General features: G+C 41.3%; 1 protein-coding gene across 12 annotated transcripts; it reads left to right on the top strand.

The window, feature by feature from the left end:
- Positions 1-18,930: 18,930 nt before the first annotated feature.
- KEL (Kell metallo-endopeptidase (Kell blood group)) lies at positions 18,931-41,960 on the top strand. 12 transcript variants are annotated; one of them, XM_082304595.1, is made up of 19 exons: positions 18,931-18,952; positions 19,522-19,674; positions 24,803-24,944; positions 26,392-26,595; positions 27,191-27,315; positions 28,031-28,177; positions 29,319-29,381; positions 30,374-30,562; positions 30,951-31,096; positions 32,398-32,521; positions 33,034-33,144; positions 34,210-34,308; positions 34,865-34,956; positions 35,356-35,484; positions 36,432-36,542; positions 38,681-38,748; positions 38,989-39,146; positions 39,999-40,091; positions 41,391-41,960. In XM_082304595.1, the coding sequence occupies exons 2-19, from the start codon at positions 19,657-19,659 to the stop codon at positions 41,565-41,567; spliced, it is 2,196 nt and encodes a 731-aa protein (XP_082160721.1). In that variant the 5' UTR covers positions 18,931-18,952; positions 19,522-19,656; the 3' UTR covers positions 41,568-41,960. The 12 variants fall into 12 exon arrangements, with proteins under 12 accessions (XP_082160721.1, XP_082160722.1, XP_082160725.1 ...); XM_082304596.1 differs by lacking the exon at positions 18,931-18,952 and adding an exon at positions 19,156-19,174; XM_082304589.1 differs by lacking the exon at positions 18,931-18,952 and adding an exon at positions 19,192-19,422.
- The last annotated feature ends 25,571 nt before the right edge of the window (positions 41,961-67,531 follow it).

Here is a 67,531-nt window from a genome sequence, read left to right as displayed (position 1 = left end):
ATAGTCTACTTTTTTCCTTCAGTTTTTCTCTGACCCTTTTGCTCTCTCTGTCCTGTATTTAGTATGTGTCATGTTTGTCTTCCCTTTCAACTCTTTCCCCACTTCAGAGACTGCGATTTACTTCATGCCTTGTTCTTATGCAGTGGAATCTTCTTAGGCTTTGCTCAGACAATGTTGGAAAAGAATTTGGTAGCTAATTCCTCTTATACCATTAAGGCTGATGTGTGTCACTTCAGCTTTTCAAACCTGAGTGTCTATATATCAATTAAGAAGTTTAAATTTAGAAGCCTTACAAAAGTGATTTCTGCAGAAAATGGGTTTGGCAAAGTATGTACTTTCAGGACAAGTTTTCACACACACACATACACAGAGAAGCTGAGATGTGTTAAAATGAATGTTTTCGCTGGAAAAAATGAGGTTTTCTATTCAGGTCTCTTTTTCTGCCCTTTAAAATAAGTGAATTAGGAATCCATATGAATCTAAGATATACTTGTAGATATACCCCTACTGTGATTGTGTTTCAGCAAACTGTGTTTTGATGGCAACTTCTTTTAGCAGAAATTTCCTTCATTTTTGGAGGCACTGATGTTAACTGCTCCTGGGCTTTCACAAACACATATATACTATCACAATAAACTGGAATGTCTGTCCATGCTGTATTTTAGATTCATTCAACACATATCTTTGCAACAACGTGAACCTCCTTCAAATCTCACGACTACTGAGGAATGTGGTGTCCTGGTTTCAGCTGGGATAGAGTTTATTTTCTTCTTAGTAGGTGGTATAGTGCTGTGTCTTGGGTTTAGGATGAGAATAATTTTGATAACACACTGATGTTTTGGTTCTTGCTGAGTAGAGTTTACACTAGTCAAGGACTTTTCAGCTTCCCATGCTCTGCCAGGTGCACAAGAAGCCAGGAGGGAGCACAGCCAGGGCAGCTGACCCAGACTGGCCAAAGGGCTATTCCATACCATATGACGTCATGCTCAGTATATAAGCTGGGGGAAGAAGAAGGAAGGGGGGATGTTCGGAGTGATGGTGTTTGTCTTCCCACGTAACCATTACGCGTGATGGAGCCCTGCTTTCCTGGGGATGGCTGAACACCTGCCTGCCGATGGGAAGTAGTGAATGAATTCCTTGCTTTGCTTTGCTTGTGCGCACAGCTTTTGCTTTACCTATTAAACTGTCTTTATCTCAACCCATGACTTTTCTCACTTTTACTCTTCTGATTGTCTCCCCCATCCCATTGTGGGGGAGTGAGCAAGCAGCTGTGTGCTGCTTAGTTGCTGGCTGGGGTTAAACCATGACATGTGGTTAGGTTGTTTATTCATGAGGGGGGAAATGGAAAAGGAATAATGTAATTTAAACCAAATTATGTGATAGAGGCTGTTCAGAGTATCCCTGCTTATAGCTCAGCCTGGAGCAGGACAAAATACGTGTTTTATGGGTTGACTATACCCCATGTGTCTTGCTTGTTCCTGGAGTCAGAGAGATCTTAGGTTTTTTCCCTAAGGCCAGTGAGGAGACACCATGCAGGGGCAGAGGATAGACCAAGCCTCCCAACATGTGTTTCATGGTGCTCAGCTGGGAACCACCATCTTTCACAGACGGTGAAAATCCCACATCATGGTGTCATTGCCATGTCCTGAATTTTCACCAGCTCTGTTAAATGCCTACAAAATTCTTCTGCAAGCCACTGCTGTCACCTGTGGAACACCTTATGTCATAAGGGGAAGAACGACTCCAACAGAAATAATTATTTAACTTCTTGCCCCTATTTTTATTCACCCACCATGCTGGAGCATAGTGGTCTGGAGGGTAGGTTACTTACCCTGGCCAGAAGAGAATCTGGCCAAGCCTTCCAACTTTCAGTTAAATGTCCTAACTCCTGTATAGCAGAAGAGAAAGATATAGGGACCCTGCCTCATTTCCCATGACAAAAAAGCATTGTAACTTCAGAAATGATTTGAAGGTGATGTTACTAAGAAGAACAGGAATCTCTCTACCTTGAAAAGGTACTTCAAGGTGAATAGTACTCTGGATGGGAAAGTATCTACATCTCTTCTGCTCCGTTGCAAGAGATGTGGGCATTTTCTTTACTTTTCTTCCTTTGTGCCTGTTCAATGATCACTGGGAAACCTGGTGCTTTCCTCAGCACTGGCAGAAGAAGAGGTGAGACACCAGACATACCGACATCCTAACGCTATGAAATACAGACATGTCTAGGGTTATGCAGCAGCTGAACTGGGGTTTTTACAACTACAGTTTTGAACTCCGGTGTCTGATGTCCCACTTTACGTGCCTATATTTGTATTTTATATCTGATGCCTAAACCTCTCCCTGAATTGCACAATCACCACTTCTGAGTTTATGAGAAATACTTACCACGGCCTTTTCTACATTAAGAAACAAAATGGATGTCCTTATACTGGTACCTCAGGTCAGCTCCTTATCTTTATCAGATATATTAAAATGGTTGTTACAAAGAGGATTATCATGATTTTCTTATGCGTGTGGAGATTTTTAAACATTATAATTATCATGACATGCTTGTTCTGAGTGTCCCAAACTAGAATAATAAATTTGTAGGAAGATAGGAACAGGGAAAATGAAAATTATTTTACCAAAGTACTTCACCACTCCATTTTTCTCTAGTCTCCTGAAAAAATACAAAATGCACCAGAAGAATTTAAGATCTGGAAATATACAGCATTAAATACAGGAAAAATGGCACAAGTGTTAATAAAGTCAGTCTTGCTCCCATATGGAATGTGCATACCTTTTTAAAATTCTGTTGTACTTGCTAAAAGAAGTGAATTCAAACACTTTCCACATAAAAGAAGAAAAATTTTAAGGGTCTTCTAAGTGAGTGGATAGGTTTGGGTTTAGTGAAAAGGTTTGGGAAGGATGTTTTATATGTAGGATAGAACGCTGAAGGAAAAACACAAAGGCTTTTTAGAAATGAAGTGATACAAATTGCTGTCAGTAGTATAGTAGAAGGTGTGGGCAGTTATCAAGGGAGAAATTTTGAAATATTTTTTTTCAGTGCTGTTTCTTTGTGTACTTTGAATTTAAAAATGCTTTAACGTAATCTGTGATTACCTACGGCAGCGAACAAACTTTCTTAATCACGCAGCCCTAGGAATAAAAAAAAAATTTGAGCATGCACCCCTGATATATGTATATTTATTTATTTGTAAATTATATACATGTACCACTGTATATATTATGTACGTTATGTACATGTACTTAGTATGTACATTATAAAACATACACAAAAACAGAAATTAAAAAAGATTAAACATTAAATAAACAATATTTTAAAATGATTTTTCATTTTATTTTATTAATGGTACAACTCCTTTTTTGTTCTTACTAAAAATACTATTAATAATTATTTTTAGTGAGAGCAATGGGATTAGATATGCTTCATTATTTTTTAGAATCTTGGTTTAACACTGTGTGATACAGTGGTTCAAAGGTCTGGTTCTATGTTCAGTTTATTTCGATACTTGGTCTTAATGGCTGTCATAGCTGAAAAAGATATCTCACAAAGATACATAAATCCAAATGGAAGTAGTATGTTGTTGGCTGCACTTGCTAAATCATGATACTCATTTTTCAATCCCATCCACCACTTATGCAAAGGTTTTTGTTGAAATTCAGCTAGTAAATGTCCATCTTCCCTGATGTCAATCAGTTGTTCTTGCAAACTCATCAGAGGTGTTGCATTTTTATGTCTTTAACAATTGGTTCAAAACCCACTGAAACTCTTTCTTTGGATGATTTTTAAACAAGTTGGATAGATCTGTTTCCAAATTTTGTAAGTGTACATGTATGAGAGTTTTTGTGGGTTACACACATCATTTTCGGCAAGAAAAATCACAAAAATCTCCACAGCACAAGTTTCTTTTAAAAAGCAGTTACTTTCTTACCCACTGTTAGAACGTCACTTTCACCTTTACATTAAGTACATATAAGTATGTTTATTTTTTTGAAAATATCTGCTAGGTAGCATACTGCTGACAAACACTTGCCGTCACAGAAAAGGTCAGCAAATTCAGAACACTTGCCTTTTTGTAAAAGAAAAATGTGTAACTGGTCTTTAAATTCAACAACTCTTTTAAGTCCATTGCCACGAGATAACCAGCAAATGTCTGTGTGATACTCTGTTGGGTTTATGTGGCAAGGTTTGGCTAGCAGGAGGGCCTGCATGGGTGGCTTCTGTGAGGAGAGACCAGGTGCTGCCCCCACGTCGTACAGAGCCAGTTCCAGTTGCCTCTAACACAGACCCACTGCAGGCCAAGGCTGAGCCAATCAGCGATGCTGTTGGCAATAACACACTTAAGAAAAGGTAGAAAACACTGCACAGCAGCTGTGAGAGAGAGAGGAGTGAGAAAATGTGAGAGAATTTATATCTGTGCAGACACCAAGGCCAGTGAAGAAGGAGGGGAGGAGGTGCTCCAGGCACTGGAGCGGAGATTCCCCTGCAGCCCCTGGAGAAGGCCATGATGACGTAGCTTGTCCCCCTGCAGCCCATGGAAGACCACACTGGAGCAGATATCCACACTGCAACCCATGGAAAGCCCATGCCACAGCAGGTGGATGTGCCCTGAAGGAAGCTGCAGCCTGTGGAGATCTCACACCGGAGCACATTTTCTGGCAGGATCTGCGGCCTGTGGGGGACCCACGCTGAAGCAGTCCATTCCTGGAGGACTGCACCCTGTGGAGAGGACCCATGCTGGAGCAGTCCATGGAGCACCGTAACCCATGGGAGGGACCCCGCTTTGGAACAAGGGAACAGTGTGAGCAGGAAGGAGCAGCAGAGACTAAGTGCAATGAACTGCAATCCTCATTTCCCCTCCCCCGGCACTGCTCAAGGCAGGAGGAGGTAGAAGGGTCATGGGCGAAGAGGAGGAGGTGGGGGGAAAAGGTTTTTGGTTTTGTTCTTTATTTCTCACTACCCTACTCTGTTATTGATTGGCAATAAATTAAATTAATTCCCCCAAATCGAGTCTCTTTTCCCTGTGATGGTAATTGCTAAGTGATCTCCCTATCTCAACCCAAGACCTTTTTCCTCATATTTGTGCCTCTTGTCCTGCTGAGGAGGAGGAGTATAGAGTAGCTTGGTGGGCACCTGGCAGCCAACCAAGGTCAACGCACCACAGGTACAGAAGATTTTCATGGCCACTCCCTATCTCACACAAAGTATTGTAAAGATTCTGCTGTTTCAAGGTCTTGCTTTTATGAAATTAACCACATCAATGACATCCTATAGCACTTTGTGCACGTCTGGCTCCCGTTTCTTTGCTGCAATACCTTGCCTATGAACAATGCAGTGAACGAGTTTCAGGTGTGGTGCTATCTATGTAACCTTACCATGAAATCCTTTTCTTAGTCAAAGCAGCCGCTCCACCGGTTGTTACACTTGCACAGCTTTTCCATAAAACATTTTTATTAAAGAAGTAATTTACTGTTGAGAATATAGCTTCTCTGGTAGATCTTTCCTTTAGTGGCTCACAGAAAGTGGTTCTTCATGTATTTCACTACCGAAACAGAATCTAGCAAATACCATAAGCTGAGACATGTCAGAAACATCTGTACTTTCATCCAGCTGCATAGCAAGCCTCTCACACTGTGTAATTTGTACTGATACTTGTTTCTTCAAGTCTTCAGCAATGTTTTCTATGCGTCTTCCAACAGTGTTTGCTGACAAAGGAAAGCATTTTAGTTTGCCGCCGTATTGCTTTCTGTGTATTGTTATTTCAGCCATTTTCACCGTGGCAGGAAGAACAAGTGTTTCCCCAGTGGTATGTAGCTTTTTGTCTTTTGCTATGCAGTAAGAAACCTCAAAGGAGGCTTCTAAACATTTATCATTAAGTTCAGTGAAATTTTGTAAAGTACTGGATTGAATATCATATAGCTTGAAACATCGCTGACAAAAACATAGTGGTTTGTCTTCATGTTCTGGATGCTTAGTTTTTAATGTCTTGCTAATTCTGATGGCTTCATAGTGTTATTAACTAACTTTTCAAGGCACATTATATAGGGTGAGGTACTTTCTGTGCATGTTGATCTGTGTGGCCAGCTGTGTGCCTGAGTATTGTGACTGTAGGTGCTTGTGTGTGTTTCTGTATATGCCTGAGGAGTATGTGCTCAGCCTTACTACCAGCTTAACCTCAGGAAAACAGAGCCACAGCATCCATACATCATCAGGATAACAGATTCATCAACCTGTAGCAGTACAATCCTTAGATTATAGAATCTAATTAAGAAGAATAGTAAGTATAGAGACTGCTTTAAACAAGTATCATAAATTCCATCTATGCTGGCAATGTTTCAGCAGGGTAGATTAGTTCTACATTTAATGAAATGATGTAACAATGTACTAACGTCTGTTAGTAGTTATCAACGTACTACAGCACCATCCTAACGGTTCAGGTTGTTTGTACAATTAAAAAACTGGACACAGATCATGTCAGCAAATTGCTTACAAAAATTATTCTTAATTTAGTTTTGGTAGACTATTAGTATGTGACAATTCATCCCATATGTAACAATTAAACTATAAAACTTGCAGTTGTTCCATGCAACTTTCTGTTGCCCTGGTGACCCATTCCAGGGAATGATCTTTGTTTCCATGGCTAAGAGACCTGGGGTGACTCACATGCATATATTCATTGCATACCTCAAAATCTAGGCCAAGCCTACCCTGTCTGGCAACTAACTGGCAAGCTGACTGATACTGCTGCCGTTCTAGCTGCTCTTTTTGATTCTACTGCTGCTGTATTTTCAATTACGCTCATGTTCAGGAATTATCTAGAAAGTACTGGACCAATCTTTTTCTCCAGGAAGGGGAAAGTGAACTACTGAAGGGCAGATAATGTCTCCATGCTGCAGAAAATGACCCTCCAGTTCCTGGGGTCATATTGTGTTGTGCACTTGGGTGGACCAGCAGGAAGTGTCAAATTTTGACATAAAGAAGGTCACCTTCAAGGTTCTATGCAGTGACCTAATGCCTGTCACCAAGTGTCACCATATCACATTCTAGGTGCCGAGACCTGGGAAGAAGATCCTCCATTGCATTGCATAGCCTTACCATCCTGGTGTTGGTTGTTAAGCAGCCAATTTGAAGTCCATAGTGCAGACGGAGATGGAGGGCTTCCAGGCCATCTTCCAGACCATCTACCCATGAGTCAAAAACAACATCACAGAGATCAGATGGGTGTTAGCTGAACCCGAACTCCCCGTCTTCATGGAGACAATTAACAAAGTACATATCCCATATGCTGTTTATAGAGAGGCTACTATCAGTATATCGATTTCAAAAGCTACTCAATTTGCTGCAAGTTCAGAGGGAGAATTATGGATGAAGCATAGATTACAATGGCCATGTGTATCAAGAAGCAGCAGGAGGAGCTGTTCCATAAGGGAAGGTGAGCCAGGAATTTAGCATCACCACAAGGCAGGCAGGGAAAGTAAGGGCACTGTCAGGCATGCAGTCCCACAGCATATGAGCGAGGATAGCAGATAAGGTCTGTGATGGTAACTAGGGTCAGCCAGCAGTCCAGTGATTGCCAGACAAGTCCATAGTGATAAGGCATGTCCAAGATCAAGGCAAGAATTCAAGTCCACAGGTCAGGGTCAGCTGAGCACGTGTAAAGGCACAGGTATAGCTGCAGCATAGCTCAGGTAGAGACCAAGGGTGAGTGCCCAGCTTAGAAGCAGCTCCTGAAAGTAGGGGGGCCAAGCCCCACTGAGACTTCTCACAGCAATTTGATTTAAGGTCAGCCAGCTGCACTGTGAAAATTGGCTCTGAATCTAGGCAGGCAAAACACCATAAGCAGTGGAGAGGGAATGCACTCAAGGCCCTGACAATATGCGCTATGACAATACCTGGGAACTTTATCAGTGAGTCCATCCCAGTACAATCTTTCTACCATCTGGTGGTAAAACAAATAATATCAGTGCTATTCAACACAAGTAAATGCCAAGAGTTTGACCAAGAAGACCGTTTGTTTAAAGGGAATTAACTACCACAGTAGATGGGTGGTTAAGTACATAAAGTAGTTCAGTTAATGTACAGAGAATAAGTATACAGTGTGCAGTATTCTGGGCTGTTTTAACAGCAGCATAGCCAGTAGGTTAAGGGAAGTGATTCTCTCCCTCAGCACTTTTTAAGACAGTATCTGGAATACTGCATCCAATATTATGGGGTAATTTTATTTTTCTAGTGACTAGAGACTATTAAATCTGCAGATAACACCAGGCTTGGACTGGCCGCAAAGTTTTTGGAAGACAGATTCAGAATTCAAAATCATCTTGACAAATTGGAGATGCAGACTGAAAAATATGGAAAAATGCTTATAGATATGAATAAGCATATGCATAAATACTGGACAGGGAAGAAGCTGTCAGTGAGCAGAACTGAAGAGATGGATCTGGTGGGTACAGCAACAGTTGTGAAGACAATTGTGAAATAGACAAATAGCATGCTGGGATATACAAACAGCAATTTTTGTTTGTTGTCGAAATTAAGGCATTGTACTGTTCTGTGTAGCTCTATTAAGGTTGTGTTGCAGAACTGCAAAAAGTTAAAAAAAATTGCAATAATTGAAACCACCAGCCTTGTTTAATTTAGAGAGAAGAAATCTGCCAACGGGCTTACACATGCAAAAAATAACTCTGAAGATACAGGAATAAACTTTTCTCCATGTACATTATGGGGAGGGCAAGAAGTGGCAGGCTTCAAAATTACAAAGTCAGATCCTTTTTACGATTAGAGCTTTAAAATTATAGAAAAAAAGTCACATATATTCTCATTGCAAACTTTTTAGAAGAGTTTGAACAAGAAGCTGCAGGAATGTCACAGTGAAAGTTGATCCACAATATTCTTTCTTCCCCTCCCTCATTTTAAATAAAAGTTTCAGAGGCTAGGGCTTGCTTTTCTGAATGGAAAAACAATGCCTCATGGGAGTTTCAGGATGGTTTCATAGTTAATGTCTGAATGTGTAAAAAGATATACAACTACGAAAAAAAATTTTTTAATATAAATCTTTATGCTATTACATAGAAAAAAATCCAAGTTCTCACTAGTACAGTAACTGCAACAAACTACAAAATCATTAGCAATAGCATGAAGTGATATTATAATTAAGCTTATTTATTCTTAGAGATTTTGCCTAGTGAAGCAAAAAATTGAGATATTAAAGTAACATAGAAAATAATAAAAGACATTAATGTAGGGCAGGATTATGCCCAGGGAAACTCAAGAAAATAAGGTGGGTGTTTTGTAGTTTCAGCTTCAATGTCTTGTCCTGCCATTCTTACTTTCAATTCTTTCCCCTTCTCCTGGCTTTCTTGCCTGATCTTCATCGAATCATAGAATGGTTTGGGCTGGAAGGGATCTTAAAGATCATCTAACTCCAGCCCTGCTGCCACAGGCAGGGACGCCACCCACTTTACCATCCTGTCTTCATTCTCAGAATTCCCTTCTCTAGTCCCTGAAACCAGCCCCTTTTCTCTTCCGTCATCAAGGCTAACCTTCCTGTCTACTTCCCGATTAACATACTGTTGTGGTTTAACCCCAGTCGGCAACTAAGCACTACACAGTTGCTTGTTTACCCTCCCTCCCCGCAGTGGGATGGGGGAGAGAATCAGAAAAAAAAAGTAAAACCCGTGGGTTGAGATAAAGACAGTTTACTAGGACAGCAGAGGAAGAGGAAATAATAACAACAATAACAACAACAACAACAACAACAACAAAAGAATATATGAAACAAGTGATGCACAATGCAGCTGCTCACCACCCGCTGACCGATGCCCATCCCATCCCTGAGCAGCGATCGCTGCCACCCGGGCAACTCCCCCTCAGCTTATATACTAAGCATGACGTCATATGGTATGCAATAGCCCTTTGGCCAGTCTGGGTCAGCTGCCCTGGCTGTGCCCCCTCCCAGCTCCTTGTGCACTGGGCAGAGCATGGGAAGCTGAAAAGTCCTTGATCAGCTCAGCAACAACTAAACCATCAGTGTGTTATCAACATTATTCTTATATTAAATCCAAAACACAGCACTGTACCAGCTACTACAAAGAAAATTAATTCTATCCCAGCCAAAACCAGGACACTATCCACCCCTTATTCCATATCATCTACGTCACATCCAGATCCTACCCTTTCCAGTACATTCCAATTAGTCATCACCTCCTTTTTCTGTCTTTTGCTATATACACACAGATATCATTCCCTTAGTCTATGGGCCATCCCTCTAAAATGTCCATTGAGTTCATTCAATCCATGACTTTGGGCTCGATCTGTCATAACAGTCTTTCAGGCAGGAAAGATGGTGTGTGGTGTTGGATTGTTGCATGCTGAAGCCAGTTCTGGTTCCATGACTGCTGCAGTTTGCTTGGTTTCCTCAAAGTTCATTAATCTGGGTGATTCTTACTGTAATATGGTTGATATGGTATATAGCCACCACAGAAGTGATGACATACAGTGTTATATAGCAATTAACATACAATTCAGCTCATTGGCTATTTTCACCCAAAATCAAGTCTCCTTGAGGTACACATCGGACTTCCCCATCCTGCATCACCCACCAAGTGCACCCAGGTCCTTGAGCAAAAGCAATCCCATGAATGGGCTTGCCTTTGCCCGAGGCAGGAGTAACCCAGACTGTCTTCCCCATCATATTTTTTATGTGCACTACAGGGACTTTATCCCCCTCTACAGTGCGTAAAACTTTTGACTGGGTAGGGCCAACTCGATTGGCAGATCCCCCAGTGTTGACTAACCAGGTGTTTTTTGCTAAATGTGTATCCCCATGCTTCAATGTCCCACCACCTGTTGCTCTCAGTGTAGTATTTAATAGTCCAATGTATCGTTTGATTTTCCCAGAGGCTGGTGCATAATAGGGGATGTGGTATACCCACTCAGTGCCATGCTCTTTGGCCCAGTTATCTATGAGGGTGTTTCGGAAATGAGTCCCGTGGTCTGACTCAACGCTTTCTGGGTGCAACGTCGCCATAGGACTTGCTTTTCAATGCCCAGGATAGTGTTCCAGGCAGCGGCATGGGGCACAGGCTATGTTTCCAGCCATCCGGTGGTTGCTTCCACCATTGTAAGCACATGGTGCTTGCCTTGGTGGGTTTGTGGGAGTGTGATATAATCGATCTGCCAGGCCTCCCCATATTTATATTTCAGCCATCATCCTCCATACCAGAGAGGCTTTAACCTCTTGGCTTGCTTGATTGCAGCACATGTTTCACATTCATGGATAACCTGTGCAATTGTGTCCATGGTCAAGTCCACCCCTTGATCATGAGCCCATCTATATGTTGCATCTCTTCCTTGATGGCCTGAGGTGTCATGGTCCCACCGAGCTGGAAATAATTCACCCTTATGTTGCCAGTCCAGATCAACCTGAGCCACTTCAATCTTAGCAGCCTGATCCATTTGCTCGTTGTTTTGATGTTCTTCAGTGGCTCAGCTCTTGGGTATTTGAGCATCTACATGACATACTTTTACAACCAAGTTCTCTACCCAGTCAGCAATACCTTGCCACAGTGCGGCGGCCCAGATGGGTTTGCCTCTGTGCCGCCAGTTGCTCTGCTTCCATTGCTGCAACCACCCACCTAAGGCATTTACCACCATGCGTGAGTCAGTATAGAGATTGAGCACTAGCCACTTTTCTTGTTCAGTAATATCCAAAGTCAGCTGGATGGCTTTCACCTCTGCAAACTGACTCAATTCACCTTCTTCTTCAGTATTTTCTGAGACTTGTCTTATAGGACTCCATACAGCAGCCTTCCACCTCCAATGCTTTCCCACAAGACAACAAGACCCATCAGTGAACAGGACATATTGCTTCTCATTTTCTGGTAGTTTATTATACAGTGGGGCCTCTTCAGCATGTGTCACCTCCTCCTCTGGTGATATCCCAAAATCTTTGCCTTCTGGGAAGTCCATGATCACTTCCAAGATTCCTGGGTGACTGGGGTGTCCTATTCAAGCCCGTTGTGTGACCAGTGTGACCCACTTACTCCATGTAGCATCAGTTGCATGATGGGAACAGGGGACCCTCCCTTTGAACATCCAGCCCAGCACTAGCAGTTGGGGTGCCAGGAGGAGCTGTGCTTCAGTACCAACTACTTCCAAAGCAGCTTGAACCCCTTCATATGCTGCCAATATCTCTTTTTCAGTTGGAGCGTAGCAGGCCTTGGATCCTCTGTATCCTCAACCCCAAAACCCTAGGGGATGACCTCAAGTCTCCTCTGGTGCTTTCTGCCAGAGGCTCCAGGTAAGGCCATTCTCCCCAGCTCCAGTGTAGAGCACATTTTTTTACATCTTGCCCTGCCTGGACTGGCCCAAGGGCTACTGCGTGGACTATCTCCCATTTAAGTTGTTCAAAGGCTTGTTGTTGCTCAGGGCCCCATTTGAAATCATTCTTCTGCCGGGTCACTTGATAGAAAGGACTTAAAATCAGACTGTAATTTGGAATATGCATTCTCCAAAAACCCACAACGCCCGAGACAGCTTGTGTTTCCTTTTTGCTAGTTGGTGGATACACGGCTGTTATTTTGTTGATCACATCCATTGGGATTGGACGATGTCCATCTTGCCATTTTATTCCTAAGAACTGGATCTCCTGTGCAGCTCCCTTGACCTTACTTTTTTTTATGGTGAAACCGGCTTTCAGGAGGATTTGGACGATTTTCTTCCCTTTCTCAAAAACCTCTTCTGCTGTGTTGCCCCACATGATGATGTCATCAATGTATTGCAGGTATTCCGGAGCCTCACCCTGTTCTAATGCAGTCTGGATCAGTCCATGGCGAATGGTGGGGCTGTGTTTCCACCCCTGGGGCAGTCAATTCCAGGCGTACTGGACGCCCCTCCAAGTGAAAGCAAACTGTGGCCTGCACTCTGCCACCAAAGGGATTGAGAAAAACACATTAGTGGTGTCAGTTGTGGCATACCACTTGGCTGCCTCTAACTCCAATTTGTATTGAAGTTCTAGCATGTCCAGCACGGCAGCACTCAGCGGTGGCGTGACTTCGTTCAGGCCCCGATAGTCTACTGTTAGTCTCCACTCTCCATTAGACTTTCGCACTGGCCATACAGGACTGTTAAAGGGTGTGCGAGTCTTGCTGATCACTCCTTGGGTCTCCAGTCCACAAATCAGCTTACGGATGGGATCAGGGAGTCTCAGTTGGTGCGATATTGCTGCTGGTGCAATGTTGTGGTAGCGATCGGCACCTGTTGTTCTTCAACCCTCAGCAACCCCACAATAGAAGGGTCCTCTGAGAGACTGGGCAAGGAGGACAGCTCCGTCTCCAAGGCAGCTATACCAAAAACCCACTGGTACCCTTTTGGGTCCTTGAAATACCCTCTCCTGATGTAGCCTATGCCAAGGATGCATGGAGCCTCTGGGCCAGTCACAATGGGGTGCTTTTGCCACTCATTCCCACTTAAGCTCACTTCAGCCTCCAATACAGTTAGCTGTTGGGATCCCCCTGTCACTCCAGAAATACAGATGGGTTCTGCCCCTTTATAACTTGATAGGGTATGCTGTGCACCAGTGTCCACTAGAGCCTTATACTCTTGTGCATCTGATGTGCCAGGCCATCGAATCCACACAGTCCAGTAAAACCAGTTGTCCCTTTCCTCCACCTGGCTGGAGGTGGGGCCCCTCTAATTCTGGTCATGGTATCCATTAATCACTTCTTCTAAATATGAGTCAGAAGTTTCTTCATTACAATCAGGAATAAGATCAGCCCTCCTACTCTGTCTGGGGAACTGTCCACTGGAAACTGGAGCAGCAATTTTCCTGGAAGAACCCCCTTGTGTGATTGTTCTTCCTTGCAGCTCACGTACCCATGCCTCTAGGGTTGAGGCAGGTTTTCCATCCCACTTCCTCATATCCTCTCCATGGTCATGCAGGAAAAACCATAGGTTGCCCTGTGGTGTGTGCCCTCTATATCCTCTCTCTTGAGCAGAAGAATACTGACTCCTACTAGCTGAGATACTGGTCTTTACAGGTGGAGAGTAGGACATATCCTCTGTGAGCTGCTGGAACTCCCAAGACAGTTTCTCCACAGCTGAGACAAGGGAGGAAGAGACACTTTCTTCATATTCCTGGAGCTGGCTAGCTGCCTAATCCACTTTTGGTTCCTTGTCATCTTTCCAGGTCTGTATTGCCAACGAGTTGGGATATGATGCTGGTGTGCTCCGTACCAACTTCCGCCACATGGGTTGTGTGCACTTGACTTCATCTGGATCTTTGGGTAACTGCTTGTTGTTCAGGTCACCATAAATCACCTCCAGCATGGCTAGTTCCCTCAGGTACTGGATGCCTCTCTGCATGGTAGTCCATTTGCCTAGGCAATATATAACATCTTCCTTGAATGGATACCTTTCCTTCATGCCTGATAGGCGTTGCCTCCAGAGGCTGAGGGCTTGTGCCCCTTTTCCAATCACTTTGTCAATGTCCCTTTCCCTAGAAAGGGATCCCAGCTGCTTCGCTTCCCTGCCCTCTAATTCCAGGCTATTGGCCTTGCTATCCCAGCATCGGAGCAGCCAGGTGACAATGTGCTCTCTTGGATGGCGGTTGAAATCTTTTTGCATATCTCGCAGCTCACCCAAGAATAGGCATCAGGTGGTTTCTATCTCGTTTACGAGTTCTTCCTCTTCCTCCTCCTCTGCTTGTGATGGCCCTGTTTTTTCATCAACCCTTTCTAAACGAGGGTTGATAAAAAAACTTCCACTTCCAGGATTTCTTCTTGTGTATATGGGCAACCGATACCAGCACAGGTTGGTTCTCTGGTTCAGCTGCAGTGCCTGTCACCAGGGTTTGAGTAGCCACAGTGCCTCCCACCAGGGTTTGAGTAGCCAAAGTGCCTGTCATGGGGGTTGAAGTAGCTGCAGTGCCTGTCGCAGGGGTTGGAGTAACCGCAATGCCTGTTGCTGGGGTTTGAGTAGCCACAATGCTTGTTGCAGGGGTTGGAGTAGCCGCAGTGCCTGTCTCCAAGGTTTGAGTAGCTGCAGTGCCTGTCTCCGAGGTTTGAGTAGCTGTAGTGCATGTTGCCAAGGTTTGAGTAGCCGCAATGCCTGTTGCGGGGGTAGATCTCTGAATGGTATTCTTAAATAGTTATTTAACCCTAAGCAAGACCTGAACCGCATTCAGGAGACATAGCAACAGGACCATGAACATCCCAAGGATATTCAAAATTCTCAAGAGCTGCTGTAACGAGTCTGAATGAGAAAGGGAAGGTGAAGGGGTGGGGGCAGGTGTGTCCCACTGACTTCCCCATAGATTGGTTCTCCGAGGAGAAGAGGTAAAAAGTGTAATTATTAATAGTTTCTGAGATGGCTCCAAAAGTACGGGGATGATGGCAGCGCTGAGTACAATTTCATGACCAATAATTTTATCATACCATAAACCCGAGTTACACAGTACAGCAAAGTGGTATCTTTAATCAGACTCCTAGAGGTGATAAACAGCAGAACAGTGAGTGCATACGGCAAGTAAGGTGCTACATAACACAACTCTGAGAGCAGGCCCAACAGCTCTGAGAGCAAATAAATCAACATGGCGACCAGCGACTATTAAACTAATACAATGAATGCTTATCACGAATTTGTTTTAACATGCTCTGGTCAGGTCTGTTGTTATCTTGAACCCTTTGGGCTCCATGTTGGGTGCCAAAAAGGACTGTTGTGGTTTAACCCCAGTCGGCAAATAAGCACCACACCCTCGCTCACCCTCCACCCCCTGCAGTGGGATGGGGGAGAGAATTGGGGAAAAAGAAGTAAAACCGGTGTGTTGAGATAAAGACAGTTTGGGTCAGCTGTCCTGGCTGTGCTCCCTCCTGGCTTCTTGTGCACCTGGCAGAGCATGGGAAGCTGAAAAGTCCTTGACTAGTATAAACATTACTTAGCAACAACTAAAACATCAGTGTGTTATCAACATTATTCTCATCCTAAATCGAAAACACAGGACTACTAGGAAGAAAATTAATTCTATCCCAGGCAAAACCAGGACACATACCTTGCATGCATTCTATCCACTTGGCTTCCAGGTCTGAGTATACTCTTCCTTTTGGATGGATTGATGAATCTTCAGTTCAAAGGACCCACACAGGTGAGACTATCCCACCTTTTTTCTCATCACCTTTAACAGATTCAACCAGGTAACTGAACCACCACACATTGAGCTAGTCCATGGTTACAACCTTTGGTCTTTCCCCTCCTTCCTGCCTCCTTTGAACCTAAAGTCTTTTGACTGATGTTAGTGGTTAGAACTATCAGTGACTTTTCAGTCCTTTTTCCTGAATAAAGACGTTGGAAAAGTGGTCCAGAGAAACTGGAAGAACAGGTTGCCCAGGGAAGCTGTGAATGCTCCATCACTGGAAGTGTTCAAGGTCAGGTTGGACGGGGCTTTAAGCAACCTGATCTAGTGAAAGATGCCCCTGACCATGGCGGGGTGGTGGACTACATGATCTTTAAAAGGTCCCTTCCAACCCTAGCTATTCTGTGACTCTATGATTCGATGTACCTGATGGACTGAAGGTAGATAAGAAAGCAAGTATCTGGTGGAAAAAAAAAGGTAGTGAAAAGTTCCCATCTGCATATGTGACTAAGAGTCTCTGAGAGCATTTTTGCCCCAGAAGGGATCTCTCTGTGTCACCCATGGGGCAGTTAGAACACTCTGCTAGATCCCTGACTGACAGCTCCAATTCTGGGCTGCTTAAAATTAATTTAACCTGCCGTCAGTCCTCCCATCCACAATGGATGGCTCTCAGGTTATCCTGCCTCCGGTTTTCTGAGCTTCTCTAGTGAAGGTGCTACAGTGTTCTGATGTTTTCAAAACAAATTTGTGCTTTTGATTTTTACCAAAACTATTACTAACCTTTGGCAGACAGTCTTTCATATAAATGAGAATTTCTTTCATGTTGCTTTAATCCACAAAACACACTGGTTACTGCTAGCACCATCAGTGACCATTTGAAGTAGAAAAGCTTGTGTTAGACAAGTTTATTTTTAAAACAAAGTACAGTCTCTTTGTGAGTGATAACCTTTCCACATGAGTTTTCAAGATGGCCAGTGACATTAACATTGCTGCATCATGTTTTTCTAATGCTCTTTTTTTAGTTTAATTACAGAAAGGTGGCAGTTTTTTGTGCAGTCTATGGTACATACATATTTTTGGAAGGTTGAAGCTGGAATATCAGTCTATCAAGCAAAACTTCACTGTTGCAGGGGAATTTACTATTCACACAATGTAGAAGATCAAAGTCTCAATTCAATTTCACTTCCGGACAGATATTAAGAAAATAATTTTCTGAAATCTGCCTAGATTCCTCACCATCTTGAATGTGTAAGAAATGCTTGCAACATCATCTGTCAAACACACATCAATGCACTTGATAATTCCACATTTCTTTGAATCATATGTCTATTTAAGAGGTATCTAAAAGATAATTGCCATTAAACATTTTTGTGTATGCCAGCTGGAAGGCATGTCCAACACTGTATTCTTTTCAATGTGCTGATCAGTGTTACATTTGGAGAAGCTAATGCACTGCATAGAGAAGAGAAAGAGTCTGTCACAGAGAAAAATGCCAGAGGTCCTCTCACTAGTTTGTGGACTCAAGAGAGCAGAGCTGTCATCTGTGCCTTAAAGATAAGAAGGGAATCAGTTGATAAGGATTACTTCTGACGTCTTCCCCCCGCCCCCATACCCCCCAACCCCTCTTCCTGCTTCTGTAGTTAGAAAAAGTTTACAGGGAAACTTTTTGTCTCCACTTTCAGTAGTTGATAAAGGCGTCTTCAAAGAAACTTATGTGCTAGCAGGAAAAAACAACCGCACATATACAGCTCCATATTCTTGCATACGTGAATACTTCACATATTCAGGTCACAAGATCCCCAAAGCTCTACAGATTGTATATTCAAGAAAGACGTCATGCACACTGCCACCAAGTAATGCCCTCCAAGGTAGACCTTTTTCAAGGCTTAAATGCATATACAGACGTGACATTGTTCGGTGTTACCTAACCTGAAGAAGACTTCCATATCCAATTGGTTGTGTGGAAAATGTAATATATGCTTCCCTGGCTTATTGCTGCCAGATGCAAATGTGCTCTGTCCTTACTCTGACAGATGCAAGAAAAGGTACGTAAGTACAGTGTCTGAGTTACTCAGCTTCAGACAATGACCACAGTCAAACAGATTTTTCTGGTTTTTTTTTGGATAAAATATGTCTTACACATGGATATCTCAGAGCACAAGCACACAGAACATCTATGTGAAATAAATTCACATTGTCTCCAAAGAGAGACATGAATTTTGGAATAAATAAAAGTTTTAACAACTTAAGTCTGTTGTCACAATAAAAAGTTTTATTGTCACAATAGAAGTTTTATTGTCACAATAAAAGTTTTAACACATAAGTCTGTTGTCACAGTATAATAAAAGATGTTAAGAAATTATGCAAGCACTACAGGAATAGGGAAAAAATCAGACCAATGCAGGTGGGAAGAAGATTTGGACTTCAGGGGCGAGATCAAAGGTTTGGGAAGCTCTGAACAGCTGAACAGATATCTAATTATCTTCAGACTAGTGAACCAAGACATCATATTCCCCTGAGAGACTAGCAAGGTGGGGAGGTAAACAGTTCTGTCCTGGCATTCTGCTTGTTTCAGTCATTTAGGAAGCTGACATCAAACTGGTCCCCACCATCTCTCTCAGCTCCCAGCTGCCACTTGAGAAGGTCTCAACTCCCAACATCCACTACTCAGTTTCTGTTGTCTCAGGGAAGTGATCCTGGTTCCCAGTCCTCAAAGCAGAGAAACTTCCTTTCCCAATCTTTCCAATATGCATCCTTAAGGAAACAAAGACACACAGGCTGGCCATCTCCTGAGAAGCAATGAACAACTGTCAATAGAATCAGTAATGAACGATTTCTTTTATGACTCTCAATGTAAAAGAAAAAGAATCAGAAGTGGATTTGTGTTCACCGCTTGAATGGACTTTTGGATGCAGATGAGAGAGCAAAAAGAAAGTCAGCATATTGGCCTTTCTTTTGAGGGAGGAGGAGCACTAGGATCTATAACCCACATTATCTTGCAATAGGCAGAGGCCTCCAGGCCCCAGAGCAGCAGGTTGAAACAGGCTAGTAGCAGTGAGAATATCAGACCAAAACAGGCTTGTTGGGTGCACAGGATAGTAAGGCTGTTGGAGAGAAAAGAAGCCGCGAATAGTTGAGAAGAGGCTGGGGGAGATACAGAATCATGTACTTCTAATCAAAAAGATTTCAGTGCAGCTCCAAGAGACAGAAAGACACAAGGTTCACAGGGAGATGCAGAAGGGAACAAAAAAATACATAGTTTTATGAGAAGTAGAGGTGTTAGGAAGAGAAGGTGGGTGGAGAGTTGCAGAAATGTATCAATTTCTCTCCCTCCCATTTTCTTTAAGGGTGTTTTTCTCAGAGCTTTTCCTCTCTTCTCTCCTCCCTACAGCAATCAGGCAAGCTGGGAAGAAGAGATTGTCTCTGAAGTCAGTAGTGTGTCTTGGCACAGAAGACTGATAGTAAACAAGTAAATAGAGTTCACAACTGTGGTAACCACAGGAGCAAAGCCTGCTCAGTGACAAGGATGAGGACTCTTCTAGAGGTAAGGATATGGGTCTGTCTTGCAATCTGCTGAGGTACCTTCATTGCACCCCTCTCTTTTTCTTCTCCTGTCACAGCTACACTGCTTATTGCCCTGGGGAACTGGAGCAGTTGAGTTTTTGACAGTTTGTATCCAGAAGAGGCTTGTCCAGGTCTCAGAATTAATGATGTGGGATGTGGGATTTAGAGTTTTTTGTCCTTCCTGTTAGTCATCCTAATGGCCATTCTGAGGCTGTGTTCAGATCTGTTTGAAGCACTGACCAATAAGTAGTAGTAGTAGTAATAATAATAATCTGATTGTTTCCATCTTTTCTTATATCCCCATTTTTTCAACTTTTTTTTTTAAGAAAGTACTTATGCAGAAACATGCAAATTTTTCCCCCACAAATACTTGTGGGTAAACATGGCATAGTTTTTTGAATGTGAGAATGACATTGTAAGCCTAATTGCTCCCCATGTAGTGTGGTGTCCTTTTCCCGATTTGATGTCTTACATAAATAACTAGTAAAGTGTTAATGGCATATTTACAGAAAAATCACACTGAACTGAACTGTTAGCTCAGGGTTGCTAAAATGTACAAAACATTCAAGGACAATAGAGATAAGTAAAGTTTTCTATGTAACTAAATAATATAAAAAAAGAAATCTGTATGTTTTGTTATGTTGAGAGCTGTTCAGTGTTGTAAGAGCTGGGGCCGTAATGCAAATGGCCACTTTATCTTGTCTGCATTTTTCTGGCTGAAAAATTTGCAGAAATGTTTGTTTTGTATATCTATTCTCATATTTCTGTGTGATAAAGATCAGACAACAATCATAATTTTAAATAGTTATTGGCCATGGCTATGCTTCAAACTTTTAGTAGTCTAGAATATAATTCAGCAAACTTTCTGTTTAGTTTCTCATATTAGCAGGTACTATATTTTGAACACAGGCTAAAATATTATTTCTCAAATGGCATTGTGTTCAATTTATGTGCTTAAGTGATTTGCTGTCAAAAGATAAATTTAAGAAAATGTTGAAGTTTTTGTGACTATTGGAGCATTAGTCTGAAAATGTCATCCACATGGCTAATGTGATAAACACAATTTGGGTAACAGCCAAAGTCAGTAATTCATGAATAATCTACTGGCTGAAAAATAATACCCCTAAATTGTCTCATAAATAGTTACGAAAAATAACTCCAATTCTCCCTGCCTTTGATCTCTTTATTTTAATTTACTTTATTTTCATAAAAGTTAGATGCTTCTTTTTCTGCAACAGCACTAAACACTAGGAAAAATGCAAGGTGAGGAAGAATGAGGAAGAGGAACTTCAACCTCCCTGCAGAATTCAGGAATGGCTCACAAACAGAAAGAAGAGCATGCTAAAGGAAAAGAAAATCTTTGGCTGATTCAGTTGCATCAAACAGTTCTTGCTTTAGTGATAAGAGTACCTACCAAGATTCTGCTAGCCTAAGTCATGCTCGCATTTGAATCAGATGATTCATGTAGTACATACATTCAAAATTATTCATTTTATAATTAAGGACAATTAGAAGTCAGCTTTTAGTGATTTTACAGGCATTTGATCTCACTACAGTGAAGCCATTTGAATTTGACCACTTGCACAGTCTTAAAAGAAAAGCATGAAAGAACTGAAACTGTACTGGAAATTGCATTGCTCTTCAACTTCATGCAAATACTAATCATTCTTCTCACTTACTCATAAGACAGGCCCACATGGAAAAGCTCTGTCAGAGATTAAAGGCTCTTTATCCTTTTCCACAGGCTTGTTCAAACTATTCACTTGTCTCTTTATATGGAGCATGCTGGATGAGGCAACCACACCTCAAAACATGCCACAATACAGTGCTTGTGCTTCCTGCAAGCTATGTAACGTTCCTGCATCCTGTGCCCTGGAAGTTTTTATATCCCACCTCCAGTTCCATCTAGTTAAATCTACACTTCCTTGACCAAGAATCACTCAACTAGGATGGGCTCTGTATTTCAGTGCCTGTGTTCTGTGAACCACTTAGTCCATTTGTGGCATAAAAGTGAAGTTCATACTAGATAAAGAATCTGACAGGAATATTGCCCAGGTCAGTCTCTTTATAAGAGTACTGAAAGAGCAGGTATTTGTCTAGATTTCTTTAAGCTATTGTCATGAAAAAGATATAAGGGACAACTAAGTATGACTGCCCTCCTCGTTTTTCTCTGTTCATGTAGGTCCACAAGTTCTTTCAAATCCAGCCCCAGTAACAGAGGCAAGATTAGAAAGACATTCCTTATGGAAGGTGAAGTGTTTGAAGAACACTTTTTATCCTTATGGCTCACATAACACAGACCTTAATCCAGTTTCTAAGTAGAGGTACACAACCGATTTCCACTCCCCTGTTTCTTCTTTTGGGGTATGCTATTCTTTTGGGGTATACTGTTCTCAGCCGGCTACTTCTCTAGTTGTTTCACATTGGAGTCTTGAGGGGGACAGTCTAGTTCTCCTACAGATTTTTAAAAATCTATTATTTGATGCATTTTCTATTTCAAAAGGAACATAATGTACAGGCCCGATACAGATCTACTGTTAACCAGAAGTCTGGCAGAAATTGCAGTGACAGTCTTGAAATACCAATTTCTTGACAGTATCTCCGCAGCCATGCCATTTAGTACTCGAAAGAGAGAAACAGATGTCCTCTGATAACATGAGACCAAAGAATTGTAAAATTACAAATATTTCATAGTAGGAATAGGCCAGATTTCCAATGTGAAAAACAAGAAGTCTGTTGCAACAGAGAAGTCAGGAGTATTGTGGATGTAAATCATTCACTCTCTCCTAAAGGGAGAGAAATGAGGGCTTGTACATTGAAGAATACTCTTTCTTCTTCTTTTTCAGCCAAGCAAATTTTCTTTTGCTCACTTCCCTGCCACGCTGTTAGGTCGTGACACTCTCCACTTAAGGAATAAAAGCTAAAGCATTTTACTATAGGGGCATATGAAAGGAATTTGGATTTCCTTGTTTAGATTTCCTACACAGTACTTTGCCAGTATGGTCATGTTCTGTACCTAGCACCTTTTAATGCCAGGATTCACTTGTATGTACTTGCTCTCCACTTAGTTATTGTGTATCCTGCCTAAAGAAGTCAGGAGAATAGGATTTTAAAGGGAGAAGAGCAGTTAGGTATTTAAATCTTGTCAGCAGTTTTCATGAGTCAAGTAAGCTGATGTATGCTTTTGAGAGGCTTCTGTTAATGACTGAATAAAATGCATGTTTGAAAGATATAAAAGGATGAGGTCTGTTTTTGTATTTCTTTCTGTATTTTCTGTTCTGTTAATGTTTTGTACAGGAATTGTGCATAGTATATTAGGCAAGATGATTAACAGCAGACTCATTCATTTCCTTAGCCTTTCCTCAGGTGAAGGGGTATATGCTGTGAGGTACTTAATTCTTGTAGGATTTTCCTTCATTTCTTCTTGTGATTTTTGTAAAGATCTGTGTTTTCTGTTTTTGTGGCAAAGAAGATCGATACCGAGTGTGGTGACAAATGCATTTTAGCTGCTGCATGTAAGGGAGCAGCAAGGGCAGACAATCTAGAACCTGAGAGTCATGACAAGGCAGACAAGAAGTAATGATTTTACCAGCAAGCAGTACACCCCCACAGTACAGGAATGAAGGGAGGTAAGGCAGGTCTGGTGACAGTAGCCAGGGTCAACCAAGAGTGTAGACTGCCAGGCAAGTCCATTGCGAGGAGGCAAGTCCAAGGTCAAACCTGTAGAATCAAGTCTGTAGGTTAAGCTCAGGATCCAGATCAATGGAGTACATGGCCAGCCATAGGCATGGCTGCTGCTGCAGCATAGCTCAGATGGGGATCACGCAGGAGAGCTGTAAAAAGCACCTCCTAAGTGAAGAAATGGGCACGTCCACTGAGGCTGCTTCTAGCTTTTTCTCAAAGAGCTCCAAGGCCTGTCAAGGTTTCTCAAACAGCTTGCTTTTATCAGAGAACCAGGCTTAAGCACAGGGAGCTAAACTTGAGACTGTGGGGACAGTACAGGCCAGGCCCTGACACTGGCATGTAAGACTCTGAAAGTAGCACTTCCAGCAGTTTTCACACCTACGAGATTTACTCCTTGCTTGCTATACTGTTTCTTCTCTATCCCTCTTCCTCCCAGGTTTTCCATTATCTTCTGCTTTTTTCCCTTCTGCCTCCTTTTTCTCACTGTATATTCTTATTCAGTTATTCCACTTTTCATTTTTTCAGTTTTTTCCCTTTCCTTATATTACCAGCATCTATTCCCATGTCTGTTCTCTTGTAATCTGCTGTTCTCCGGTCTTATGTACATCAAAGTAGGTAGAAGCAGTGGACACACACAGTAAATGTCATTTTACCTAACTTTACCCAGGTAGACGTTAGGGGCATATCCTAACATAGTCGTCTAGCTTCCTTTGCAGTCAATGGAGAAAAAGACAGGTAACTGGAGGATGCTTCAACTCATCCTAAGACAGATGTCTAAAATAGAAGCTGTACTCATAAGGTGCCTAGCCTTCTCCACTGACTAAAAAGACACACCTAGATTATGAACACAACTAAATTTAAGTGAGATAAAAACCTGTCTGTATATAAGATCTTCTCTGTGACTTACAGCTTACTGCAGTTTTTAGAATAGGGCAAATCTTTTGTCCCACTTGAACTGGACTAGAGGGCTTAGGATGCAGGAGTTATTTCTTGAGGAGAGATCTGAAATTAGTGTTCAGGTTGCCAGATTGTAACAGAATGAAGAATCACCAGTCCATCCTATTATTAGCTTTATGGGCTCAAAAAGACTTTGATATCTTCAGGAGGTATATGCAAGTTGATTCCACAGACCAGAAGGAACTACAGAGGGACAGGCTTCCCTCATGGCAAGCTGGCTTTTCAATGCATAATTCATAACACTGTGCAACAGCTGTAGCTGGAAAAGACAGGGAAATGAAAGAGGTAAGAAAGCTCCCAGAGTATAGTCACCTAGATGACTTGGATGACTGTTGGTGTTCTGGCACTAGTCCTGTGAGTGATTTTCTAGTAGATTAGGTGGAAGACGGAGTATATGACCAGTGCTAACTTTCATATGAATTTTTCTTTCTTCATTTTTTCTGTTTGTCTCATTTTTCTCTCTTTAGACCTCTGACCAGGAGCTGAGAACAGGTGCAAAGAAAGAACGATGCCTTCAGGGGAAAAGCCTACTTCTGTGTACACTTCTTCTCAGTACTCTCCTTGGCTTAACACTGCTTATCACCTACATCATGATGACTTGTGGTCTAGGTATAATACAGGATATCCTTTTCCCTGCTTCCTCATCCACTCCATTTGTAAGACCCCTTTCTCTCCTACCTTCCTCCACTGTGTATTAGACTTAACATCTGTGTTAAGAATCAGACTTTCAGAATCTCAAAGAATCATAACACCAATTGTAAAAAAGGTACACTGTTCTGCCTCTTCCTTGGGTCATAGTGGGGAGAGATCCCCACACCTGTCCTCCTCCTCTGCCTGCCATTTAGTATGCCTGGGCCCAGTTTTGAGGGAGAGCATCATTATATTGTCTTGCATCTCATCATTGTGGCATGCTCTGTCTGTAGTCACCTCCAGGAAACTGGACTGAATCTGACATTCGGAGATCCTCCTCCACATTTCCATCTCTGACTTACTAAGTCTAATCCTAGTTTTTTAGCACAGACCAGTGCAGTCATAGTGTAGAAAGAAAAGTCATAGTCTCTTGCTAATTGGGGAGCTGTAAGCATAGACCAGAAATATTAATTTGTCTTTCAAATTTGCTAAACAACTGTCTGCAGAATGGTCCATGTAGATATTTATGCATATAGAATACTCAGAACTGAAGGTGCATATATATTGGTGGATACAGACATTCCCTGCTCCAAAATAAACATTATTGACTCCACCTAGCATTTTTCTTTACCCCCTGTTATGTGTTGGAGACCGTTCACTACAGAGACCAAGGAAAGACTGTTAGTTTAGATCTTGTCTATCTCCACTCAGCCTATCTCCTCCCATGTCAACTGTTGAAACCATAGTATGGAAAGTCTTACTTTGATTTACAAGTGGCTTATTTCAGCAAGTAATTGATCTGATCTGATGTTGATACAAGACACTGAACCAAAATGAGAACACATACCCAGTGATTTGCAGCGGTTTAGATAAAGAGAGTTTTAGATCAAAGCAAGATGTACCAGAAAGTCTTTGTCCTGTTTTAACAAATGTCATTGCTGAGAAATGTTTTCCATGCTTGAACATGCCCCTCCAGGTTTTAAACTTAACTCCTTACTTTCTGTGTGCTATGTCCTTCTTTTGCTTCATGTGCTGACACCATCAGTTGCTTCTTGTTTATCATTTGGCCAAATTTGGCTGATTTGGAGAAAATACACTGAGAAGGCAGAATAATCCAACCTGTGACTGCCTAGATAGTATGAACAGAGAATACCACCTCTGGACCAATTACCTGTACTTTATTTAAAGACTCTCCCTTATAAAGTGCAAAGGCAATTTCCTGTGAAGTGAAAGAGAGAATACATGTTGTTCTATATTCAGGAAAACCTTACAAGGAATTCAACACTCTGCATGCAAAGGAGTTCATATCAAAAATAAATATTTTGGGGGAAATGTCCCACAGATAACTCTTTTGTTGTTGTTGTTTGGAGTTGTTCTCACTCTCCACTGTCACTGCTCAGTTCTCTCCTATTTACTTCCTGCCCAGGATCCTGTGATGCCGAGCTGGGTCTTACACTGTTGGCCAGACTCCTGAATTCTAGGAATGACACTGTAGACCCCTGTGAGGATTTCTACAAATATGCCTGTGGCAGCTGGGAAGGCAAACAGTCAAGCAGAACCACAGAAGAATCACTAAATGTATTTGATGTGTTGTTGGAAGAAAACCAGTTGATCCTGAAAAGGCTTTTAGGTAGGGACAGATGATTGGTGTGTTACCTTCAGCATCTTCCTCAATCAGAGCTGGGAATACTAATAACTGAGAGCACAATCATTCCTAACAGGGACTGAGTCCAGTCTCTTCGTTCTTCTATCATTACAGGTACAGATTTATTCTTGAGCATGTCATATTACAATAGCTGCAGTTTAAACATTTTAGTTCCCCTTGCCAGACGAAAGTCACCCTTTAAAATTCTGACAGCAACCCAAACCATTTTCCTATTGCCTTGTAAAAGTAGACCCTTTTTGCTGTGCTTGTCTGAACATGCACTCTGGTCATGTCCTGACTCCATGTAGGACTGAAGCCTTGATATGCACCACCTTCCTGTTGTGCTCCTGTTTCCATGCAAAGAAACTCAGATATTTGGACTCAGGAAGAGTTGTGGCACTAGAAGGTCTCTTGCTTTGAGTGACTGTGGGAAAGTGTGGATGTATTTACAAAATTTCTGAATCAAAGTACAGTGTAATATTTCTTACAACTTTTCTCTGGTCTAATACTGCCCCAACTTTTTTTTTTTTTTTTTTTTTTTACCACTTTTGTAGTTTTTCATCTATTTTTTTTTCCTCAGAGGGCCCACAGTTTGGGATAAGAGGCTCAGCTAAGGAGAAAGCAATCCAGTTCTATCGCTCCTGCATGGATACCCAACGGATAGAATCCCAAGGAAGTCAACCATTGAAGGACCTCCTAAATCAGGTGAGTGTTTGTACTATTTCCTCTCCCTCCAGAAGATAATTCCTCCAGGGAAAAGGAAAGAGGGATCACTTTTAATCTCAGAAGCTCAGTTCAATAGGATCCAAATTATAGGTCAGGGAACATCTTGCAAAATGGCTGAAATTTTTGTGTCTAAGATCTTATGGTCATCCACTACTTCAGGCTTCAGGAGAGCTTGTTTAAAGAGGAAAATGCTTCTCTTTCCATTCTGGGAGACTCCTCCCAGTGCTGGGGAGGGTTGTACATCTATCTCCAGCAAAGAGCATTTATGCCCTGTCTCCAAAGAGCATGCAGAACATTCCAGCAGAAGCAGAACCTGTGAATCTGCTTGTCAGGGAGGCGGGACCTGTAATCTCTGATCCCTGGTTGTCCTTCTGGATGGCTTTAGAAAAATAAGACCTCTTTCCTCTCTCCTCCTTCTGCTTTTCTCCTGTACACCTTGTTCTGTTGATAATTATAATTCCTTTTCCCTGTGTCACTTTGCAGTTTGTTGCTTTGCTTAAGTGAAAGTGACAGGTCATTTTAAAGCCAACAGGGTATGTAGAAATCTTCATGAGTTTCCCCTGTTGCTATTTGCTTTGCTGCTTTTCAGTTGTCATGATGACTGAGCTCATAGGAATGGAAAAAAAAAATTGTAAATATGGATCAAACAAGTGTTTTTCTCACCTGCTGTCATGCTGTCCCTCTCCCTCTCTAGGTTGGTGGATGGAATACCACAGGTGTGGGGAAAGCAAAAGATTTTAATGAAACTCTTCAGACTCTCATGGGCAGATACAGCACCTTTCCCTTTTTCAGAGTCCACGTGGGACCTAGTCCTTTTGACCTCAAGACCAATATTATTCAGGTGAGTGGACTAAAGAAAGAAAACTATCAGGAAGCACTGGGAATAAAGAGTCAGTTACACAGCCCATGAGACCCAGGCTTGCTCAAGTTAAGCCTATGTTCTTCTCTGAAGAAAGTTTTCCTAAATTTCAGTAAACTTCTTGATTTTATTACATAAAAAGCACTTATTTCTGGGAAATGAGCAGATGAGGAAGAATAAATTGCTTACTTTCTTCTCATATCTTCTGCCTGACAGTGCAGATTGTGCTTTGTTGTGGAAGGGTCTGGTTCTTCTTATGTTCATGGGTATGACTAGTACAATAACGGATGCTAAGTGTATAATACACATAGTGTACTATGAATTTTGCAGCTCACTGTTGTGGTTTAAACCTGTTAGGCAGCTAAGCACCACACAGCTGCTTGTTCACTCCCCCAACCAGTGGAATGGGGGAGAAAATCAGGAGGGTCAAAGTGTGAAAACTCATGGGTTGAGAAAAAGACAGTTTAATAACTAAAAAAAAATGAAAGAAAAAAAAGAAGTGATGCAAAAAAACCCCAATTGCTCACCACCAACTGCCCAGCCAGTTCCCAAGCAATGGCAGCCCTGGCCAACCTCCTTCACGCCCACTTTTACTGTTGAGTACAATGTCATACGGCATGGACTATCCCTTTGGTCAGTTGGGGTCAGCTGTCCCAGCTGTGTCCCCTCCCAACTTCTTGTGCACCCAAGCCTACTTGCTGGTGGGGTGGTGTGAGGAGCAGAAAAGGCCTTGATGCTGGGTAAACACTGCTCAGCAATAACTAAAACATCCCTGTGTTATCAACACTGTTTTCATGGCAAATCCAAAACATAGCCCCATACAAGCTACTATGAAGAAGTTTAACTCTCTCCTAGCCAAAAGCAGTGCACCATGTAGAAATATTTAACAATGTGGTTTATATTTGAGTATCAGTCACTGCAGATTTGTAATGATCTTGTAAATGAGCTGCAGAATATGACAGATCTGCAAAAATTACTTAGCAAACATTTTCCAAAAGTAAAAGCAATTTATTAACATTTCAAATTCCGTGACACAGAAATTAACAAAGCCAGTTGACCATATCCTCACATTTCCAGTGTTTCTGGAAAAAGCGAGATGTTTTTCCTTTACTCCTTTTTGCAGATTGACCATCCTGAGTTTGAGATGCCACCTAAGAGTAAATTCAAAGAGAAAAATTATCCTGAGGTAACATATCAGAGGCTGAAGAAAGGTAAAAATAGCTATTTGGTGTAGGGATCTCCTTGAATTGCCTCCTGGTTCAGAGTGGTCTGTTTCCATGGGTTACGGTCAGTGATTTCTGAAAATGTCTCCAGAAGGAATTATTTACAAAACTCTCTACTTTTCCAAAAAGATAGTTTGTAAAATGTAACCCATTTTTAGATGCCAGGTTTAAAACTTCTAGTGTCAAAACAGAATGTTATAGTTTTAATTTGTATTTGCTAAGTAATGTCAACCTGGGCTTCCCTCTAGGTTTCACCTTGAATGAATGTTTAAAAAAATGTTCTTGTCCAAAGTAAGGCTTTATAATGTAAAATCTGTGTATTGGGGGAGGGGTAGCTAGCATTTTTAAAGTTATTTTAAAATGTTTTAACCTAAGCTGGGGAAACAAGCTCTTTGAACTTGGGAGTTATTGCAACAAAGTTAATTTCATCACAGCTCTGTCATTTTTCTGAACTTTATAAAAACTGAGTTGATTTCAGTTTCTCAGTCTGACTCTTTCAGAAGAGTCCTCAAAAAATAAGCCTACCCATCACAAGCATTACTTTGATACCTCATGAACATAGAAGCAAGAAGCTGGCATTTTCTCTCCAGCAAAAGTACTGGCTCATTGTATCACAACATCTCTCTCCTTTGACTCCAGAGATGGCAGGCCTACATCTCTCAAATGATTCTGGTATTTAACGTAATTGCAAGCTGGGACAAAAATAACCTTTTGGGAATTCAGTGTTCTTCACTGAGAGAGGAGCTGTACTTGGCAAACTGTATTCCACATGAAGAATTACATAGGGATGTTGCAGTGAAGAAGACAGTTTTAGGGATGGGGCTGCAGTGGTTTTGAACGATTGAAGCTTATATGGTCAAGTTGGATGGATGGATGGATGGATGGATGGATGGATGAATGGGGTGACTAATTTTCAGTCATGTTTCTCCCACCGGTCATATGCTCTGTATTGCAGGTTCTCCGTGTGTATCTCTCATATTTGAGGAAACTGGGTGTCCTACTTGGAGGGCCACAGGATGGTCCCCCTGATTCCTTTTCTCTTACCTTGTCCTTCATCTCTAACCTCCAGCGAGCTGTCACCCCATTGCAGGAAAGACAGCAGAGGGGAATGCTGTTCTTTCATACTACCATTAGGGAGCTACAGGTATCTATGCCTTACAACTTGAGCAACACGATTACATGTGACATTCACATTTTGAAGATCCGGATCAAAAGTGATATGAGACACTCTGTTTAGATGCCCTTCCCTTGCAGCTTACACTTGGAGACTGTGAACTTTACATAACCTATTAACTTATGTTTTTTATTGACAACAGTTGGATTTTTCAGGCCCACAACTCTCTCCTCTCCCCAGTGCTAATTTAATTAAAAAAAAAGTAAATTCTCCTTTTCTACTATAATCAATATCCACATCATAAAAACAGTTTAACTTGTTGAAAGTATCTCTTAACAGTATTAGAGAGATTATCTCAGTTTCCGTATTATTTCTTGTCAGTCAAGAGTTCAGCATGTAAGCTTTGTTTTACTCCTAGGAAAAGGCACCTGCTATTGACTGGCTGTCATGTCTCCAGGCTGTCTTCCATCCTATGCCAATGAACCTCTCTCAGCCAATTGCAGTGCATGACATGGATTACTTAAGAGGCATGTCACAGCTCATCGAACAATGGCACAAGAAAAGGTAGGAGTCAATATCTATGGTTGTAGTTGTTCATGCATCAAGAAATATTAACTTCAGATACCATAAATTAAAGACGTCTGTGTTAGAGGCTGCTGAATCCAGTGGCCTAACAATTGCAAGGCTGCTGTGGCTCTATATCCACAGGTTTAGCCAGTGCTAAGGCTTAGCATATATTCCCAATAGGCTTGCGCATGCACGCCCTATATATGTACGCACATATAAATATATATGTGTGTGTGTGTGTGTGTGTGTCACACAGATCAACAGAGATGGAGCACAGTGCCTTTACTGGCACCCACCCATCCATGGCACTTATACAAACATGAACAGCTCAGACAGCCTGATCCTATTCCTCCTCTCCAGCTGATCAGGATTGGTCTATACTAGTGAAATATATGTATGTACACACACAATATGGATCACTCCAATAGCTGGCCTTAGATATTCAGTCTGTCCAGAAGCTGGTCCCAGATCCCCTTGTGTCCACAGCTGCCTGCAGCTGGATGTATGAGCCCCTGAGTCTTGCAGCCCTATTTTGGTTCCTGGTACTCCAGACTCTTCCTGTTACAAGCACGCATCTACAAGCAGATCTTTCCAGTAGTTGGTCCAAACTGCTAGTCTCTCCAATAGCCAACTCTCAGACCTCTGCTCTATCCAGCAGCTAGCTTAAACCAAAGTCCCTCCAGTAGTCAACTCTCAGACTCCTTGTCTCTTCAGTATCCAGTCCCAACCCCACACACAGAGAGTAGAATTTTATTTAAGAATAGCATTTAATAAGATAGGACAGATTCTGGTGACCATGTACAGGGCTCAATCAGACAGACATCCTGGCAAGCCACAAGCTTACATTCAACCGTTCCCTCTTACCACTCTTCCCCTTCATTTTCCCATGCATGTTCCCTCCCAGTCCACCACGATCCTTCCCTTTCCCTGCCTTTGGTCCTTCCCATAAACATCCCACAATAAGTCTCACAGAATCCCACAGATGCCTCAAAATATTCTAGAATAAGTTTCACCCAGTCCTAAAAATGCTCTTTCTCCTGCTTCCCATAAAGAATCCTGTGCCGCAGCAGGCAATTACCCCTTAAGTCTTCTTGGGGAGACAGTTTCTTTGGTTGACTCATGTCAAATCATCCTCCTTTGATAGCCCCAGGTGTAGCCCGTTCAGAGTACTTTGTTGTCATTGTTCAGGTTACTAGGGTTCCTCTGCCTCAAATTATTCCTCTGACACTTGCCACGCCTCTGTGTTTATAGTCGCCAGCCTTCAATCTTCAGTCTTTTAAAATGTCATTTTCCTACAGGGTCCTTCACATTTATATGATTGTTTGTCTGATTGGGAATCTCTCCCCAGCCCTTGACAGTCGATTCCAAGATGCACGCCTGGAGCTATCTAAGATTCTCTATGGAAAAATGGGATCTAAAATGGTGAGTTAGCCTTTAACCATCATCTTCAGCCTCCCCAGAAGCTGAACACCCTAGGACACGTCTTCTGGATATTCTCTTGATGCCTTGTCTGGATGGAGTTTCTTAGATTTGGGAAGGAAAACTACTCTCACTAGGCCATTAAATTCTTCCTTTTTCTCAAAGAAATGTGGGAGTAGACATACACAAAACTCTAGAGAGTTAAATGCACTCTGTCATGGGGTAGGGGACAACAGATAGATGGTCAGCTTTCTTCTATGTATTTGTCTCAGCTAGCATATGAATCTTCATCTTGTGTGAAAATAAGTGGAGTAAATCATAAGGAAATCAATGTTGTACTTGATTAAAGTTTTCTGAAGTAGCTCAAATGGAACTACATTACTTATCATTCACTGCTGTCATTTTTAGATAGCAGCGTATATGCTACTGACTGCACGTTTACATATCTTTTTACTGTCTTCCTATCTCTTTGTCCTCACTCTCATGTGTCTCTATTTCTTTCTCTGTTCTTACAGAACCCAGCTGAGCGCTGGAGGAAGTGCTTGACTGATACCAGCTCTTTCTTTGAGCCAGTTCTAGGGCAGATGATCGTGCAAGAAATTTTCCCTCAGCAGACCAAGAAACTTGTAGGTATTCATCCTCTTAATCCCCAAGCAGAGCTCACCTTCATCTCTCTCTTTTTTTGACATGCCAAATTAAGACCATATCAAGGCAGCAAAATCATGTGTAGGTTTTATACCTTTTTACATATTCCTGTACTTATGCACTTCCCCTCCTTTTTTGGGAATGAAAGATGTCAGAACAAGACATTGCTGTCCTTGCTAGAATAATCAATGCTAAAATACCAGTTATTATCTTTATCTCAACTGTTAGCAAAGTCATCTGTGCAGCACAAGTACCTATGACAGCCCTACAAGTGCATGCAAGCTCAGTGTGCTTCCTGGAATGACAGTTAGTATTAACAGTATTCATTACCAATCTGACATATTTAAATAAGATTTTCAATTGCCAAGCAATTAAGCCATCATATGACCAGTTGTACAGAAACAAATCAATGCCAAAACATTCTCAGTGGGTCCACAGTAAAAGGAACACCTGCCAGCAGCATGGAAAAGATTTCTTTTTTTTCCTTTGATGATCAGAGTTCCTTTTTCTTTTGAGAGAAATTAGTGTAGGCACAAGGTTTTACAAAGTTTGCAGTATATAAAGTGACAAGAGTAAATAACCCCAAGAAAAGTTAATGGAAAACTAAGACTATGTGTAGTGAAGCACAAAGCTGAATGCACAAACCATAATTTTGTGAAGGAGAGACTCAGATTGCCATAACTTTGGAAAGGGAGACACCAGCATGAAATAATTGTGGATACTGAATTTTCATTTTGCTCAAGCAATGGGGCAATCATGTGGGATTGAATGAAAAAGAATTATGTTTCCCTCTTAATTATCGTGAGAGGCAAGATGAACAGGTGTGTGGGAGAGAATGGTGAGCCTTATAAGGAACGACTGCATGCCAAATAGCTTAAGCCTACCATTCTACCATTGTAGAAGCTGAAATCTCCTCTTTCATCACAAGAAAAGGAATTTTGCCCTAGTTATTCTGTGGTTGAATTGCTGGAACATAGGAAGATGGTAGCTAAGCCTGAACAATGTTTTTCTGCAGTTCTGACCATGCCTTCTTTTCTCCATGGCAGGCTGAGCAAATGTTCTCCGAGATTCAAGATGCCCTCTATGGCCAACTGGATCAGTTGGAGTGGATGGATGAACAGACTCGCCAAGAGGCTAAAGTGTTGGTGCGTGCAGAAAGCAGAAGTTACTGAGGCCTTCCTTTCCCTGAAGCCTTTGGAGAAGGAATGGAAGGAGCCTGCACCTTCACATATTCCTACCTGCTTCTATAGGCACACAATCTTAACTAGATATCTTATACACACTGAAAATTGTAGGTGGTTTTATAAGTGCCATCACACACGTATGATCATACATTGATGTGCAGACATAGAGAGGCTCAGTGTTTGTTTGTCCATGGATACTTTGAACTAATTGTATTGAGATACAGTTCAGCTTTATACACCTAGAGAGGTTAAAAACTATAAAGCTGAATGCCAGAAAATAATGCTATAAAGAAAAAGAAGAGTAGAACAACATTAGGCCTCAGGTCACTGAGTTAAGAAAGTAGAGTAGCAAGAGAAGATGTCTTGTTGAAACAGAGTAGCTGTCATTTTGAAGGGCTGATTCATAGATTGTATTTAGGTTGTTTAGAAACAGAGTTTAAAAAGGACTTCTAGAATGTAAAGCCTCCTATTGGTCATGTTTCTTTTTGTTCATTTGTTTGTTTGTTATGATTTTTAGGTTTCCAAACTACAAGTGGAGATTGGCTATCCAGCTCACATACTCCAGACTGCCAAAGTGAACCTGGAATACCAGAATGTGAGCTATATAATGTAAACATGCCTGCCTCATTGTTGGCAGCTTACCTGTACCGCCTGCTATCTTGTCTGCTGCTAAGAGGCTATGACCTCTGGAGCAATGCGCATTTCCTACTGTTCATTTTCCAAGAACATATGGGCCCAGAGAACCTTTATCTATTGCTTCTATAGTGCTTATGCTGTCTCCTATTTAGAGTGGCTGGCCTGATAGAGATTGGTTGTGACTTGCTTGTATGTTCTGTTTGGCTTGCAGATAACATTCCTGTCATATCTAAAATTGAAGGTCTTTAGAACTGGGAGGAAAAAACCACAAGTATTCCATTGGCTTGTCTTTTGATGAACCCTTTTTTGACTCATGGGACTTTTCTCTTTCTCATACTGCCCAATTCATTCCTCACTCATGTCCTATGACAGTCACATTACCTGTCTCTTCCCTCAGTTGGAGATAAATGAAGACAATTTTTTCCTCAATGTGGTGGCTTGCTTGAAAGTACTGAGGGAAAATTCCTACTTGAAACTCCTTCAACATCACTCACAGGACAAGTAAGTGTCAGATACTGATCTGAAAAATATAACAGAATCACACACTCGTGGACTAACTGAGGCTGGAAGGGACCTGTGGAGATTACCTAGTCCAACCGTCCTGCTCAAAGCAGGCTCAGCTAGAGCAGGTCACTCAGGACTGTGCCCAGTTGTATGTCTATATCTCTCTTTTACTGGGGAAGAAGGAGGAGGGCAGGCGGGGGTGGGGCAGAACTGGGCACAGTACTTCCAGATGTGGTTTCACCAGTCCTGAATAGAGGGGCATAATCACCTCTCTCGACCTGCCGGTGACACTTCTCCTAATGCAAGACAAGATGCTGTTGTCCTTCTTTGCTGCAAGGCTGCATTGCTTCATCCTGCTTAAAAAAGCCTTGAATCTGGCAGCCTGTCTTGTATTCAGCCTGAGCCCGTGCTACCAAAAGAACCCGCTGTTGTGGAAGGAGCCCCAGACCCCTGAAAAAAGACCCTTTTTTGCCCATGAACCCTTGAGTAAGCGGGATAGCTAGTTCTCCTGGACTTAGCAGCAAAGCAAGGAGCAATGCACTGTGATGATGTGAATGCTGGCAGGGTCACCTCAAAGGCAGGACATAGGATGCTTCAGAAGGCAGGCAGTGTTGACAGGCATGCTTGGGACCTTACATCACCTGAAGAATATTCTGTGCAGGACTTCACAGGAGGTTACTAATCCTGACTTTCTTGACAGGGATGTTGTGAGGGTGAATCCCTTAATGTGTATGAAAGCTAAGCTACTAGCTTTGACCATCTGTAAACAAGTGAAGGTTTATCTCAAACACCTTTAACTTTAGGTAATGTGAATTTCATCATTTGCTGCTGCTGTATGAACAGTTGTACCGAGCAAACCATTTTTGCAAGCCCAGTGGAGAAAAGGAGCAAAGTATGAGATAAGGAGTTAATACATTCTCTCATTTCTCTTTTTCTGCTTCTAGCTGGCATGTGTCCCCCTGGACTGTGCATTCATACTACTCAATAAGGCAGCATATGGTGGTCTTTCCCGCTGGAATGTTCCGCAGCCCTTTTTTCCACATGGAGTTTCCCAGGTATGGAGGGGCTGCAAACGTGGAAGCTGAATGTAGTCCCTTGGCTGCACCATATTTCCAGGAAGAATTTTAATGGGCCTGTCTTTAACCTCTTTCTTACTGCATCCCAGAAAGATGTAGTAAAGGGGGGAAAAACAGCTTTTTCTAAAGCCAAATGGATACTGCCTTAGGAATTCTGAAAGAGTATGATCATTGACTCTGCTGGAGCAAAATCAGAATCTAGGTGAAACTAAGCTAAGCCAAATATATTACTCCAGAGCAAAGAGGCAGAAGTCTCATGTAGGTTAACTGCAAAGAAGACATTTCACCTTTGCCTCTCATTTTCTAGATTCCAAGAATTCCTGAAATATAACCTATAGAAATCTAACCCAGAGAAAATAGGAGCCTCACAGAGCAACTTCTTGTCAGAAGTCTTTTTCAAATGGATCAAACACAGTTGTTCTCTTTTTTTTTAAAGAAACCTTCTCCAATAAGCAAATAGATTTTTAATTCTGGGTCTTCCCCTGCAACAATGACACTTCTGTAGGCCATATGCTTATAGTTGGTTTCTTTCATCATATGGAACAGATCTGTTAAGCAGTATTTTTCTGATATTAAAGGCACTTAAAACAGTTGACTGTAAAAATATTATTTGATGTCCTTTTTTGCAAGGTAATGGAGAGATACTTCTCCTAATCCAGTGGTACTGAAAGATAAGCTCACACTGTGGCAAGAAGCTGAAGTTTGAAAGAAACATGTCTCAGTTAAAAGTAATTATTTTCTCCATGGTGATCTTCTACCACTAGTTGTATGACATCTTCTAGTGCTTGCAGTATTTAATGAATTCATTATAGCATGGATACCTCAAAAGAATAACAGAAAAAAAGTATTTTTTCCAGTGGTATGGGCTATCCCTTAACATATTCTTCCTCTCTGAAAAAGTGCCTACAGCTTCTTATTCCTTTTGTATTCAGTGCTAGTAAAATATATGTTTCTCACTGTCATCCCAGTTGAGTAGACTGATAAGTCAAACTTGATCAGCTTTTGGAGAGTTGGCACAATAGCGTTTTCTCAGATGACGGTCCAAAGTTTAAACTTTACTGACAAAAGCCAATTCAGATGACTGTGAGGATAATTTTTAAAATAAGACAGCAAAGCAGTACAATTGTTATAGAATCATAGAATCATAGAATGGTTTGGATTGGAAGGCACTTTTAAAGATATCTAGTCCAACCGCCCTGCCATGGACAGGGACATCTTCCTCTAGATCAGGATGCTCAAAGCCTCATCCCACCTGACCTTGACCACTTCCAGTGAGGTGGCATCCACAACTTCTCTGGGCAACAATTATAAGTTATCAGCTACAGAGCTTCTGAAAGAGCAGTTCTAAGAGAAGATGAGTTGTTCTGTTCTTGTCACTTCCTACTGAGTTCCCAGTGATGAAATAATGATCTACTACAATCATTTCATGCTTCAGCAGCGTTAATCAGTGTATGTAAAGAAAGAATGAGCCCATCATTTCATATTATGGAAATGTATTTTGAGTGTACTCTTACTTGTGTGACTATTTATAAATTCATTGCATAGAATCATAGAAATTCTGATTGGAAAGAACTGCTGGAGGTCTCTAGTACAACTTCTTGCTTGTAGTGAGATCACCAATGCTAGACCAGAGTAACTGTAGTCAAACCTTCATGATTTTAATTTGCCTTTCCAGTTTTATGTATCATTTTTCACTAGACAACTATTGCAAGATTGCTTCTCCAACCATCCTGCTTTTGTATGATTACCACTGCAGTTACTGTTTGTGCAGCAGTTCAGCCAGTAGTGGGTAAACAAGGACCTTTCTCAACAACAATACACGTTGTTAGAGTTAATAAAGGCAGACTCTCATTCACAAACTCTTCATTATTATGATGGCTTATTAGCTATGAATACTTTAATGCAAACCCACAGTACAATTTTAAGCATTGGTAATTTATACTTGTATTTGCATTTTTACAGAGTATACCACACTTGAGAGACAATAAATAGAAAGTACCTCTGTGTGCTCTCAGAGTAGAATGCTCCTGTGCAGCCCACAGTTGTGCTCCGTGGCTATAAAGAATGCTCACCCTCTTTTTCTTTTCAAAAACACTCTTCTCATGTTTATATTTCAGTGCTGTGAACTTTGGAGCCATTGGGGTCTTCATGGCGCATGAACTTCTTCACACATTCTATGGTTATGGTGGGTATCAGCTGTGGTGTCTTTGTTTATTCTTCTGGGTCCCCGCTGGCACTTTCCCTCAGGGGATCTTAAATCCTGGTCCCTATATCAATGTATACATATATTATTAAAGTAGATGAAGCTAAGGAAAACCCATTCCAGGCCATGCTGACTACTAAGAAGACTCGGTGATTAATGTGAGGAATACAGGTGAATGCCAGAAATACCTTTACTTTCTAGGATTTTTTTTTTTCCCCACAGTGCTGCCTGGGGGCTGTCCTACATGCAACAGGAGTGCACTACAGAAATCTATAGACTGCTTGGTTGAACAGTATGAAAGCTATGGCTTCAAGGTCAATGGTACTTTTACACTGTTAGAGAATACAGCTGACACTGGAGGGCTCGCTATCGCTTACCAGGTATTGTAGTCTACTTACTTCTCTAATCACATAGTCTCACTACACAACTCAACCACCATGTCACAAGATTGCTCTGCTGCTGCATCCCTCTCCTACAGGTTTCTTGCACGCCTGTGCCAGTGCAGCACGTGCCCTGCATGTCCTCTGCTATTCCAGACATAGGTTCCTCACAAAGCTTTGCTCATAACCTCAGTACTTCCATGTAAAACCACTTCTCTCCTTCAACAATTCTGGGGTGGGCCTTTCTTTACTTCCCCATTTATGTCATGCATACAAAAGCATGTTATTATTTATATGTTTATGCTATACTTCGGGAACTCAGCTGAGATGAACCAGAATTCTGTGTGGTGGTAAAATGACGCCATAATGATGTTTTCAGCAATTCTTTAGTCCAGAGAGAATGTTTTATTTTCTCATGCAGTAGTTCAGCAGTTTAATTGATTACTGAGTGCAGGGTGCTCTGAGATCTCTAGGGCTCAGATGGTACTTGTTACATTCTTGCACAAAGAATGTTAGGAGGTAGAAAGTCTTCTAATTTTCATTCAAATATTTGTGATTTTCTTTGAAAGTAATTGTCATTCTTTCATAGTGCAGTCCCCATATCTTCTCTTCTGACGATGTGTGTGTGCTAGTGTCTGAAATGGGAAACAAAGGAGCTATGTTGTTACTCTTCCGTCTTAGAGTTATTAGGGGCATGGCCAGCAGCAGGGAGCCTCAAAGTGAGGAGAGAGAGACACAAACTTACTAATTTATTAAATGTATATTAGATTGATATATTTCATTGACAGAAGACATGGTTTTGGGATGCTATCTGAAGGGGGATTTATTATTATTAATTTTCTCTCTCCACAGGCCTACAAGAATTGGCTGAAAAAACACAAAGAAAAGGATTTACCTAAGATTGGACTTTCACACGACCAGCTTTTCTACCTCAGTTTTGCTCATGTAATGAATTCTAGGCTAGTCATGTGTCTCTCTCACTCTCCATTGTCTTCCACACTATTACAGTTTGTCTTTTTCAATATTCAGTCACTTTTCCACCTCTTCACAGAACTGGGAATGACCAATGTTTCTGGGAGATCCAGAATCTTACACAGAAAGCTAAAATTCGCATATAGGGCTCCTAACCTGTCATGGATCTCAAAGCTAACAAAAGGCCTGTCTCCAAATATATCTTTTACAAAGCTCTGAAATCTACCAAAATTAAATTGTAGCCGACAAGTTGTGTCAGGGAAAGCATGCTTCATTGCCAGCTTTTTTTGCTGTTGTGAGCAATCTTACACATGGAAAGTGGAATTTTACTGGAAAAGGCACGTATCTCTCCATCCCTTCCTTCATCCGCCTCTCTGTCATGGTGAATAACTAGATGTCACGTCATTCTGAGTGACTCATAGTGAAAAAAAGAGTTCAGAATGTTATTTAGAGATAAAGAACTAGAAGTACATGCACACATAGTTCGAGATTTCTGTGGGAACCTGGTTTAACGATTTGTGCAAAGTTGTGCAGTTGTGCATAGTTGTGCAGTTGAGTTCCTCATGATAGATCATTGGATTTCCGTGCTCAGAAAAGTCACACCCTTATAAGTTACTGTAATTGTGCAAAGGGAAAAGTTTTGTGCACGTATTGACATTAGGTCAGAACAGTGTGTAGAAAAGCAGTTCTGAAATCACAGATTATTGGGTCTTGGTCTCTGCATTTCAGAGGGTATTTGGCAGCTACTGCATCATTTGTCAATGAATAAAGACTGAAATCATAAGAATGAAGGCTTGGATTGCCAGTTTATTACCAGTAAGGTCACATAACCTTACCCCAATCTCTCAAGTAGTAAAGGGATGTTGTGTAAGTGCTCTCCTTTGTTGATAAGCACTCATTGTTTTTGTTTAAGAAGCTGAATCTAGACACTGAGACTACATCTATACCATTATTTTAGATGGAGTCCAAGGTTGCACGAGCTTAAACTCCAAGGTGGTCTACATATCTTGTGTTCTGGACTACACAGTATAGAAAAAGAGAGGATGGCTTTTCAGATAGGAAAATTGGGACAGAGAAGTTTAGGGAAAGGGAAAACAGTCAGAAATTGTGGTGGTGAAGGGAAAGTTCTGAACATTGTTGGCAACCATGTAAGTGTGTTTCCTTGTTTACTTCAGCAGCCTCAGTCACGTGTGCAGAGGCATGAGGAGCTTTAAGTCTTGTCCACATGAGGACTTTCAGCCAAACTGACTTTTCTATTTTGCTTCCTTTCAGGCAATGTGTGGACATCAGGATCCTGAGAAACTACAGTCTTCCCTGAACACAGATCCGCACAGTCCCTTGCCACTTCGTGTCTGTGGGCCTGTCAGCAATAGCCAGGACTTTGCCAAGCAATTCCACTGTTCCAGTGGATCCCCAATGAACCCAGACAAGAAGTGCCACATCTGGTAATCTGCATGGAAAAGGAGGAAGAGAGATATGACCCCAGGGAGAGGAAGGCCTGACCCATGAAAGTGTGACCATCTTCTCAGGGCCCCTAGGGTGACATGGTGCTCTTATTCACTCCTCTACTTTCCTTTTCTTGTTATCCTTTCCTCAGCACTTGATGGTAGCAAAATTCTTAAACTGACCTCATAAGGGAAGAGTGTCTCCTCCTACTGCTCTCAGCACTCTGTCCCAGATGCAAAAACTCTGGAGTTTAGCAAGTCCCAAGGCAGCAAGGTGACTACCCAGTCTCTAGTAGGCAACAACTTCTGAGGAGTTGCAAACAGAAGGACTGTTACATTATTAGTCCTTCTGTTCAGTGCATTTCCCTGTCTATTCCAGCAGCCTCACAGTCATGTTGAACGAACAAGGCAATAAACTAGAGCTCTAAGACTTGTTCATTTAAGACTGGCTCTTAGGGAAATCCTGTGGGTTACTCTGCAAACCACACATATAAGTTACCAGAGAGGGAAGAATCCTCTTCTCTTCTTTTCCCAATAAATGGAGATAGGTAGCAGGAAAGACTCAGTGGCTCCAGCTTCTAGGCTGAAAGATAAGTCACTTAATAATGGAGGTTATTGAAAGCCTTCCCTATTCTGTTTTTGTTTCATCAGCAAAACTCCTAAGAGACAAAAGAGGAAAAAGGAAAGCATCCCCATTGATGGGAGGGGGATTGGGAGCTGAGAACAGATTATCTTTCTGCTTTCTTTCTTTTCCAACAAGATTCTTTTAGTCTCTATTTAGGGTTAAGGATATGGTTGAGGGTGGAGTCTGGGACAGTCACAAGGGTTTCTAGAAGTCTATGAAGACTGAACAATTAGAATTCCAAGAACTTCTCTGCATCCTGAACCTGGCGCTCTCACCCCTAAAAGTTCTCTCATCCATACATTTATAAATATTTACCATCCAAACAGAGGAGTAGAGCTGCTGTAGGATTTTACTTTCTACTTGAAATTGAATTTTAGGCATTAATTTACTTTAGAGGAAAAAAAGAGTAAGAAGTGATATATTTTAGGGTAGCAGGAGAAGTGCTTAAGGCATATTCTCAAGAGCAACATAATAATTATAGCAATTTCAGGTTCCGATAATTAGAAAATATATACCAATGTTCTAAAATTTACTAAAGTTAATAAGTATACAAAATACTCCTACCTTTTTCATACTCTTCAAACTGTTCTTAATTATGGGAGCATTTTTTGTTGTACTTATTATATTGGCTGCCTGGGGCTTGTTTGTGGAATAGGTAATGGCAAGTGGAAACATCCCTTACCAATGTAAGAATTGTAAAAATTGTGAAAATCCTAATAACTGTGTTAATCCTTTCCAAGTACTGACCAATGCAGTGAAATATTTTCCAAGAACAGACTGTTCAGAGATTTTGTTTTCATTAATTAACTGAAAGAGTAATAAAGTGTTTGCTTCAGAGAAAAAAAATACTTTGATTGCAAACTCTTTATGACCAGGCTTGTTTCTTTGTTCTGTATTTGTACTGTTCCCAGCGTGACTGGAGTTCTTAGCTTAACTTCACAAGTAATAAAGAATAATACCTCATAATAATTTGATTTATTTACCCATCATAAAAAATAACAAAACTGGGCTTGTGCTTATCTTTACCATTTAAACAGTGTATACTCTTCCTCCACTTGTTTAATCAATTTTATCCTAGCAGCATGTCCAGACTGTCTTTCTTTTAGATGCTAATAGCAATTAAGATTGTACCAGACCTTGTGTATAATATAGAAGTTATTTCAGTGTACTGAGACTACTTGGTTTCTTTGTTTATAGTGTATAGAAAAAGGAAAAGCTGTTGACAGTCTGCATTTTGAGGAGTCTTTAACTATTCTTGTACCTATCTTGTTAAGTGTATTGGGGGGGGGCAGTTCCCTGGAATATGCAATTTTTTTCTTGTTCTTACAATGTATGACGAATTTATGAATATTCTGTTTAAAAGACAGGGTCACCCTTGAAGTTGAACTTGAACTCACCCTTGAAATCACCAGTTCACCCTTGAACTCACCAGTTGAATCAATTCTTGTTTATTACTAATTATGATGTTTTTACACAAAGAGCTTATGGGAAGTGCAAGAAAGGAGATCTGGCTCAGAAAAAAATTGCATAAGTCTTGGACTGAGAATTTATTGTGTTTCCCAAGGAGAAAAGGAAACACTTTCAATATGCGCACAAGGTCCCTGCCCTCGTCCTCAGTCTTGCAAGTTCCCTGCGATGTGGTTGGTGAAGATAAGCCATGCTGCCTACTAGGTGATCATGAAACACCAGTAGATGTTCAAGTTGTTATCAAATTGTTATCATCCACAACCATAGAAATTATTTCATTCTTTATGTCACACATAAAAAAAGAGAACAACGCTGCCAGTGTTCAGGGAAAGAGCCAGATCCAACAGCAGATCCTTCACCGCTGAATTCCTCAGTCTCTGTGAGTCCTCATGCTGCACCATGTTGATCACCTCCATTCCTTCCCCTGTTGATGAGGCCACAAATGTTTCCTCCATTCGCTGCCAGCCTGTAACCGGTGGTGGGTGGGGACAACATAAGCTTTCTTTTTCTTCTCTTCTTTCATACTTAGATCCTTTTCACCTCTACTTCCCTCCCTCTTTTCTCTCCCTGCTTTCTAAACTTTCAACTCCATTTCACCCTTACTGTGTGTCCATTTTCTCCTTCATACTAGCAGCTTTTCATTCATACCTCTTCCCACTCTCTGCTTCCTTTGTCCTTTTCTTGTGTCTGTTCTTCCTCACTCAGTATATATTCCTCTGTGCTCACCCTCCCCATAGCATCCTCATAATTCCCAAGTGTGGTTTCTTGATGTATATGGATGTGAGTGTGCAAACTTGGCCTAAACTTCTCTCCCTTTGCCCTGCTAAGTGCATGCAACTGCAGTAGGGTAGTAAGTGGTCGCCCAGGAAGGGGAGACCATCTTAGTGCTATTTTACAAGGGGAGCTGAGGTACAGAGAAGCAAGGCATTGAAAGAACAAGGGACTGGAATCTGGACTCCTGTGGTTTGACACTTGCAGGATTTTTTTCTTTTCCCTTCTTTTTTCAACACAATCTTTCCCATCGTCTCGTTACAAGTGTGTCTTTCTTCCACTGATTTTTTCTTCCCTCATTTTCTCACTCATGAATTTGGCCATTTTCCCCATTTATTTCTCAACACACTTCCTCCCTGACTGTTGCCTGTCTTTCTTTCTCTCTTCCCATGGTGGCTCTACTTCTCAGACTTGTTCTCCCTGAATTGCTGCACTTCGGTCATTTCACGGGTATGCTGGTGACAATGTCCCATTTTTCTTCCTCAATTTCACTGCTGCCTGACAGACAGGAGAAAAGCGTCCAGTAGAGCAAATATAGACAGAAGAAGGGAAGAGAAAAGACAAGCATGGCTCAGACATTGCCCAGGAAACAGTACTTGAATGGCCAGCATGTCACAAGCTCTACATTTATTTTTTTTTAAAGCGGGACCGATCGTCAGGTTGAGAGGAACTAATCACTTCAGAAAAGATGCCAGATCTTGAAGTGAGCCACAGTTCCAAAGATACCAGATCAGGGTCAAAAGCCATTGCCTTTTCCAGTGCACAGCCAGTCAAGTTTTTTCAGGAATTAGGGGCAGTGATTACTGAGTTGTCACAGGGCAATTTAAGTTGTTTTAGATAGTGTTCTCTCAAGAAGTAGTCTGATTTTTAGAGGGAGTTGTGTGTTAGGAACACTTGCTTCTTATTGCAGGTAGGATCTTCTAAGAATTTATATTCTCCTTAGAAAGTTTTAACTCTTGCCTCTAAGATTCTTACAGGACTTCTGGCTTCCTGGTTCCACCACATTCTGAGGAAGCTTGGCTTGGAACAAAGTGCCTGCTTCCTTATGGCTCTATTTTGAGAAACCACCACTTTCTGGGCAATGAACTTTACTATTGGACTACATCCCATCGAATAATAGTAGGAGAGGTGGCATGAGAAAGACTGCAACCGCAGTGGCAAATGTGACTGTCTCCCAAAATGAATATCAGAACATTGTAAAAGACAAATACAGAGTACAATGAAATATTCATATAAGCACATTGCTTATATGAATAAGAGAGTTCTTCCCTGAAAATGGCCTTTTGAAATCTTTTATTTCAGAAATCACTTTCTCCTCACTGTCCTTCCTTTTCATCTTCTTCCTTTTCTCCTTTCCTGCACATTTCCCTTATAAAAGTCATACCAGATCATTCTTTTATGTTTTCAGGGCCATTACTGCAGTAATAGGCCTTAATGGCCCTTACCAGCCTCACCTGGAGCCTTCACCCCCGTCCTGTGCTCACAGGTCCAGGAGCTTCATTTAAGCTCAGGCCTGGGTCTCCAGTCTCTATTTGAGGTCTGTTGCAAGCATACCTATCTCCTACCTCCAGCTCCATCACAGCTCTGCCTGGCCATGGACCCTGTTATTCTGGAACCTGACCTACAAATTGACTTCCTGGTTTGACCTTGAATGTGGCTTATCACTATGGACTTGCCTGGCAGTCATGGAACTGTGTCTGACCCTGGTTTCTTTCATTGGATCTGATCCTCACCCTGGCTTGCTTTTATTCCTGGCTTGACTTTGAGCCTGCCTTGACTTTGAGCCTGCCTCATGATTATGGACTTATCTGATGATCTGTATTCTTGACCCTATAGGGATTCTATCCCTACCTATAGCTACCTAAATACCACCCCCAGGCCTACCTTGCTTGCCTTGCTCAGGGGCTGTGGGGACTGGGCGCTGGCTGGTGAGGCCCCTGCTCTGCCAGCCTTGCTGAGCAGACACTTGTGTGCTGGCTCCCTGTCCCTTAGAAAACAGCTGGACCTTGGTGCTCCCTGAAAGTTAGCTTGGGCTTTCTTGAGGACTGAGGTGAACACCACAGAAATGGGCCCACCACTGAGCAGGGTCTATGATCCTTTCTGAGGGACCAGCCTCGCCCTGGGTGCTGCCCCCAGAATTCTGAGTGAAGCCCCCTGCCCTCCTGGCTGCCCAGCCTCTGGTGCTCCCCAGGGGTGGCCTGGGCCTGTCTTTTTCAAGCCCACTGAGCCTCCAAAGCTCCTCAAGGGCAGCCTGATCCACACCCCACCCCCTTCCCCAGGCTTTAAGCCCCCCATATGCCATTCCCATTTCCCAGTTTCACATCCCTTTCCTGGCTTTTTACCCTCAGAATTTGCCCTGTGGCATCCCATAGCAATTAAATCACTGTACAGCATGTCCATTCTGAACCCAGATCTCTGCAGGGTGTGAGGGGGACCTGCTAAGAGGGGAGGCTTCAGTCAGGGCCATGAGTGAACTAAGAGGCCTTTAATGACCCTGACCAGCCTGAACTTGTGCCTCCTCCCACATTCTCTGCCCCATTTAAGTGTAGGGCTGGGCAGTCCCTGTGCTGTGTCTGACCCTGGTTACCGTCACTGCATCTGATCCTGACACTGACTGATATTCCTCCTTGAACTTGGAGCTGTTTCATCATCATGGACTTCCCTGGTGATCTCTTGTCTGACCCTGACTAGACCCTGACAGGGCCCCAAGCCTGTCCTGCTTGTCCTGCTCAGGGCTGTGGGGACTGGGCCCTGGCAGGTGAGACCCCTACCCTGCTGGCCTTGTTATCACACTCAGTTGCTGGCTCCCTATTCCTTAGGGACCATCTGACACCCACTGCCCCTTGACACATATCTTTTCATTCCTCTTCTGCTTTTGTCTCTGCAAAACCAAACTTCCATGTCCATACCCCATCTCATTTTCCGCCTTTATTTGCTCCCCAAGCCTTCTCTTTCTCATCCTCTCACTTCAACCCATCCTCTCACCTGCTGATGAACTGTTTCCCTCTTGCTGTCCATTCTTGGCTGCGTGAATCATGGTCTGGCTTTTCAGTGGTATGAAGGCATTAGAGAAGACTAGGCAGTAAGTGGCTGGGAACATAGCCACCAAAGAGATGGTAAATCCCAGGGAAACTATCAGGGCTGGATTACCCCCCATCCAATTCTCCTGTCCAGCACAAGATACTTTTGCTCCTTGCCCCTTTTCAGCTGATGGAGTCAGGATTTCCCTAGCACCATAGTCTTACTCGGGGCACATTGTGACATCACTGGGCTCTTCTGACATGCAAAGGTGTCATACGTTGTTAGGCAGAAACACTGGGGACTTTGCATCATACGTAGCTAACACCCTAAAGCATGAAAAGAGTGTGAAAGACTTTGGGAATCAGTAAGAGTATGTCTCTGCTCAAAGTTAAAAAGAAATAGAATGAAAGCGATAGGATCATAACAATAGAACACCACGTGATGTGAAAAGCCACGCTTAATCCTGAACATTTCTGTAGCTCCTCCTTAAAAGTAGTGCTCACAAGTAACTGACTGAAACTGGATAAAAATATTGTATAAGACTGGTGCAAGTGGAGGGGAAAGGAAAATGTAATGACTTTCCCACTTCAGTGCTTAAACAATTATTAGTATTTTGTGCTGTTTGGCTCACACAGCCTCTGTGAATAGAAATAAATTGAAAAAAACCCAACAGTAGCATGACAAGCATGTTTTTAAATGTCCTCTAGATGGTGATCTAACATCAATGCGGAAACAGCATGTCTTACCAAGCATCTATTCTACAGGGGAAAAAAAATCTCATGTCTTATTAACCCTTGCCATTCACTTTGCCAGACCAAATGGCCCACTCTAATTGAGTCTCTGTCCAGACTACATTTTAGCACTCTGATGATGACTTTCAACCATGTAACCTGGGAGACAATTTTCTAATTGTTTTCAAACTCACATTTAACCCCAACTGTCATTTGCTGTACCAAATATCTTCCACATTTCCTGAATTTACTTACAGTTTTATGTTACCATTGGCTTTCCCTTTTCCGTTGTTGTGTTGTGTTGTTTTGTTTTGTTTTGTTTTGTTTTCTTTTCTTTTCTTTTCTTTTCTTTTCTTTTCTTTTCTTTTCTTTTCTTTTCTTTTCTTTTCTTTTCTTTTCTTTTCTACTATTAGTAATGTTTTTTTTTTATTCAAGTTCTTCACGTTTTTTCTGACATGTGCAAAAACCTGTCTGGAATTTAGGCAGGTCAGGAATTTAGCTTGTCAAATCAAGATAATAATTATTCCAGGCCTACGGAAGTCACTACAGAAGTAAGCACATGCAAGGATCTATACATTCTGATTTATAGACACTGAGATTTCTACACCAGGTGGTGGTCTTGGGTCAGCTTCAGCTTGCTGTCCAAAACATTAAAGGATTTTTTTCCAGCTAGTCTTCAAAAGATTTTACACTCGGCCCAGAAAGTGCTGATTAGAACCAGACTTCAGAAACTTCGAAGATCAATTTTCCAGAAATATTCATTAAGTTGAATGGTTGAATATTACATGGCTGTATAAATTTCTTATATACTATCTCCTGTTGAATGGTGTGTAATAAGAAGTGAGATCAATATACCAAGTATCAGTAGCTATATACTCTAACGCAGGAGGACAGAAGTTTCAACAGTTCTGAAGACAGTGTGCATCGGATAGAGTAAGAGGGACTGGAACATGGAATTTTCAGTCCTGCAGTGCTACTAGTAAAGCAACTTCAAGGGGCATGTTCCCTACAGAGATCTCTGGATCTAAAGGAATCTGTACGCCATTCAGTGTAAGATTGTATATCAAAGGTGTTCTGCATTCCTCACAGGGAATGTGGAATACTTTCAAGTCCTCACCTGCACCTCTGAAATTCTTTATTTAACCAAAGTAGGTAAGTAAATAGATGCCAGATGTGGAAACTCATACTACCACTGAGGTCATGGTGATATATTCATTCTGGCATAAGTCCAGGCTTCTGCCTCAGCAAGGGATCCTGCCACAGGACGCTTGCTCCTACATCTTTTCCTGTGCTGACACTAGTGTTGGTGTGGCTCAGTTTAGGAGGCATATTAGGTGGCAAAACCATTTAAAATACAGGTTTTATTAGGTCACTATTCTAATGGGTGAGTTTTGGATCCAGTTAACTGTGTGCAGTCACACAAATGCTAGTCTGTGGCTAGGCAACAGAAACACTGAGTGCTGGACACTACAAGTTCAATAGAAGCCTTTGAAAGAGACAGGGTGACTACGCAATAATTGCCTGAATTTAGAGAGTTCTGACTCTTCTTTTCCTTCATTTTCAGTTATATATGTTCACCAGCAAAGAATCTGTGTAATGAAAATAGCAAAGGGATATACTAAGATGAAATGTGAAATGAGATAGGTTTAAGCTAATAGCAGTTCTCTTTAAACACGGTTTCATGGCTGAAGAGCTCATAACATCAAAATGTACAATTCTTTTTTTAAAAAAGAAAAAATATGGAGAACAGAACCAGTCTAGAAAATGGGTTTTTACTCAGTAAAACAGTAGTAGGATATTCAGCTGTTCATCTCAGACCTTCTATGCATATTTCTCTGGATGTTCCCTGTGACAGTGTTTTGCATGTGTGGGTGCAAGTATGTGTGAAAATTTCAATTGGTACGCATTCAGCACAAGAAAGATAGAGCAAAAAAAAGATTGAAAGAATTAAAGTAATACTGACTTTTTTTTTCCACTTCATCTCAGTTCCCAGAATTAAATCACACTTTGTCAGGACTGCCACCCCACATGGAGGCAAAGATTGCTCTACATTATACAAATCTGTCTCCAATAGATTAATTAAACTGATTTGTTTAGAAAGTTGTTGGATATTGTGCCAAAGTTGGACATATTTTGAACTGAGTCTTTTTGGGCTTGGGCTCCTCTGGCCTGCACACTGGTAGGTTAACATCACTTCCCGCTTCTGAAGAGGACTGACTTCCATTTAAAAATCTCACTCCACATGGCCTTGTCCTTTTCTGGAATCCTCATGGCCATTTCTGCTTATTGTCACACTGACTGCACTGGACAACAGATTCCTGCCTAAGGCTGTGCTTTTCTAAGCAGATCAAGAGATACAGGTGCATTTCTGTAGCCAATGGAGTGGATTCTTAGTCAAGTCCAAAGCACTGCCCTTGGACTCCTCTGAAGTAGAGGCTCCAAGGTAGAAAAGAACAGTGGATATGGATTCCTCTGTCCATATGGTGGATCCAGCCAGAGTGGTGGGGAATGACCAGCCTATGAGAGAGATGAATAAATTGAAACAATTGGATAAACCAGAGTCATGGCAATAATTTCTCTTTCTAGGGATTTTGACTCAATATTTCCTGTTTTTCTCTCTTAGCTAATTCTGTAACATGGCCCAGTGTAAGGTGCAAAGACAACTGAAATATCCAAGCCAGTACAGCACATTGGCCACTGCTCTCAGATCGGGCTGGGGGAGGGGGATAAGACAAACTAGTTAATGTATGTTTTCTCCCTCCTCAGGTTGAAAGAGCTGGTGCATGAAATCTAGTAAAGCAGCTCTCCGGTCCAGTGAAGCACAGGACAATTGGCAGCACCAGGAAGGTTATCACTGTCTGCATCAGATGACTCTCCTATGTGAGGTCAAAACCCCATTGGATTTGTAATGAGGAGGTGGAGGAGGCTGTAAAGTCATTCCCAAGATGGAGCAGTGAGGGCCTTGAGGCAAAAAGGAGCCAATGGAGGGAGGAAAGGAAATGGACCGAAAGATTATAATCAGTGAATTTCTGCATCCTACCCCAAGGCTGTATTCCTCAGAGAACAGGATAGTGCCAGGCAACTAAAGGCACACCCACTGGCTGATTTTGATGCCACGATCAGAAAACTGATAGAGATGGAGAACTTGGGGATACTCCAGTCTGTAATGGGGGACTCTAGAACATGACTGAGAGCAGATCCCCTTGGGAGCGTCCAGAACTACAGAAGTCAAGGAATAGGGTAGTGGTGAATGGCACAAGAAGAACTGTGTGAAGATCCCAGAACAAAAATAAGGGGAGAGATGCAGGGCAGGACAGAGGGAACTGGCAGAGGTTTTTTGGGACCGTAGGGTAGGAATGACTGGGCAGCTGCAAGACAGGAATGATGGATGTTGGAAGTTCTGGGTTTGAGATGAATGAACTGCTGCAGATCAGACCACAAACAGTTGTGAGTGGAGGTGGGTGATGAAGTGACTGCAGACAGTTCTATATTATGGCTAGTGATCTGCTGTTGCAGGGAGTCAAAAAGTGCACTGCAAGTTCTGAGAAACTAGTTCTCCTCTGGTAAACAGTTCTTTTCATTTTTCTGTCATGCTTATTACCAGAACAGTAAGTAGTCTGCTGGAATCTGGTTTTCATGACTGTCACATGCATTACACAGCAAGGCACTCTTCCTCCTTGCTTCCTCATGCAGAATTCACAGCTTCTAAGGTCATCAGTACACAGAAAACTTAGAAAGAGGGGTGAAAAACAGCAGAAACCTGTCTGGGGTTTCAAAATGTGGCCATTTTTCCACCACTAATATTGGATCCTGAAAATGAAAATGTCTTGGTTCTAATAGCAGATACCAGCAGTGAGGTGGTATCATCCCATGCAAGAGCTGAAGATAACATCCTTATCCCATAGGTTTCATCTACCTCACCATGACACAGTAACAAGAAATGAAAAGCGCCTGAGCTGGGAATGATGGTGACAATGGCAGATGATTATCTAAAAAACCAGCGTGAATTGGATTTCCACCAAAGCATGGGCTGTATTGCCACTTTCTCTTCTCATTCTCTGCTTGTGCCATTTCTGTTGGCATCTGCCCTTGTCTTGATTGCTATTAATGATTTAAAATAATAACAGTTGAAGCACAGGTAAGTTACATAGTGTGAATTTTGGAAAAGGAAATCAGACTGTCTACACAGCTTCAGACTTGGGTCTGCCTCTTAATAGTGGTAACAACTTTGAAAGTTATATAGCATTTATGATATGTGCTGAAGAAAAGTAGTTTGGATGTTATGGAAGATGCTAAGTCAAAAGTGACTTGGGGATTTAGAAATATGTTCAAAAGATATTCAGATAATTGGACTTTGGATTTCACATGCTTAAGACAAATGGTGGGCTGTAGGGCCTTAAGCCATCTTACTGAAATTTAGATGCTTAATTGTTAGTTGTTCAAACCTGTATTAAACCTAGTCGTCTTTAATAGCAAGAGACAGAGTCATCTCCGGGAGGCAATCCTTCCCAACCAGCTCAAACAGCTGTACTAGGACAGTATAAATTACTTTATACACTAATTCAGACTTAACTAATTTTTAAATATCTAGATTTATGTGAGATAAGCACCCCTGCTTGTAATTTTGAAGAAAGTGAATTCAGATAAAAGAGTAAGTTCACAGCTGGGAGCTCCTAAATCAGACTACTCCATTGCCAGGCCCCTTCTTTTAAATGCATGAAGAACCTGATGCCTTCAGCAGCAGCAGAGGAGTCAGCTCAGTGTAGAGAGAAGCAGCTTTAACTGTTGAAGCATCTTTCTGTCTGGCCTGTCAACACTCACATCATTTATCCAAATATCTTCATGGCAATCATCAATCACCTCCCTATGCGTTCAATAAATGTTGGAATCTCCTTTACAATGGTCTTATTATGTCTGTTTTAAAACATTCTTATGTTTTTTTCTCTAATTTACTTCAGGCTACCCTGGCCAAATTTAGACACAAGATAAAACATACATGACTTCAAAAGAGTTTCATCTTCTTATATAGTTCAGAAAGTCACAGTTGTTAAGCAAGTTCTTAAGAAAATTAATAAACTATCTTTAAGATTATAAGAAACACAATATGGGAAATTTTGTTTGCCTTCTGCTCTCTGAATATACTTGCTTAATATTTTCAGGGTTCTTTTTTTAGTAATGAAATCTAGGAAGTAGCTTTTTAAAAAGCTGGCAAAATTCAAGGACTCAGTCCAATATGCACTGTAGGCTTCAAAGATCTTTCTGCAGAAGGCATTCTAGTGCTTGTACAATGCAAGTTATGTTAATTTCCCATGGAATCTGCATATATCCGTCCCTCTGTTTTTTATTCAGCTTTTATGATGTAGATATTAATGTTTTTCTTCATTTGTGAATGATCTAAGGCCTATGTAGCAAAAGATACAATTTCATTATTATTTAGTTAAATTAATAAATATAATTAGTCATTATTGTTTAATAAATTAATATATACCATTACGGCAATAGAATGAAGCCTCCAAATGGGTGGAGGCTACATATGGCCAGGGTTTTTACAAATGAGAATGTGAGGCAACTCTCCATGCGCTTATCGAAAGTACGGAGAAGAGGAATGGTATAGCTACCATGGGAATGCAAAAGTCATTAGGTGCATTGTCAGGGCCTTGAATCCCTTTCTCCCCAGGCAAAACATCAGTGACATTGTTCTGACATGTTTTCTTTATGAATGGGCAATTATACAAGGTTCTGTCTTAATTTCTCTTAAACCTGTTCCAGAGTTGACCACGTGATGTAACTATTCATTAGATAAGGTACACAAATCACTGCTGCAGTCTCCTTCCAGGCTGTAATTTGGTTTGGGGTAAATGAGGGCAGTACAATGATAAGATGGAGATCCGAGATAATTAGGTAGTTTGTAAGAAAGACTGTGATAGTTCACTGCTGTCAGAGGTGTTACTATGAACTGCCCCTAAAGCTGCACAATCTGTGTTATGCAATATATTTCAGTCATTCTTACTAGCAAGGAAGAATATTGAATATTAAAAGAACTAAATAAATAAATCTGTGTTTAAACAATTAAATATGATTATTAAGAAAATGAGTCTTATTTCATTCTTATTATTCTAATTGTGTTTTCTAAATAGCCGTGGAACACTGTATGTTAACCTCAGTGATTTCACTTGTGAATTTCCCATGGGATAGAAATAATTCTTGTTCAGAGAAGTTTTACTCTTCCAGTCTCACTGTTTTTCCTTTGGTATTTATAAGCCTGGGTTTGCAATACTGACTTGCTGCAATGGAACAGGCAGATGTAAGAGATTGCACTGCCCCTTTAAATGTAACTGTATTCGGATTTTGAAAAGAAGTCAGTTGCAAAATAGAAATGGCTTCATATGGAGCCAAGATTTCGTTTAAGTAGTATCTGCATGTGTACTAGCTAAGTGGGAGTATTACAAATAGTCTTCAAGGTGTCTGACGTAGGTAGTTACACAATATAGTACTCTAGAAGTTTTAGAGTGGGGTTTTTTTTTTGCTTTCAGTTTGCTGAAACAAAACCAGTCAACCCAAAATTGAATGTTTCAATGTCATTTCTTGGTAAATTATTTGAATTGTGTGCACAGAGTTGTCTGGAGAGGGAGAGAGCAGTATTTGTGTCCCACTCTGAAGCATTTGGACTGAGAGGACTGTGTCGCAGGACAAGTAATGGCTGCAGCTGCAGAGATATGATCTTAGATGCTTTGCATTACCTACATCTTCTGTAATGTGCTTGACCTTCTCTTTATCTATTGGATAAAGCTCTTTTAAACCTGGGGCCCTCCCTTTTAGAGATATTCCTTCCAAAATGGGAATACATTGATACAGCCAACAAATGACATTTCCTGTTTGTAATGCAAGTGAACATGCTCTGAAAGTGTAGTTGTGGCAGAAGTACTCCCTAGTACCATAATACTGTCGTACTTTCTCAGAATTGCAACAGAGGGCAGAAGCTGTCAGAATGTACATTCTTCCCATAATACTCTTGATAATGGGATGCCCAATCTGTAATCTGATCTGTATGTTTTGGAATGTGAACAGTGCCCACCACTGCAGCACCTGAGCTCAGCTTCATATTGAGTTTCTCGGTGTGTGTCTTGTAGTTTAGCCCTGGGAAACAAATAGCAGAAGTTGTTTTGAAGATTTTTTTGTTGTTGTTTCTCCTTCTTTCCAAAGATAGCAGATTCGCAAGTGTTTTTGCGAAGATAAAGCCCAAAGGTGGGGAAGTTCAAATGCCTTATGTTTAGTAACTTATGTGACTGCCTTCTGAGCTTCTCTTCATGTCAAATGACATAGTTAAAAGGTGTATTCTTAGGGTTTTCTCCCCATGACGTCCTAGTCATGGCTTGGAATGTTTGCTGTTTCTACATAACATAATCAATACGATATTAATATAAAAAATATTTTATATATCTTCATAGGAAAGGATAATATTACAGAGACCATAGGCAATATTAAAGAACTGACACAAAAGATAAAATGGTAGGAATTATACTTGCTTCCTGGTAGTAAGTGGTATTCTTAAAATTGCAAAATTTTATTTTATTAGCCCTGTAGTTAGTTACTCCTGGTTTTAAAGTCATTTGTTCATTTGGGTAAGGTTTCAATGTATATCACTCCCCTAGGGTAGACAGCTGTGGAAAAAACTGATAATTTAAATTATTTAATGTAAAATTACCTTATAATTTATTATCAGATTACCATTTCTCTATTATAAAATTTATCTCCCACAGGTAATGCAAAAAAGTAGCTGAATGACTGTCCCACTTCATAGAGTCATCACCAAGATATCTTTATGAAACACTCACTATATGGCAGTACGTGAACTAAAAATGCAGCTAAGAGTTTGTGTTCATCATATCATGGCAAAGAAATCAGTATAGGTAGTGTCAGACATAGCTGCAATAGCTGAAGGAACTACCAGTTCAGATAAGAAGTAATACAGTTTAAATTTATATTGTCAGTATTGTTGCTTCCAATTCTTTTTAAAAATAATAAGTAACTATCAGTCCTCAACTTCTCCTTGACAATAATGCACCCTTTTCAAAGGCACTTTTAACCAACAATGTTACGGAGCTAAAAGTGTCCATGAAGTAGTTGCAGAGCTGCAGAGCACTCATGGGTCTGCCAATCAGCTGTGTTTTGTGAACTGTGGAAATGAGCTGGCAAAATAATTCCTACAAGTTTTATAAGCATTAGTGTATTGATTATATGTACATGCTTCCCATACTCCAATTACATTGTTTCTGAAAAAGAAACAGGTATCAGAGTTTTGTTACTGGGTGGTGGAAATGAAAATGTCTCAAACTGTTGGGAAAAGGAAATTTCCAAATAAGGAAAGATTAAAACACTACATAGCCTAAAGAAGAAAAGAGCAAGAGGTGACATTACACTTTTTAAAGACTGGAATCAAAACACTAAACTGATGATCTAGTCTGCAATAGAAATAATCAGTTTTCAAATAAAATTTGTATATGGCATCATGTGAAAATAGATTGGGATTCAATATTTATAGTTGACCTCAGAAGGAACTTAAGAGGTAGAGAAGGCTTTAATACATAACAATTTGGTTAGCATTTCTTTTTCAGTAAACTTGGTGACTCCAAAGGGCAAATTATGGAAAAATGCCGTGGGTGCACAGGGGATGTTCAGGTGGAAAAATACTTTGTGGTCTTTTCCCCGGGGTTTGGCTGAAGGTCACCCAGATACAGTGTTCTTACAGCAGTGACCTCTGATCTTACAGGCTTAAAATCAGAAGATGGGCAAAGACTTGGGCCCTAATGCTGGTTACTCTACCATATTAAGGGGAAATCATCTACTTAAAAGCTCTAGCTGATCTGATTTAGTGTTTGTGAAGGTCCCACTCTAAGTGAGAGGTTACACAGCATACCTCAGGAGGTCTCTTCCCCAAACCCATGATGCTACTATTTTCTTTTTTTGGAGAATGGTGGCCTTGAACCTCCAGCAACTTGACTCTGAAATCACAAGGAACAGATGAGAAGTTACTTCTTCCTAACTATAAATGCAAAGATCATACATGTTTCAAGAGATACCAGATTAAGAAGTAGAATGGTTCACAGGGGACTCTTGTGCAGAGAAAGCTAAAAGGGTCTTCGTTGAAGCAGGTTTACCCTGCAATCTGTAGTGGTGAGATATTGGAGCTAGCTCCAAATTAGCTAACTTGGTAGGGGGCAGCAGTATCGGTTTACACTGAATTCTGAGCTGCTGTGGCTGCTTTGTGGCAGGTTCTCATCCAAAATCCTTTAGCTAATACACAGAGATACCATGGTGACTACTGTGTCGTTGTACCCTTGTTGTGTATATATTCCAAATAGGTCAAGGTTAAAATTATTTGGTAGAGGGTATATCTTGGGAAGACAGTTGTTTTCCACGTGTTTTGTGAAAGGCAAATTCTTTTTTCCCTGCAAATTGAGATATTGTAAGTTTATTTTAGCAAAATTCAAATCCTCCAAACCTCATATGTCTCAGTTCAGAAAATAATTTAAAAATTAATACTACAAAGTGAATTGTCTCTTGTTTCCTAAGGTCAGCCTTTAAAAATTATTTTTCAGCAGAAATAAGAGATACAGCTTTAGCTCTTTGCTACTTGTAAGTGCAATTGGTTGATTTAGTTACAACAACTCATGACTATATCACAAATTGAAGTGAGTTTGTAAGCAGTATTCTGGTCTCAGCAAGTGCTGAAAATACAAATAGAGCTGGCTCACACAAAAAACCCTGAAGGACAACAGAGTCACATGTATTGGGTAGTTGTTCACCTCCAGTATCTGCTTTGGCTAATGCTTGAGGAAGATGACAGTGATGTAATTTTGATGGCTGTACAGCCCTAGCATGCACTAACATCAGTGAACAAGTAATGATCAGATACAGGAAGTTCATATGTTAATTAACAAAATATAAATTTTAGAGAGTGTCAAATTTTTAGTTCTTAACACTTCTGTAGATTCATAGCCTTTAAAAAGGCTGTGCTCCCTCTTTGCTCAAAGCAGTGCCAACATCAAAATTAGATCAGCTTGCTCAGAGTCTTGTTCAACTGAGTTTTGAAAAGCTCAAAGACTGAAGAGTTCACAGCCCCTCTTAACAACCTGTTCCACTGCTGAACCATCCTCACTGCAGTGTGTGAAAGTTGTTGCTTTTTGTCCTTGGTACCTCTGAGAAGAGTCCGGCTCTGTCTTCTCCATGACCCTGTTTAAGGTAGTTAGACACTGCATTTAGACTGTGCCTTCCCCTCCCCTCCCCTCCTCCCTCTCCCCCTTAGCTATCTCCGTGACAAACAAACCCAGCTCCCTCAGTCTCTCCTCGAACAGTGTTGTCCATCTTAGCAGCCCTCTGTCTGACATGCTCCAGTTTGCCAGTAACTCTCCTGCACTGGAGGGCCCAGTCCTGGATGCAGTCTTATATGCAGCGTAACCCCTCTGAAATGGAAGGGAATAATAATATCTCTTGACATACTGCCTACAGTATTGCTAATGCAGTCTAGCATGTGGTTGACCTTCATTGCTGCAAGGGCACACTGCTGGCTTATGTTCAACTTGCCGACTCTTTTCTACAGAGATGCTCCCAGCCAATCTTTCCCTAGCCTGTACTGACGTGTAGAGGTTTTTTTATCCCAGACCCAGGGCTGGGTATTTGTCTTTGTTGAATGCCATGGACTTCATGTTGGCCTGTTACTTCATTTTATCAAGTAGTCTCTGAATAGCAGCCCTGCCCTCCAGCATCGCAACCACTCCCCACACTTTGGTGTCGTCTGCAAACTTATCGAAGGTGCCCTTTGTACTTTGAATGTGTACTATTAACAACGTGAACGAACTTTCATCAATCCAGTAGAGGGCAGTCAGTCTCTGTTAATTAACACACAGGGCAGAGAGGACTATCAAAGCATACATACCACCCCTACACCAGCTCTTGTTGTGTTTCGTAGATAAGTAGGTTAAAAACTAGGACACCTACTATAGAGACCCTTGGGAATAACTAAAATAAAATATGCTTTTATGTTTGTTATTCAACTGTTGGGCACTACATTGAGCCTTAAGCTTGTGTTTAGTGATAGTGGATATACATTGACCACGCCTCCATATTGGGACATAAGAACTGAATCAGGGAGAAGTGAGGTTACTACTGAGTCATTTCCTAATGCCATTTTATGGTATCAAATTTGTGTTTCTTTGTTGTGATCTTTGTGTCACATTACCTATACTCCCTTCAGCAGAAGGAGTGATATTTTTGTTGCTCACTCAAGGAAAAAGTGTGATTTGGGATCACCTAAACAACAACAGAAAGAAATCCTTGGTTAAGAATAAGTTTAAGGAAGACTTAAACATATTTAATTGTTTGGTCCGTGGCCACTGACAGTAAGAGACTTCAGGGAGGCTATAAATGACCCTCTGTCTGGAAAATGTCATGAATCATACTTGCAGAGGGAAAGGTAAATTTTTATTTCAAGTTTTATTCTCAGAAACCCTCAGAAAGATAGAACGCTTGCTCTAATAGTTTGTTTTCTAAATGTCTGTCCTACTCAGAGTTATGTAAGTTGATGGAACTTCTTTCCCCTTAAGAACCTCGTTAGTAGTCACTGCAAACATATGCTTCATATGCTTCAGAAGACTCTTCATAATAGAAAAATTCAACTGTTCCTGGCAAAAAAAAAAAAAAAAAAAAAAAAAAAAGGAAAGACCCAGAGACAACAGGTTCACCACTATGGCTCAGCCCAGGCAGTGCCTGGAGTATGTACAAGTGCCTGAAGACCTGATTTCTCAGAATAACTTTTGTTCTGTCCTCAGTTTTTAATCAGTGCAGGTCTGTTTTAGGAAACAGCTTTCTCGTATATTCAACTATCTCACGGGGGAAGAGAGGGTAATGTTTAATTTTGATCATTCATTGTGTTCTTAATTATGTGGTTGTAATGACAAATCTGTTCCTGCTGTGGAGTAAAACTTCTCTCAGCTTCTTGGTGGGGATGGGGGGAACAAGTCACCAATGCAAATACAGCTCTTGTAGCTCTTTGGGTATCATGGTATATCAGGCTCAAAATTGATTAGCTGATGAAGTCTAATTGGATAACATGAATGTGAAGAAAACCTCAACATATTACAAAAACTGCAAAAGAATGATAACAAAATCAAACTCTTTGATCCAGCACAGTGTTATGGCAGGCACAAAAAAGAAGAATTTAGCATTATCAAATAGGGTGAAAACAACAGAATCTGAGGAAAAACAAAAATCCAAACAACAAAAAAATCTCAACCAACAACTTTTCCAGCAGAAATAGAGGGTAAAATAACTAGTTGCTACTAACTAACTAAATTAACAAATAAATTATTTTAGTTTTAGTAGTTACTTTAATAAATGCATTAAATAGAAAACAACCAGTTCCATTTTACAAGCGATTTGTCACTTCCTTTCTCAGTGCTGTTAAAATTTCATTTAAAGTTTAGTTCACTGCCTTCTCCCTGAATCAGTTCCACTTTGTGTACAGCACGCTTCAGCTTCTACCATAAAATTTTCCATGAGGTGTGTAACAGTCCTTTTCCCAGAAGCTCAGGACAATGAGTGCTACAGCCTTTGAGTATCTTTCTTAACTATTGTAATACCGTATCTCCAGAGAAAGAACAGGATTACTCACACAGTAACACAGTAACCTGAACCTTCCCTAGGTTAGCTAATCAAAGATGATCAATAGACAAATACTTCCTCTGTCTATGGGTAAGTCCTTTGGTGAATATCCTTCTTCAGGATAACCTGCTTGAGAGGAACATTTCTGCTTCTCTGCTCTTTTTCAGAGGGGACCTTTTTAAACTCTGTCTGCTTGGGATCAAGCTCTTGTATACTCACATAACCAAAGACCTTCCAATAGTTAATGCAAGAAACCACCGGCTCCTTTGTCACTTCTCTACCAGGAAAATTCTATAAGCAGCTCTTCAAATGCTGTAAGCGGACTCTACTATTTTCCAGTGATTATTTATTTTCTGTTGTTGAAAGCAACAAGTTCACATAAGTGGACATATTTGTTTCTACTTTAATACTACTTTTAGAACAGTGGGTTGACAGTTAATTTTGCAGAACAACCAGACAGATCTGGCCTCTTCCTATGATCTCTTGCTACTGCAAAAACTTTCAGAACAGGTCAAGACTTCACTGGGACAATCTTCGCTACTGCAATTTGAAGAGTAATAAGTGCAGCGGTATTTATAGGACCGTTTAAATTGTAAGAAGTGAAATGTTAGGAAGCAGCAGGGGCTGGCTGCACTCGAAGGGATAGGAAACTGAGAATGACCTGACACCAGACAGTACAGGGGACTCATCAGCTAGGGTACAGCCCCATACTACTCGAGCAAGGTGAGTAGGCAGACCTGGAGATGGTAGCCAGGTTCAAGCAAGAGCCTAGATTGTCAGGCGATTTTGTGGTGATAAGGCAGGTCTCAGATCAAGCCAGGAAGTTAATCCATTGATCAGAATGATGTCCAGAGATGGTAACTAAGGTCCACTTATCACTAGGTAGGTCCACTAGGACAAGGCAAGTTTGAAATCAAGCTAGAAGTCAGCCAGCAGATCAGGGTCCAGCTCATTGGAGCCCATGGCCAAAACCAAGCATAGCTGCAGCTGAGCTAAAAATTTATGCTCCTGAAAAATACTCAGGCAGGAACTGAAGGCCCAAGACAGATCTTAAATGGGGATCCTATGCTCATGGGCAGGGCGTATATGTGTGCGTGTGTGTTTGTTTGTGAAGGCCCTGGGTTAGACTGGTTAGGGCCATCAAAGCCCATTAGTGCACTCGGGAACCTAACAATAGTGTCCCCTCCCAGCACCATGTGTCCTCACACCTTACAAGGATCTGGGGTCAGAAAGGAGTGTTTGTGGAGTGATTTGATTGTTGTGGCTTTTCATAAGCCTATTTCAGGGGACACAGAGCCAGGAACACAGAGCCAAGGACAGGGTACTGAGAAAGAGAGAAGGCATGGGAGACTTGGGGCTGGGTAGTGGAACTCAGGATGCCTATGAGGTCCCTAAAGACTTGGTGGGCTTGAGAGGCAAGGAGGGCTGAGGGGTCAGAAATTCACTCTATCCCTGACAAGCTTTGGGGGTGCGGCAGGGCGGGGAGAAGGGCTCAAACTACCCCTAGGAAACGTGGGAGGCTGGACAGGCTTTGAGGTGATGGTGGAGAGCCCATGTGAGGCTGGTCAGGGCCATTAAAGCCTTTTAGTACACTCAGGGACCTGACCAAGGTGGGAGGGGGGAATAAAAAGAAGTGAAATATTCTGACTCTGCTCTGGGATTTCACCTGTTACAGATGTTTGTAGGATGCTCTGTAATCTGTGATGTATGGTTGAATGACTCTACCCATCCACCAGCAAGCAATGTTCTTAAAGACAAACATTTAACAGGGCCCAGATTTCCCTTGTTAGCCAGGACCAAAGCTGAACCCTTGTCGTCAGCAATTACCTTCAAAATTCTTCCTCTTCCACTGAAACGTGTATTCAGGAGAAATGACTCCCTAATGATGCTTTGGACAACAGCATAACGCAGAGCTGTGTGTTCCAAGTACTAAGTGGTGTCACCTGTTGTCACACAAATAAACCAGTCACAATCCAAGTTTGATTTCCTGTCTGCTATCCTGACATAGTAGCACAATTACTACAGGCTAAGACTCAAAAAACTGAAAGTCAAATCAGAATGGATTACTTTTTCAGAGGTTTCTGAGAATCTTTGAAGCCTGATGCCAGCTATGAAATTGGGAGTCAACCTACTCACACTCAGTCTTAAATCAACGCTATAAGGCGTGAACATCAAGCAGCTGTCACACTAATTTCTTCCTTTTTCCAAACTGCAAAAATGTTGCTAGCCACAGATTTGGGGGTTAACATTCCCATGGATGCATCCCAGATATATACTTTCACCCTTTTGTTTGTCTTTAGGAGCAAGGAGAACTTCTACTAAAAAAGCAGTGTCTACCAATTCCAAGACTCATACACAGAACTTTACAGTTACTGAATTAAACCTTGTGCTAGCTTAAAATCCCAGACCTCCGTTGAGGAAATCCAAATGAGAAGGTTCTCATGGCTTGATTTCAATATCTTACATCTTCAAATCCTACTGTCACAATTTTTATGTTAGTCTACAGTCCCGGTGAGGTTCCAAGCCCTTTTCAACTTTTTCTACGTTACCTATTTTTATGTTAGGACCCACTACCAGTTCCCTATGTGCAGGACTAGAATATCTGTTTCACGTTCACTCATTCTATCTTTTCCAAAGGAAAATGCTTCTACTTTTATTGAGTACATGAGTCCCTGAGACACTCTCCCTCGACAGGAGGCTGGGGGATTGGTCTCTTACCTAAAGCAACAGTAAGCTTCCCAACTCACCAACAGAAAGTTTTCTGATGTAAGCTAATAACTCAAACCACAACAGTAGGAAAACATCCAGGACACTTGCCTGGGCTTCCTCAGTGAGGTAGAATCCTACTGACCCACTCATTCAAGGTTACTTATGAATGAGGAAGTTTCTTGGTGATCCTGTTTCACTAAGAGCTCTCTAAGTTGCCAGTATAGCTGCACTCACCAGAGGTCTGCAGTTCTTGCTCTTGTCTATTGGCTTTTCCTGGAAATGCTACAAAGTGTGCTGCAAATGTTGGTGGGGTCAGTTTTATGAAGTCTAGTGATCTTTGTGCTGCTGCACCAGGATTTTCTGTAACAGCCAATGGAACTATTGCTGATCCCTCATCCAACTCACCAGGACCTTGGGAATGCCTGTTTCAGAGGAGTCTGTGCCTCTGCTGCCATTCTCCACCACAAGTAGCTGGCCTTGCTTCTGTTACTCCAAGTCAAGAAGTGGAGACCCACTCCACTTTAAGTCTCTTCTTAACCAGGCTTACTACAAATGCACATTCACACACAACAAACACACACTATTAATTAAGATAATTCAGAGTAATATTTTATTTAAAACAAGCTTGCCTCCAGCCTTTTGCAGTCCTTCAGGCCAGGAGATGGATTCATGGAATTACACATCAGGATTAGTTGCATAAAATAAAATAGATCCTTCAAGGACACCTATGCCCCGATATAGTTTATAATGCATTGCTAAGTTACTTCTATTTCTGAGTTATCTGTGATTTATTGGTTGTCATGTAATTCGTATTTACACAGTAGATGAGATCATAGAATCATAGAATCATAGAATCATAGAATGGTTTGGGTTGGAAGGGACCTTAAAGATCATCTAGTTCCAACCCCTCTGCCATGGGCAGGGACACCTTCCACCAGACCAGGTTGCTCAAAGCCCTGTCCAACCTGACCTTGAACACTTCCAGGGATGGGGCATCCACAACTTCCTGGGCAACCTGTTCCAGTGCCTCGTCACCCTCATAGTGAAAAATTTCCTCCTTATATCTAATCTAAATCTACCCTCTTTCAGTTTAAAGCCATTACCCCTTGTCCTACTACTACATTCCCTTGTAAAAAGTCCCTCTCCAGCTTTCTTGTAGGCCCTCTTCAGGTAGTGGAAGGCTGCTATAAGGTCTTCCTGGAGCCTCCTCTTCCCCAGGCTGAACAACCCCAACTCTCAGCCTGTCTTCATAAGAGAGGCGTTCCATCCCTCTGATCATCTTTGTGGCCCTCCTCTGGATCTTGTGAAGATAAAAGTTTCTCAAGGCTGGTGGAGATAACACTACTAGTATGCTGCTTCTGGAATATCTAGTTATTTTCCTCTGTTACTTAGTTTTGTTTTTTGATACATATCACCACTCTGTTGTGTGATATGAAACTGTACATAATACTGTGCATTTGCATACAGTCATCCACAACTTTGTTTTCCTATGCTACACAAATAAGATACTATAACTTGAATGACTGGAAATGTCGCAGTCCAACAGGATTCCCTAACATATCTGTAATACATCAAGCACTTGTTGGCTAGTCATTATTACAACCTTCTCAGATGGAAGATTATCCATTATACACAGGGAGAAACTACATCACTGCTTATTGCTGACTTAACGAGTTCTTGACTTTCTGTTCTGTGTTCTGTCTGTACTCAGAAACTGTTATTTTTCATTGCTTTTTCCTGTACTTCTGCTTCTCTCATTCTTGTCTCTCACAACTCACATCTTTGGAGCTTTTATTAGATGCTGTGATTTCAGACAAAGAATTGCAGTACAACCAGAAATGCACAGGGGTGATGTTGAAAGACTGAAGTCTGTTTGTAGGCTGCACTTCTGCTCTTGCTCTTAAGATGGTAGCCTAAACCTGGGTATGGCGTCCACACACCTTGTTTTTGCCATTGCTGAAATGACAGAATTTCTTTTGTGATTTCTGAAGTGGGATTTTTTTAAAAGCAAATTTTTATGAGAGGTGAAGTGAAAGATTTTTGTGAATTGGAGCAAAAAATAGAAAATGTGTAATTTTATTTTTAAGGTTTGAACATATATGTGATTCAGAAAGAATATATGGAACAAGACAAGGAGAAATATGCAGTGGAAGGATAAGAGCTTCTGAAATGGCCTGGCAGCCTGTAGCTCTGATGCTGTTCCTAAGACAGCAAAACAGGCAAATCTTTGTGCTGAAATTTGTCCAAGCAGAAGGGTTGGGGCAATACTTATCTCTGACATAGACAACTCGGGTTGGCTCTAGGCTAGCCAAGACAACTTGGGTACTCAATGGCTGTACAGTGCTCGGAAGATGTGTTACGCATCTGGTTATACTACTTTATTTGTCTACCAGATGCTTAACATGGATTTGGAGGACAAATTTGGAAGGCAAAGGTAGAAGAGAATTTAAATTAATCATAATAAATAAGTTGACTTCCCTTTCTTTCCTTTCCCTTCAAAAGCCACTTTGTGTATGTTTTCCTGATACCATTCATTACATATTTTTCTGTGCTTAACAGAAACCTCTAAAATATTTTCAGAAGATAAAAATGGGGCACTTCTACCATGTGCAGCTTATATTGTTTCTACTTTAGGTTCAACAGGCTTCCTTACTTTTACAATGCCCTTTATCTTCTCCGTTTCCTGCTAATCACAATTCACATGCTCATGGATTTTGTGAAAGACTAGAATTACACTTATATCTTTGTAGTAACTTTAAAATATCACGCAGCTCTTGTGATTTCCCCCCCTCTAAAGAAACTGTAAGAGAAAAATATAGAAAGAGAAAAAAGAATATGCAGTCCCATCTTGATTTGTCACCAGCTAAGCACATTGGATTCGATCCTACATACCTTCAGCACTCAACATTTCTAGGAAGGTTAACAGGAGTTTTGTGAGAACATGGAATGTAAGGGTCAGGGCCATTCAGAAGGAAAGGAATCCATGCCATGTACTGTGCAAATTATGTCTGTCTCTACATTAGCACTGAAATTACTTTTATAATAGGCCAGGTAATGGCCATTTTGATTTATGTTTGAAAGAAGGAAGGAACTGAAGAGGTGACTGGAATGAAGAGAAAACTGGAGACTACGTAGAAAATTTTCCTGTAGTTTTTTTCTATGATTTTTCTGTAATAATTTTTCCTTTTCAGACATGTTGCTGGAAAAGGCTAACTTAAGTTCCAAGGTCACCAAAAGTCAGTTCGTTCATACTCAGCTATTCAGATTTATGCTATACATATATATTTTTTTTAAAATCTAGGCTGACCTAAAAGAAATGCAATGCACTATGAAAAAGTGTAGAGTAGCATCTCTGAAAAGATCACAATCCCCAGTGGCAAAAATGGCTTTCTTGTTCCTTGTATTTGTAGCAGGTATGTGAAAATAGGAATTCCTTGGTTGTTGCTGAAGTATTTCCACATATTGGCTTACTTACACAGTTTCTATAGCTCTACAAAGGGCAGCAAATCCTAACTGTGCCATATACAATATCGATAGAGCCACTAGAACCGTGGGGTACTAACATCATCCTATCATTGCTAGTCTGCTCCTAATTTTGTGTTGTTAGACATTGTGGTGTGAGGAACACATTTGGCCAGGTCATGCTTCATGCTTACATTGCTACTCATGGCTTAGGGACATAAGAGGGAAACTGTGTGTAAGGAGATTTTGACATCATCTGTCATATTTGTTAGGGCCAAGCTGGAATCAAGAGATTCCAGGAATCGGGTCAGTCAGAATCAGCCCAAGTCAGAAACAAGAGAAGTCAAGATACACACCAGGAAAGGGCATCACTGGCAGCCAGGATAAAGACCCCATTTGCAGTAGGAGCCTGCAACAAGGAACAGGCAGAGCTAGAATAATGTCAGGAGCTAAAGGCAGGCCTTGAGATTGAGGGCTAGGAGCCAGAATCACTGTATGACTCAGGAGCTGTGGAAAGGGATA

Source organism: Platalea leucorodia (assembly GCF_965183815.1).
Source record: "Platalea leucorodia genome assembly, chromosome: 2".
NCBI lineage: Eukaryota > Metazoa > Chordata > Aves > Pelecaniformes > Threskiornithidae > Platalea > Platalea leucorodia.
Note: the sequence above shows the minus strand (reverse complement) of the source record. Positions and strands in the feature narration are given on the sequence as shown.

Excerpts from the sequence above, each read along its gene's own strand:
- KEL (XM_082304595.1), top strand. Across the intron at positions 29,382-30,373 it reads AAGAGAAAAATTATCCTGAG|GTTCTCCGTGTGTATCTCTC; the intron begins GTAACATATCAG and ends TCTGTATTGCAG. Across the intron at positions 34,309-34,864 it reads GCCAAGAGGCTAAAGTGTTG|GTTTCCAAACTACAAGTGGA; the intron begins GTGCGTGCAGAA and ends TATGATTTTTAG.